The 72089-nt window shown below is 36.8% G+C and overlaps 1 protein-coding gene and 4 non-coding genes across 9 annotated transcripts; 2 read left to right on the forward strand and 3 right to left on the reverse strand.

Moving 5' to 3' along the window:
- Positions 1-1047: 1047 nt before the first annotated feature.
- LOC149084895 (lactosylceramide 4-alpha-galactosyltransferase-like) lies at positions 1048-60247 on the reverse strand. 5 transcript variants are annotated; one of them, XM_089232630.1, is made up of 8 exons: positions 59774-60247; positions 53944-54128; positions 49072-49284; positions 21472-21557; positions 19374-19448; positions 14044-14339; positions 7696-7840; positions 1048-3363 (listed from the first exon to the last, which is right to left on the reverse strand). In XM_089232630.1, exons 3-8 carry the CDS (start codon positions 49260-49262, stop codon positions 3272-3274), a joined length of 885 nt encoding a protein of 294 aa, XP_089088756.1. In that variant the 5' UTR covers positions 49263-49284; positions 53944-54128; positions 59774-60247; the 3' UTR covers positions 1048-3271. The 5 variants fall into 5 exon arrangements, with proteins under 5 accessions (XP_089088756.1, XP_089088757.1, XP_089088753.1 ...); XM_089232631.1 differs by lacking the exon at positions 7696-7840; XM_089232627.1 differs by having other exon boundaries at positions 1048-7840.
- On the reverse strand, positions 16508-16581 carry TRNAT-GGU (transfer RNA threonine (anticodon GGU)). Its single transcript has one exon. It is a non-coding gene; the product is annotated as a tRNA-Thr (tRNA).
- TRNAT-GGU (transfer RNA threonine (anticodon GGU)) lies at positions 16788-16861 on the reverse strand. The gene has a single exon. It is a non-coding gene; the product is annotated as a tRNA-Thr (tRNA).
- On the forward strand, positions 16956-17029 carry TRNAT-GGU (transfer RNA threonine (anticodon GGU)). The gene has a single exon. It is a non-coding gene; the product is annotated as a tRNA-Thr (tRNA).
- On the forward strand, positions 17236-17309 carry TRNAT-GGU (transfer RNA threonine (anticodon GGU)). Its single transcript has one exon. It is a non-coding gene; the product is annotated as a tRNA-Thr (tRNA).
- Positions 60248-72089: the final 11842 nt, after the last annotated feature.

A 72089-nucleotide genomic window follows, 5' to 3' on the forward strand; every position in this document is an offset into this window, starting at 1 on the left:
TTGTTCTCTCTTCGAGAATTAAATATAATGACTCTTACCATTCCAATATGCTACTCATAAAAATTACTCTGAGGTACTTCTAACAGAGAATGGACATAGTAAAGTGAAACTTTTTTAAACCCTCTCTTCTTATTTTTGAGCTCCCTCCTATACACATGGTATATGTGATTTCATTTGACTTTTGTCTCTCCCAGTGACAGAGACCATGGGACAGGAACATGCAGTTTCAAGCCATTTCTGAATGACTGAAAAAAGATTGTGCTTAAAAGTTTCCGATTAGAAATGAGGAGTTTGTACAGCCACAGAGATGGGCAGTGATTTAATAATTGAAAATTTTATCTATTTGCTTGGTCCACTGGATCACCTTGATATTACAAAAATCTATGCAAAAGTGTCTTAGAGAATCAACTGCTACGAGACAAAAAAAAATCAATTTTTTATGACAAGTAGTTCTGTTCATTTGTTAATATCATAATGAAATGAGACATTTCCATGCAGATAGAGCAGTAGTATTTTCACAATTTGGATTATAAAACCTGACAGAGCAAAAATTAGAAATTTGCTTGTAATGAGAAGTTTGTTATAACGACAATTTTCTTTGTGATTGTGAACTGTCATTACAACAGACTTTTACGGTATCTTTAGCCTTTAATAGCTGTAACTTTTTTTCAGTGCAGAATGTGAATGCATGGCTGCTTGATCAAATGTGCTTTAGCAAAAGATACTTATCTTTTTCCCCTTGAAAATCTGCATGTCAACTACTTTTTCAAAACTTCTTCACTGTGAACAAATCTCTTTTCTGCAGCTTTCTTCAATAACTTTCAGAATTTAGACATTTGAGTATTTGAAAACATCTGAGTTGTTATTTTGATAGCTTTTATTTGTGAAATCATACAACAAAACATTGCAAAAAATAATAATAAAAGCAAAATACATTTGTAAAATAAATCAGGCATGAATAAATATGTAAAATAAATCAGGCATGAATAAATATGTAAAAAAAAATGTTTTTTGAATATATAATATTGAATGAAGCTCATTTGTCAGTAGAACAATAAACATATCTTTATTTGCATTGCAAAGTCTATCATATACATGATTTATTCTTTAAAAAATAGTTAATAAAATTTTCAGTTTTCCTTCTCAGTTATAAGTATAATCAAATTATAATTAAGGTGGCTTGATTACAATACTGTATACTTTTCATGAAAAGTGTCTACTCCTGAGATTTGCAATTAATCTGCACGCAAGATTTCCAAATTTCATAATGAAATATGATATTTTGTGAGATGTAATTAGAAACTACTACTGAGTAAGACTATACTGACTGACAATTTACACTAAATTAATCTCCGTTGGAATAAATACAACATTTCTGTGAATTTATTTTACACATTACATTTAAAGTTTCCTAAAACATGCCAATTCGTTATTGCTGCTTTTCTTTACTGATTAAATGTTTGGGGTGTCATCTTTTAATGTAGCTGAAAATTCCATTACATGTAGACACTGAATTCACATCAATCTCCAGATTGAAAATTACACATATTTGAATAACTACTACTATATAAATACACAATCAGATATTAATCACCACCATCTAAAATTGTTTATTTATCCTCACATGAAAAAATCTCTACTGTTACATTTTCTATCTACTTTTTCATATACAGTCAAATCCCATTATAATGAACTTCATGAGAACAGCGACTCACTTTGTTATATGAAATTAAATTTTAAAGGAATACCAGGTATTTACATTGTTTCTATGTCAACTTATCTGGGGGATTAGAGAGGTTTTCATTAAAAAACAAGATTTTTCCTATAACAGTATTCATTAAAATGGCAATTAACTGTATAGAGATTTGATTTTTTTTTACAAAATATACTATAAATTTATGGTAAGAAAAGTTTGTATTTCATTAGTTGATGTGTCATTAATTAATGAAGCCAATATATGTCTTATAAATGAAGGCACTAGTTAACAGTGAATTAAAATAGGTGGAAATGACTAGGCTGGTGAAAAGTTCAATAAGTACTGAGATTCTTGAACCACACATGAAAGTATAAAATATAAAAATATCATGAGCAGTTACAAATGAATTGTTTCACAATCACAAGATACATAAATCATAACATTCAACAACTCATGTCAATAAAAAAATAATTATATCAGATCATTGTTAGAGAATAAATGCATTCATTTTGGTATTCCATTCAAAATAAACTATCACATTTGGGTGAATTATATTATCTTTGATTATATTGAAAAATGTGAATTTAAGAGTAAAAATATATGACAATCAAATTATCATTTAACTATAAATATAATACTATGTATGAAATCAAATAAAATAATAAATAACCACTCTGACAATAGCTGGAAAGTTAATATCACGGTAATAGCTAAAATGCATAAATGATTAAACAAGCTGTAACACAATAAATGACATAATAAAAAATAAATAATAATAAAGTATCAGCAATGAAATATTATCATGGATAATAAAAAAATGGCACTTACATTCACTCTTCCTGAACAAGAAACAATATTGAAGGAGGTGAATGCATATGCATCAGATGTTCAACTGGGAAAGAAACTATTTTCCCTCAAGAATCTACTAATTATAGGAATTTATGACCAGACTTTTATCACAGTGTTAAATTTCTTCCAGTTCAACATTCTCTGGTACTACTTATAAGTGTATGATACAAATTTGGTGCACACTGTTATTTATTCATCAAATTGATATTGCTTTTTGTAATGTTGGAATGAATGTGTTTTTAGAATTTTTATGGAATGACAATAGCTGCAATCAGATTTTTTCACAGGATGTCAGCTCACATTTGTACTTTGGTTTTTATTTTTGTGGGTTCAACCACAAAAAAATCAACCTCAGCTAACATGCTTATCAGCATCTTACACTCACTGTGCATCCTGTATTCAAGATTTTATGTAATACCCAACAAAGCTTTTGATGTTCTGCCGGCAATACACTAAAAATTTTATAAAAGATCTTTCATCAAATTTTTATTGTGTAATCCCCGCCACTAGTCTGTGGGAAAGGACTTGACAGCTTCCTAGCATATGATATTTCAAGCAGGCCCTGATCTTGAAGAGGAAGAACCAGATTCTAAGAAAACTTGAGCTGCAAAATGGATTTCTAAAACTAATGAAACTTCACATAATGAAAATTTAAAAAAAGTTGATAAACACTATGGAACAAACCATTGACATATACAAGGGGGAGGGGTTGTTAGGAGTTAGGATTCAAACCTTCTTTCGCTGAGTCAAGGTGATAATGCTATTTTGCCAAAAATAATCTTTAAAAACCCATTCAGAAGGAAAAAAGTTCCACCATCCTGAAAATATTTCAAGAGAAACAAGATTTGTGTGAAATGCTATCCTACATTGATTTTTGGAATCTTGTACTTAGCAAATTGTTGTGATGAAACAAACAAAAATTAGTGATTTTTATAGAAATCATCAATAGAGGGGAATAGCTATTTTTTTTATTTCCCACATTTTTTTCATCATCTCTCCCATTTACAAACTTTCAATTTTGCGAACTAATTATGAAGTCCATAAGGGTTTGTAAAATCTAGCATGGACTGTAGCTTGATAACTGCAGCCTGAGCTTTTCATTCAAGAACATTTATATCATGATAATTATTATTTAAGTAATGTGAAATTTAAAACAAAATCTCAATAATGTTGTAACGGAAGTAAGGTGCTTTGCATCAGTGCAGAGTTGTGAGCGGTTCTATCTATCTATCAATAATGTTGACTATTCTTGCAAAAAAATAATTTTATGCCTGATTTCAGTATTTTCAAAAGAATATGGACACTATATTTATATAAAAGGTTTTTTTTTATCCAAAATTAAGTAAATAAAGTTAAAAAATAATAACTTTGTAATAACTTATGTGCAGGTTCTAAAGATTATTAAAGCCATTTCTCCAAATTTGCACACTCATCTTCAACTGTTACAAATTTTTTAAGGTTTCAGATACAGTAAAATGCTGCAATCAGACACTTATGAGGCAGGGGTATGTTGCATAACAGAAATCATTGATAATTTACTCTCCCAGTCACTGAACTGGCAATGACATTTTTTAAATGTACAAATATTAAGCCATAAGTATGAATAAAATAACTATATTAGCATAATTAAAATACTATAAGTATATAAAATATTGTAAGTAAAATATACAGGGTGAGCGAAAAATCTGTAGAAACTTTAAAAATTCATAAAAACTGGAAAAATAACCAAAATAAAAAGTGGTTTGCAGGGTTAGCATCATTAGGTCATGCGGATTTTTTAAGACAGTAAAAAAAAAAAAGCAGATAGGTGGCACTGATGTACACAAGTCAAAGAAAATATATGCAAATAACGAACAGAATGCCTCCAAATCGTTCATTACAGCAGTATGTGTTCCACGTGACCACTCCCACAGGGGATAACACATTGCAGGTGAGTCACAACTCCAGCAATGGCAGAGTGCAGCAGGTCCGGATGTATACATGACACCTCTCGGCAAATCGCATCTTTCAGTTCTGACAGATTGGATGGACTGGATCGATACACCGGGGGCCATACCACTCGTACCAGCGCCACATATCAGCTGTTTTTTTTCAGTCTTGAAAAAATTCCTGTGACCTAGCAATGCTAACCTGGCAAACCGTTTTTTATTTCTGCTATTTTTCCAGTTTCTATGGACTTTTTTAGCCACCCTGTATTATGAGCACAAATAAAATAAAAATGCTATAAATTCAAGGGAAAAAATCTGTAATTTCCCATTTCCAAGGATGATATCATTCTTCACTATAAATACGAAGACTTTCAACAGCTAGCTGATGTGAAGATGAATTCACGAAAGAACGAAAGTTAAACTGCTGTTGCAGGGAATTGAACCCACATCCTCTTACTTGCGAGGTGAGTGCCCTAGACCACTAGACTGCCAAGGCAACAAATCTCAATCTTTCCTAAAGTTTGTGTGCGCTGAATGGGACCGTACATAGATAGTCGGACCTAACTCAGGTCAGCCAGAGCTCACAATCATCTTCACATTAGCAGCTATTGAAAACCTTTGTATGGATAGTGAAGAGTGACATTATCCTTGAATAAGCTGTCATCTGGTGGTAGTGTCGGCAATTGTGAGTTCTGGCCTGAGTGAGGTTCAACACCCATGTGCGGTCCCATTCAGCACACACAAGCTCTAAGAAAAGATTGAGATTCATTGAATTTATATTCTAGTGCCTCACCCGGCAAGTGAGAGAACGTGGGTTCAATTCCCTGAAAGGGCAGTTGAATTTTCTTTCTTTCCAGAATTGATTTTTGCATCAGCCAGCTGTTTTGAAAACCTCCGTAATAACCCTCTTGTTGAGTACTTTTTGGATGTACTAGATTTTGCCAATTATCGTTCAATTCCTATCACTGCTGCAGTAAGGAGTGTCAAATAACAGTGTGTTGAATAATTAAGTTTGATAATAAAGAGTATCATATTTGCAATTAAGTCAGCTTTTTCTTATTCTTATAAATACAGTTGACCCTAGGTTTATGAACAAGTCAACATAAAATATAATTTGGTTTACGAACATCCGAGTCTTTTTTTTTTTTCTAGTCTAAATTCATAGGAGAAATTGAAATATCTCCAGCCACATGGCCATTTTGTTTTGTGTATATATATACAGTCGGCCCCCCATATTCACGGGAGTTATGTTCCGGGGATTACTGCGAATACGGGAAATCAGCAAATAACCAAAACCAGTTTTTTCTTGTATATCTCGTTTATTGAACAGCATGAGAAGAGCAGGGTGACACAGAGATAGAAGGAATGTAAACGAGGTTGCAGCGATTGTTGGCGATGTTTTCCGAAAGAACATTGTGATTTCTGTTTGCCGTTTCTTCTTCATATCATTGTGTTAGAGGAAGCCTTGTCAAAATATTCCATCAATTTTTCTAGTTGTGAAGAACGTAACATGGAGGGATCTATGTCATAAAAATAATTTATTGCCGATTTGAACTTGCGAAGCCTTTCCGTTATGTTACACATGGTCTTTTACTTCTTCATCTGGTACCGCTTCAATTTCAGGAGCAGTCAACTGCATTAATTCCTCCTCGGTCAATATCTCTAAATGGCTATTAATTAGCTGTTCGACTTCTATATCCATATCATTGAACCCTTCTCCACCCATCTGTTTTGCTAACGTGACAATGTCTTTTATAGTCTCTTGAGTTGGCTCTGTAACAATAGCTGTGTTCTTTAGTGCACACTGTGGCCAAAGGTTAATCCAACCCAAACCAGAGGTGACTGTTTCTCTCTTGGGAGCTGCCACAGCTCTAGTGATGACAGTAATGTCATTAGCCAGCCATCCAAAAATGAGCCATCTTAAATATGCACAACTAAAATTTTGTAAACAAAACACATGAATGACGATTTCGGAGTGTTGCAAAAAAAATTCCAATAAAGGGAAAAAAAAACCGCAAATACAGAAACCGTGAATAGAGGGGGGCCGACTGTAGTTCTTTCCTCTAAATATGACTTTTCTTATTCAGCCAAAAGGATCAGAGCAGGTCATTTCAAACTTTAAGAATGTTTACATCAAAGAACTTTTTCAGAGAGGTTTTGCAATAATCTCTGAAGAACATAATTAACATGTCCTGACTTCTGGAAATATCATTGAATATACTACCATGCTCACAGTTCTTATTGACAAAGCTTGGCAGCAAGTAACTCACAGAATAATGAATTTGGCTTGGAGGAAACTATAGCCAGACTGTTCTGCATGCAGAAATTTTGAGAGCTTTGACACTCAGATTATAGATATTATCAAAACTAGACATGGCACTGGCTCTGTTCAAACAAGAGATGGACCACATTAATCCATCTGACATTGATTCCTATGTAAAAAATTATTTAGGTTTACACACAGACTTCAGGAATGAATTAAGTTTGTAAGCAGAGGGTTGACTTTTTTCATTCATAATGGTCATTCTATAAGTAACGTCAAAAATATTATTTAGGTTTCAAAGTTTTGATCCATAAACATTCAACCTAAGATTGACCAAGGGTGGGGCATTTTTTATTTCATAATAAATTTCAAAAATGTATAATGTGTATTTTACCTACCTCACGCTAAAAAGTAAATGAAAATTTTATAACGAATAACAGTATAAAAATTTTATCAAAATATACCGATGAGAGACAATAATAACACAGTACGTGAGAAGTTAACAATTACCATGTAAACTGCATTTTTAAACCATGAAATTCAAATATATCCGACATTTTTCATGTATGAATAAGCATATGGGCAAAATTCTCTACTAGCTCTTTCATACAAAGTATTACTACCCACTCTCAGCTTTTTAAAGGCACTAAGTTTATTCCACACATGCAACATGTAACTGGAACTGTAGTGTGAAGATATATTTTTTACTTCTTCTTGAACTTCAAAATATTTTTCCCATTCATCAAATGGAATAGGGAATGCTGCTTCAGGTGACATGATATTAACATTACAACTGGTACCTGAAACTTTACTTATATCTGAAATGCCACAATAATTTTGTATACTTTTAGTAATAACACCAGGTCCATTCGCTACAAAATTATATGGATCATAATTCACAACAAAATTCACCATTGTCTTGTGCATAAGTTCATGTTCAGGACCAAAGATCAAAACACCTGAAGCCACACGCTGCCAGTTTTCAGTCACAACACTATTAGTAAGGTGTTGAATTGATCGTAGCATCACAATATCCAAGTCCAGATAAACTCCTCCATACTTCCAAATCACAAAAAACCTCAAGGCATCACTGAGATGGCTGACCTATATAAAATTTCATTAAAAGTCTACTACTATCATCTCTATCATCATTCACAGACATGTTGTAAATGAGACAAAAACTGAAATATTTTAAATTAAAAACCTTTCTGTGTGACAATACTTAATGTGAATATAGCATTAAGATGTTACAACACAGATAAACTAGTGATACATTTTTTTTAATATTAAGATCTAATGTGAAAGATGTCACTAGCTAGCAAGTTAAAAAAAAAAGTGTTTCACGAATTCTGTCAATATAATTATTTGTTTTTCACAAGGACAGTTCAAATCCTCATCGTTCACAAAAATTTGTCTTCCTTAAAATAGTAGCATAGCACGAAACCTCAAAAATGGCCCATAGGATAACAGTCAATGCTGTCTAATGTTGGTTGAAAAAGCCCGTTCCTTTGAGTGTTCAGTGCATAAATTGATACAAATTATTTGCTTTATCAAACAGAAAATTTCTCAATTGTACTATGTATAGCACAAAATATAAAAGGTGCATAAGAAAGTCCCTTTTACCAGAAATATATTGCTTAACATTGTTCTGCGCGAGTCAAAAAATCGAATAGAATGCTCAGTTTCATTCTTACAAAAATGTCTTCACGTTCTCTTAAGGTGGTCTTTCCACTTCTCAGGGCTTACTTTGTTTTAGACTGGAGTATGCCATAAGGTTTTGGAGACCATGCCTACATCGAGACGCAGACTTGGTTGAGGGGGTGCAAAGAGTCACTTGCATATAGAAATGTCCTCTCCACTTGTCAATACAAGATTCTTTGAAAGACTGGTTATTTGTGAAGATGAAGATTACAAGGAAGAAAATTCATCACTGCCCCCCCCCCCCCCGGGACTCGAACCCTGGTCTATCGCTTGCTGGACGAGTGCTCTACCATCTAAACTATGGAAGCAGATAGAATATTTCAACCTTGGAGCGTATATATATGTTGAAAGGCACCGTACATGGACGGTGTCCTTCATAGGCGTCCGGCATCTATATGCATGTGGCCATCTGGTTGGCCTATGTCATTCACGAGCTATTAGTTGATTCTTGACGCCTTCTATGTACAGTGCCTTTCAACATATATATATGCTCCAAGGTTGAAATATTCTGCTTCCATAACTTAGATGGTAGAACACTCGTCCGGCAAGCAAGAGACCGGGGTTCGAGTCCCTGTGGGGGCAGTGATGAATTTTCTTCCTTGTAATCTTCATCTCCCCAAATAACCAGTCTTTCAATGAATCTTGTAAAGAGTCGTTTGTTTGTGCGCAGGACTTAAGCTATGAAGAAAGACTTGACTTTTTGAATATGTTCAGATAAGAAGAACGCAGGTGTCTGGGGATATGATTGAAGTTTCTAAAATTTTTACAGAATGGATAGGATGGATAACGAGTTATTAATACACCATAAATCAACTGCTTTGACAAGGGGACAACTCCAGGTTGTGGTGTCGAAGGGAATTTGTTTCTAACAGGGTTAAAAATAAATGGAATAGCTTACTCCTGGTTGTTGTGAATTCTACCAAAACTGAGAGGTTTAAAAATAAAAGGCAATGTTTATAATGGGATGAAGTGAGAACTTATCCATACTTAGATATTAATCATTTGTTTGTATTAGTTTTATTTTAGTGTTTATTTGTTTCTTGTGATAATTTCTCATATTTTGGATAGCTGCATTTTAGTTATATTTGACATCTATATTTTGATGAGGACCTCCACCTGGCTTAAAATGTTTGACACTACAAATTTACATTCTTGCTCTCAAAAATTTCAACCAGATTTCATTTTCATGAGAGATAAGATACGTTATGACAGTACTGGCACCAGTGGCGTAGCCAGGTTTTGATCCGTGGGGGAGCGAAATTGTGAAAGGTGCCATTTTTTGTTCGTGCTTAAGGCGCAAACTTAAAATTATGCATTAGTGGAAAGAAATTTAAATTTCCCAATTTATATAAAATCAAATTTATTTTGTTTTCAGTTTATGTTATTTTTCAAATTAAATTAATTACCTTTCAATTGATTAATGCATTTTAATTTAATTAACTTAAAAAAATGTAAATTCCATTTTATGTTTTGTGTATTTATACAACAAACACCAAAAACAACTGGGAAGTCACCCTAACAGGTAGTTGGAAAAAAATTTAGATTAAAATATAGAAAATGATAGGAGAATAAAATAAAAAGGAAAAAATATATATTTTCTCTTTTTCTAAAATTATTCCAAGATATGAAAGTACAGAGAAATCTTCATGCTTCTATTCAATTTTATCATGTTACACTCTTATCGTATCACATGTACACTACTTCTACTCAATCGTAGAAAGACATTTCTCTTTCGACAGAATTTCTCATAGACAGAATTTCTCAGACAGAATTTATAAAAAATTAATGCATGCTGGAAAGTTCTTTCTTATATTATGCGTGACCATAACGTGCATACGATGTCATAGTTATGCATGGTTTCAGTTCAAGAGGTTTGCCGTCTTCCATATTAGAAGTATAACTGACAGATGTCTGAAGTTTCGTGTTATGCAAATACCATGGTGAAAGCCTGCCTGCTCTCTGCGGGAAGGCTTTCCAAACGAAAGATTGGTTAGCATTCGTATATAGAAATTGAAAAAAAAGACTCGCTTCAGTCAACCGCCACTGTACCAGTAGTGGGGCTCAAACCGGGATGAATCAATCCATCGTGATGCCCACACGATCGCAGTGGTTATCACACACTACTAAATTGCAGATGCCCAAGCAGAGGGTGGCCTGAATCCAAAAACGTTAGGAACTGCTTCAAACGAATTAGTGCATGCCAGAAATTGTCGTATGTGTCTATAACCTATTTAAGTGTCTCTGAGGCATGTTTGTAATGCAATTGCTCATCTTCCGAATTGAAGTGAAAGTGGCAGGTATATGAATTGATTGAAATATTTTTTATGTTTTATTATCTACTGGCTTCCTTTGGAGATACTATTTAAAGGGGAGTTTAGCTCGAAGTTGAAAAACTTAAAAAGGCATAGCATATGTATATTTATTTCTAGTGAAATAAATTCATGCGATGTGTTTTATAACAAATCAGAGAAGAATGAAAATACAGTATGTAGAGTGATGAATGGTACAGACTAGCGCAGGGGTTCTCAAACTTTTTCCATCCACGGTGCCCTGTTACTTTAATCAATGCTTATACACGGCTCCCAGAGAAGTTTAACAAAGAATCTCTGAAAAACCTTTGGGATGCTCCGCGGTGCCCCCGACAAAGGTTGGTGATGCACAGTTTGAAAATCCTCTGGACTAATAAGTTCTTGGATTTTTACCCTCGTAATTTGACCAGGGGGCATTCGGGTAAGTGCTGGCAAACCTCACGACACCATAGTTCTTATTAGAAAGTATTGTATAAGCCCTCGGATAAGTGCTAATTGAAAAAACACTGGATAATCTTTTAAGAGCACACTCAACGTTTCGTGGGCACTTTTTGTTTTTCTGAAATAGTATACGTATGTATCTTCAGTTACTTTTAAACTTTCCTCGTAATACATGGACAATTCCAGCCCCGGTCCAGGTGCCTCAAGTGCAAAAGGGACTTCATGAAGATGAGATCCAGTAAAAATTTTCACGAGTGATCTGTTAGGCAGACATTTCTGAACAGGTAAAGGGCCTTAGAAAAGTCCCTTTGATGCCCGTAAAATGACCCTGCGTAGACCACCTATGTGTTGTTGTGGGAAATAAAGAAACAAATAATGCCTGGAATTCTGCTTTAAAAAGCGATGAGTATATATAGTGACTTTTTATTATTTTATTTCGGAAATATTCAACAGATTCTCAGAGTGTGTGCACTCATGGCTCATTGCCACCCTTTTTTTTTTAAGGAGGTCTCAACGTGTTGGTGTATTGATGCGTGCTTATTCAGTTCTTTGTAGTGGGTTTTTCTTACATTAGACCAATGGGCTCTCAAACTGTGCACTGCGACACCCTGGTGTGCCACCAATCTTCGTCAGAGGCACCAGGAGCGGTGACCCTGACAAAGGTTTTTCGAAAATATTTTTTGTTAAACAGCTTTAGGGAGCAGGTGGAGCTCGCGGATAAACATTGAATAGGGGAAAGGGGCATCTTGGGAGGAAAAAGTTCGAGAATCCCCTGCGTCAGGCTATTCTGGGCAGTCACGGATAAGTGATGAAGTTGGGGGGGGGGGCATGGGTGCCAAAAGTTTAAGAAATACTGGGATTAATTGGAGAGGAGATATACGTGTCATGAGTTAGCAAACACACCGGCCCCCCATAACTTTTTTTAGGGAATAATTTCTCCGATTCGGCACACAGCTGTATATGTATAATTATGAAACAAACAGTGATTCATAGAAAAGAGACACTACACCATGAAAAAAAGACAATGTTTCTGAAAAAGTCACATTTTAACATAAAACTATGCACTATCACCGTATAATATAGTACAATATATTGCCGTACAAATAGAAGACTAACTTCCTCGCCCATTTTCTACATATCAGAGAGCTATTGACCCAAGATTATAGATTTTTTATTTACCCACATTTAAGAAAAACTCTTCCAGAACCAAAATCTTGCGGTTTTTATGGCTCAAAAGCTCATATCTGGTTTCCAACTCTTGCCAAGGCACCTGCGGATAACGTGGCATTTCTAGGCGTTATGAATATAGCTAGGTTCCCCCCCCATAAAGTGGTATTTCCCAAGCCATGGGCGGAGATACGGGGGGAGATATGACGCTGGGGGACCCCCCCCCCAGCGTCAAAGGTGGAGTCGACTGATCTAATGTATATATTTCAAGATGAATTGACATCATCGTCATCGTGCCCCCAGACTTCCAAGTCTATCTCCACCTATGCCTCTACATAAGGCGCCCAAAGAAAAGGCAATACTTCTTGGAGCTTGAATCCTAGCCATTAGGTTCAGTGGTCTGTCCACAATAGGTTCCCGTGCTTAATTTCTTCAAAAAGCACCTTAGTCAAAGCTCTTGGTGGCTCTTCAGAACAGAATGAACATTTCGTGAAAGCCATATCCTCATACCTATGAAAGGTATTTCAAGGAGCTCTACCGAGAACGACCAATAGCAATAGAAAAACTTAGAGCTAGAAGCGGGTAAGATTCTGCCCTTTAATAAAGGTGGGGGAACAGAGGCTGATCTGAACATGCTTCCAGATGAAGAGCTTGAGAGCAATTGTCAAAAATGGTAATGAAAACCTACCCTCTTTCTTTTTTTCCTTCTTCTCTTACGGGTTAGTACAAACCCAATCACTGTGAAACTGTAAGAGGTGCAAATATAAATGTAGATTTTGTTCCTTACTCATCACATTATAGTCAGTGAAGGTATAAAATGAAAAAGTCAATATTTTCCAAGTTTTTTTAAAGATCAAAAGTCATTTAGAAAAATAGGCGCCATTATAGACAAAATTTTGATTAGGGGAGCAATCGTTCCCTCTGCTCCCCCCCTGGCTACGCCACTGACTGGCACAAGTGTCTAATGAAGCACACGAGGCTTTCATGTTAGTGTATGTGTGTGCATATATATATAATCAATTCACGATAAGTCAAACTCTGATAGCTCGAATATATGTTCAAGTCTAAGTTTTCACCCAGCCCCAGAACATTTTTGGTATTTTAATATTGAAATTTTTCCTTAACTCAAAGTTTTCTTCCTCTAAGTTGAAGTTTTTAGAAACACAATTCTTTAAAAATAGCATTTATAGAATATGATTAAATTAGAATAACTTATCTTTTCAAATTTCTTCATCTCCAGTAGTTTGACATGTTTTACTAATACAATATTTGTCATAAATAGAGCTGTTATTTTAATAAATCTTTATTTTTCCCACTCTGAAATAAGATTTTCCGGTAAGTCAAACTAACAATAACTCAATTTTTTGTAGACCTTAGGCTTAGAGATTTGACTGTATATGTAAAAAAAAGTAAAGTATTTTTCATGAATACAAAAATTGCAAAAAAAGGTCACTAAATGTGAAAATTTGGAAAAACCTACAAATGGGTGGAGATTATATGTGTAAGGAACATAAATCATTCTTAACAGTTCTTTTATGTTTCATAGTATTACTTGATAATATGTTTTGTTCTTTTTAATTTTTACAATATGCCCTTTATTCTTTAATGATTTTCTTGTGTGTATTAAATCATAAATGAAAATCATATTCCTACATAAAATATGGAATTATTACTGTAAAAATGGAATACCTTCCACTTGCTTCTTTTCCATTCACCTGTACGAAACCAATACCATATCGGTGTTCCATGGACTAAAACATCAATATTAACTGACTGTATTTCAACATTTTTTAGCTCTTTTAAAGATGACATAAGCTCATGTGAATAATCAGCATCATCTTCTGAAGTTAGCAACACTAATACAGACATATTTAGATTCTTTCGAGCTGTAGACTCTACTGCACAAGCCTGGCGCCCAGATAGTACCTTTGCACCAGATGTTTCAATAAAGAATATGTGTGGACCCTTGATACAAAAACGGTTTGCTAGAACAATAATTCAATTCAAAAAGTATTATTTAAAACATCAATAAAGGGGAAAAATAATAAGGGAAAGTGCCCAAATACCATCCCCCCTAAACAAAATTGTTAAAATCTGAAAATTTGTTTAGAGTTGAAAATAATGTAAAAATTGATTTAAGTAACTCAACTGTATACCCAATAGTGCTGCAACTGTGATTGTACTAAATAAATTTGTTCTAACAAAAAAAAATAATCAAAATAATGCAAATTTTGGATTTTCATCAAAGTTGCCCTAATTTTATTCCCCTTTCCATTTACTACCTATACATTTATTTTTATTGGCGGAATTGATTAAAAGATCTCTTATAATATATTTAGAAATGAAAACATGTTTATGCATTTTTATACGTATATTAACCCTTTGCACTCGAGGCCTTTTCCGCTCGGGCAAACCAGCAACTCAAGACGATTTTCCGCATATTTGGTGAATTTCTTACAGCTAACTTAAAATGATTTCACACAATTTAACATTTAAAATTTTTATATTTTAACATTTTATATATTTTTATACTTCAAATAAATAAATAAAAAATAACTTAAAGAAATCTAATGGTTGTTTTATGTCTGAAGATACTTGTAGTCCTGGAGCTCTTTCGCCGGATACAATTTGGATTCTGTGTCCGTTATCCATTCTGAATTTTCTGTTTCTTCTGTAGAATCACTGTTGCTTTCACATTCACTATCTATTGCCCTGATTTTTGGCCTTCTTACACCTCTTACTTTATGGCTATCTTCATCACTGCTTTCCTCCTTTGTATCGTCAAGTATTCTATGCAAAGACGTAGTTTCATTCTTCATCAACGGTTAATAAAACTCATCTTCACTTGAACTGATTCCTTCATCGTATCCCATGCTTATTGGGCTCTGTAACTTTGAAAACAATATTCCTATTGTCACAACTGTCATGTTCGAACTAATGTGAAGATGCTTAATCAACAATAAATCTAAAAAACATATTTAAGATTAAAGATTGGCAGTTGTTTTATATGCATGTATTGTTGAATACACTCATGAAGTGATATTGCCCAAAACCAAACCTAAATAAACATAGTTACCACTCAAATTATCGCATCAAACCAAGTGGTGACCGAGAGTCACCTCTCAAGTGTAAACGGTTAAATAAGTTTATTTTATGCTTATGAATAAATAAATTATATTACATCTAAAATTATTTAGTCATCCAAGCAAAAATCGCAAAAAAAGTTTGTTTCGTTAGAGATAACACATCTCGTGGTACCACTTAAAGCATTTTGAATGCTTTACTAGTTTTAATATAATTATCTGTAGAGTCATACTTGTTTTATTTTTGGGAGATTTTGCTGACAATGGTAAAGGCTGATATTTATCTTGATATTTATGATAAGATTTTCCTTGGCCTTTGATTAGAATTTTTTCTCCTAGCACTCTTTCACAATTTTTTATTTTAAATAGAGGATTTCAGAGATTTTTATGGGGATTTCCTGTCACCAAGAATGGTCTTCGCTCTTGAAGATGTTAAGGTTATATGACTGGAAATTCCCTGATGTCTCTTGGATTATACATCAATTGAAATGATTCTAAGTAGTCAGGACAAAAATATATCACCAGTGCAATATGAGTGTTTTAAATCTGTCCCTTGGATGGATTTAGGGATTCAGCTATAGCGATATTTGTGACTGCTCCTGACTAGACCACTAAGATAATTGCAATGCAATCTTCAAGTGGCCAGCTATGATCATCAATCGCTAAGTAATGAAAAACTTATCACAAGGCACAAATATAACTGTTAAAAGTTGATTTCGCCCTGTAACAAGTTATAACAAAAACTACTTTTTAAAAATTAAACCTTATATGAAGAGAGTAAAGCAACTTAGTCACTGAATAATTCTTCACAATTTCATGGCACCCTCGCAAGATAGCAGATTTGTACATGCAAATTAGAAAAGGGGGCAAATGTAGGGCAGGGCACAGATTTTAGGTATTTTCCCTTATTATTGAATACAATTATACAATAAACACAACATAAAATCTCACCGGTGGAACATATCTTGTTGTGAGAGATATAGATGGCTTTTTTTCTCAGCCAGAGATATCAAGGAAACAGTTATTTTCCGGACATTACGCTGAGGTGAGCTCGGAAAGAAAAGTCATCACGTCTCCGCCGGGACTCGAACCCAGGCCCTCTTGCATACCGGGCAAGCATGCTACCATCTACACCACTGGAGACACATGAATCTGCCTTCCTAATTTCACGCACTGTGTCGTGAGGCGCTGAAGTAGAGGCATTAGTAGCCTCTCTTAACTTCAGGAAATGGCCCCCGGGTGGGACGGTTTAGAGAGATATAGATGGCTTTTTTTCTCAGCCAGAGATATCAAGGAAACAGTTATTTTCCGGACATTACGCTGAGGTGAGCTCGGAAAGAAAAGTCATCACGTCTCCGCCGGGACTCGAACCCAGGCCCTCTTGCATACCGGGCAAGCATGCTACCATCTACACCACTGGAGACACATGAATCTGCCTTCCTAATTTCACGCACTGTGTCGTAGAGGCATTCAGCGTCTCACGACACAGTGCGTGAAATTAGGAAGGCAGATTCATGTGTCTCCAGTGGTGTAGATGGTAGCATGCTTGCCCGGTATGCAAGAGGGCCTGGGTTCGAGTCCCGGCGGAGACGTGATGACTTTTCTTTCCGAGCTCACCTCAGCGTAATGTCCGGAAAATAACTGTTTCCTTGATATCTCTGGCTGAGAAAAAAAGCCATCTATATCTCTCTAAACCGTCCCACCCGGGGGCCATTTCCTGAAGTTAAGAGAGGCTACTAATGCCTCTACTTCAGCGCCTCACGACACAGTGCGTGAAATTAGGAAGGCAGATTCATGTGTCTCCAGTGGTGTAGATGGTAGCATGCTTGCCCGGTATGCAAGAGGGCCTGGGTTCGAGTCCCGGCGGAGACGTGATGACTTTTCTTTCCGAGCTCACCTCAGCGTAATGTCCGGAAAATAACTGTTTCCTTGATATCTTGTTGTAATTGAAAAAACAATTTACTATCTTTTATCACAGTATTCCTTAGATTGAAAAAGCCTTGTTGTTTTTTTTTCCTTAGATTATAATAATTTCTGATTATTAATAAGCAGAACAGTACTGTCACCTTTAGATATTCAGGACATTTAGTAGTTTATATTTCTTTTAGTTAATTTGAAGCAAGTTCACCACTTTTACATTTTCCCAAAACAAATTAAAATTTTTTAAAGGTCATGGAAAAACAAGAACATTGCTCCAAAACTTTAAATCAAAATATTGATACATTACTTGGGATAAAATGAAAGGTGGTATATCAATTAAGCCTCAACTTTTGTGATGTATGGTAATACCCAAAGTTATGTGATAGATGGAACAACAATAACCATGTTCTTAACCTTGGACACAGAAATTCAGACTGCTAGAATTCTATCAGTAACATCTACCTTTCATCAGTCACTGATTACGGTGACCTTTTAGTATTCCCATAAATACATTTCTTAATTTTTCAAGCCACTATGATAAAATCTGAATGATAATATAAAAATGAATGCATAGCCACAGTTTTTTAGGTGTTTCGCAAGGTTAGCATGACCAGTGATGATCTGTATAACCTGTCAAATCTGTTTTCTATTCAGTAAAATAAGTTTTTTGGCAATATTCGGTTGGGTTCCCAAGGCTAGCTTGGCCTGTCTGCAGTCCTGCCTCTTCCTCCTAACCAGATCATCGCCTGCCACTTTGTCTCACTGAAGGGATTTTAGCAGGGGGGGGGGGGGTCGGAAAAACCTGGGTCATGCTGGAAGCTGTGCATGTATGTGTTGGGTACCTAACTTGAAGTCTGTTTCTGTGTAATGCTTGGTATGTGTAGTGCTGGCATCTGCCATCAATTTTTTTAACTACGAGTGAAGTTTAATAATTGCACCATTGTATGCCTGTTTTGTGAAAAGATTTTCCAACGAGAACATTGGCTCATGGTCTCTCTATCCAGTGGGAGATATTGAAATGCTTGAACAGCCACAAAAACGATTCACTAAAAACCTGTCAGGCCTCTGCCAAAAATCTTATAAAGACTGGAATATCTGAATCAACACTCACTCGAATGGCACAGACTCTTCCTCAATTTAATATTGCTCTACAAAATACAGAAAAGAACTAATATTCATATCAATCGATCCTTACTTACATCAACTCAACGAGAGCTCACAAATTTACCATCAGAATTCCATTCTGCTGAAATAATATAAGGTACCATCATTTTTCCCTTAGCAAAGCTCATGTATGAAACTCATTTCCTTGTGAGATTGTTAGGAAACCAACAGTTCTTCAGTTCAAAGCCACTTCAACAAATCATGATCTGTCTCCATATCTATGATGCATGCTTTTTAACCTTATATTTTATTTTAACTCATCATGGCATTATTTTGCATAATTTTAGTTTTATACACTTCTTTTCAATAGTTTTAAAAGATATGTTCTTATTTTATCTGATACCACTTGTGTAGTTTTAAAAAAATTTCCATTTTCTCATCTTTTTTTTAAACACATTCACTTGCTTATTTTATTTTTGCATAATTATTTGTTTATTTATTTATATTTCTGCATTTTCTTTGTGATATAAGTGCTGAACTTGCCATTCACAAATGTTTTTAATAAATAGATAAATAGTAAAAAAGTTTGATTATAGTCATTTTATCATAAAATTAACTTTGCAAACAAAAGGCACAACATAATTAAAATAACAAAATCTCTCAGACTTGGGAAATGTGAGACAAATGTGGGTGAAAATTGCATAAATCCTACTCAGCAAAGCTTACCAATATGTTTTGGATAACAATTAATCAATCTCATTTAACTGTAAATCATATATAATTATTTCTTTGCCATGAGATATGCCTTCTAAAACAATTTCTAAATGTATGCATGTATTAACATAATCATAAATAAAATAAATTATTAAATAATTTTATTAGATTTAATAATTTTAATATAAAAATGCTTACGAGAAGTATGTATCACAGATCCATTCTTTTCACAATCATAATCAAAAGTAGCTTTGTACTCCAAATCAACACCATCTGAAATAAAAATTATCATTCACTTAAGAAAGCAAGTTTTACATAACTACAACTAAAAAAATTTCATGAATAAGTCTAGTAATAAATAGCAATTTTATCATAGGTTGCAATGAACTGATAGAAGACATGTGTTGCATTATGTATGTGTGCTGCGATATTGTTTTCAAAGATTTGGAGTTAGTTTTACAGCAATTTTGAAGGTATAGATTTGTGGAATATTGATATAAATTAGTATTGCAAGTCTTTTAACATATGAAGTTCCCTTGGAGAATTATACTATGTTCAAGAAGTTCCAAGAATTACTTTATTACAGAAGAATGTTTTAGATAGAACATGTTTATTTGGTGTTTCCTTCGAAGTAACTACCCTGTGCATGTATTTCTGTCACTGTTTATACACAGATGTAAATGCAGATTGCAAGCTTATTTTTGACACAGGCTCTAGCGCCTTCATCACTGCACACTGCAGTTCTTTGGAACCCAAGAATCGTTGCTCCTTAAGAAAATTCTTTATCCAAGGAAAAAGTCATAGGGGACAAAATCAGGGAAATAAGTTGGTTGTGAGAGTATCAAAATGTGATGTTTTAACAGGTAATCTGACACCAAGAGGGACCCGTGAAACATTAAAAATGGTGATCTATCACAACAATGTGCTGGCTCATAGATCCCTCCTGGTGTCAGATTACCTATCAAACATCACATTCCAATATTTCTACACTATGTAACATTTTCCTTTTTCCTTGGATAAATAATTTGCATAAGGTGTAACAATTCTCAGGTTCTGAAGTGAGGTGAGCAGAGACAAATGCGCTAGAGTGTGACATAAAGGGTTGCAATCTGCATTTACATCTTAGTATGAATAATTGGCAAAAATTCATAATTGCACAAGGTAGTTACTTTGAAGGAAACACCAAATAAACAGGTTCTATGTATACATTCTGCTGTAATAAAGTAATTCTTGGAACTTTTTGAACATAGCAGTATAATAGAACTGCCAGAGCAATAATCAAAGTAATTTCTTGTTTTGTACACAGTTCACAATAATAACAACCATCAAATATAATAAGCATCTGTGGGAGGAAATGAATAGATAAGTGTTAAAAAGCTTCCACTGGTATCTAAAACCATGCAGAGACCATAGCACATGAAAAAACTTTTCAAAAGATGTGGTGAAAAATCGCCATTTAGACCATATCTGAGTCATACCTTTTGTCTGCAAGGAACTCTGGGAGAGGAGTTGATAAGAAGAAAACAAGGGGAGGGGGGAAAGAAACAAGGGTTGCCACAAGCCTCATATATACAAGATTCCAGGGCATATGCAGGGAGAGGAGTGTGTGTTATATATATGGGGTATTTCTGAATTACTTGGTCCAGAATCTGCCATCTCACAAAGTTTTTTATTGCAGAGTCTTAAGTAACCCGAGTCTTCTTTCCCCAGGTTTTGGCACTTATAGCCCCAGGACAGATTAACATCCAAGTAGAGAATGTTGATCCATATCTAGTTGTCTCATGGGGGCTCCCTGGGGACACTTTTCCACTTAATCCTACATAGTACATTATACCTGTCCAATATATAAATCGATGTTGTACCAAATATTATCCATTGCAGGTGATTTCTCAAGAGCTAAAAGGCTAAGGAAGGGACTCATTGAACCATGATTGATTTACATCATGGTTTAATTGATACATTTGATTGATTTTAATTCTTAGTTGCCATTCCCTCAAACCATGTGAATAATTTTGTGTATGTGGCACTTTCTGACTAAGAGATTATTCACCAGGACACATGGTGAACAATTATGGTTGCATTTATGAGCATAGGTTGGTGGGCATGATTATAGAATAGAGGGGCATGAGTGAAATTAGTGAGGGGAGAAAAACACACACACAGGCTTTTTTTTTTCCAAAATCACCAAAATTCATCATGAACATGAAATAAAAGAACATGAATAAATTTTTAAGCATTATTCATTGAACTCATGATACTTAAAATAAAGAGATAAATTTGGATTTCATTACTTTACCTTGAATCATGCTGAAAACTACTATTAGGAAGCAAGCACCAACTCCAACTGGAACATATTTTGACATATGTGAAGGTTTCAGAATGCTGCAAATTTAGAAAGTAAACTTATAAAACTTAATTTAACACAAGTCAAACAGGGTTCATACAAAATTTTCAAAATGAAAAGTAAGGACTTTTTAAGGAGTTTCAAGCAGTTTTTAAGGAGTCATGGCAAACTTCATAACTTACAAATTTTACAGCAAAAAAAAAGGGCGAGGCACATATGCAAATTTATTTTTAATTTGTAAACAAACTTTCCCTCTTCTCAAAAATATAGATGTAGAAGTGGTTCAAAAATTACAAGTTTTGATTTGTTACCCAGCATCATAAGAATTAATAAAATAATCAATCCACATACATGCTTTCTGTCGTCACCAAAGTGTTCTAAAACCTTCAAGTATTAGTCAAAAATATAACTCATAACAGCATCACATAAATTATAAAAATTCTAAAAATGATATTTATTCCCCCCTCCAATTATTCAAAATAAAAACCACAGCCGACAAAGCTTTTTCTTACAAAGTTATTTATATTTGCAGCAACTCTTCAGGGTTCATACAAAATTTTCAAAATGAAAAGTAAGGAGTTTTTAAGGTGTCATGGGGCAATGCTCCCTCCGAAAAAAAAATTGCACCACTAGACAATAAAAGAAGCCCACATGTGAATTGATTTTCATTTAAATGTCTTTTTTCTTTAATTTCTATTTCAATGTTTCCAAGATTTCAACTTTCAGAATAAAGGGTATGATGGGTAGGAATTTCAGCTGAAAAGGAAGAGATATGCCTTGACTGTATGCGTGAGTAACAAGCAACAAGAGAACACAAATTCGAACAGTAACAGAGCATGATGATCAAGATTAGGTATTGAGAATTGTAGTAAGAAAGAAAAGAGAGAGTTGCTGTAGTATATAGTATTAAAATGATTTAAAGAAATCGGAAGTGATGTACTGAGTTTGCAATAAATTTTGTTTTTATCTTGCTTGAGCTATGGCCACTTCTGCCAGAGAGAGATGCAAATACAACGCCACAACAGGCAAAATGCCCAACGAGGTGGCTGAGAAAAAGATGCCCATAAAAATATGGATAACATATATTTAAAAAATACAGCAACCCAATTAAAAATGCAATTAATAAAAATTATAAACAATATATACACGTGATAAAATATTATATAATGCCCATAAAGAATGGGCAGATGTTAAACAAATAAGAGTTAAATCACTGTAAACTGTTAATGAAAATATGCTCATAAGCTAAAAAATAACAAAATCAAATCCTTTCTATACATTGTTTTTTTTTCCCAAAAAAGCCACAAAAAGGAATTTTAAGAAAACTCGTCCAGTTTTTTCTTCTATAAGTCATGACAGCTTCACATGATCTGCATTTGTGAATGAGTCAAAAAATTTTTATTAAAAATTAAATATTGGGGAAAAGTTTATGAACATAGCTATACAGCGAGGAGGGGCAAAGCCTTCCTGCACCCTTTGGCGGCAACACCTTTTTCTCTTCACATCATATCTTGTTTATTTTGTCCCACTTCATCAGAGTGATATGAAAAGTGGCATTTGAAAGCACCAGCTTACTGAGGAATTTTACAATCTTAAAGCAACAAAAAAACCAATGAGATTCATCAAGCACCCTTCCAAAATGGGTCAACTTCCCTCATGAGGGTCCCCAGCCTGGAGTCCCCACCCCATGAGTACCACAAAAAATTGTAATTCATATTCATTTTACCAACGACTAAAATCCAAGAGCCCCCAACCAAAGAGCGGGAAGTCAATATGCAGATTTTTTTATAGGCCCGATACATTGATTTATAGCAAACTTTTACTGCTAAAATTACAAAAGGCTGTAGCTGGTTTTCTGTGGTTCCCAACTTCAAGGCGCGAATGCGAGCCGATCTCCAGTTTAAAAAGTCTCTCCATAGAGAGCAAGAGACCTACAAAGGAGTACAAATGTAATTCTATCATAACACATCACTAACTTCACTTCTGAAATATAGATGGCAGCACTGAAAAATCAAACACTACATATGCACTCAGACTGTTAGGCACACACACACACTTCCAGCACAACTCCCAAGGTAGTAAATTGCCCATAGATGGTAATAGACCTGAGTTGTGCTTGGTTTGAAAGAAAGAAAGTCCCCTCCCTCCCCCCGGAAATCACTCACTCAAACAATCTGGGAATGTGCCGCGGGCCGCTCAATTGAAGTAAGAATTTGCCACAAGCCACTTAATTCATCTGTAAGTGTACCGGCGCCACTTGAGGCAGGCCACATTTAGGCCATGTGTTGAGCACATGTATGCTTTAAAATAAATAAGGGGTTGTTCAAGTATTACGTCAACAAATTTTCAGCAATTTTTGACTCACCCCTCTTATCAGAAAAAGTCAGTAAAACTCTCACCCTCCCCCCATGGCCCCCACATGCTAGTGACGGGCCCCCAGGCCAGGATTTTTCGCGGGCCCCCTACCCCTCCCCCCGAAAAATTTTGTGCACCTCCCTTGAGAAAACATTATGGTGTATTTTTTATGAAAAAAAAAAGAAACTCCTTCCGGGAAGAAAAAAAATGTTGAATGCCCTTCCCCCCCCCCCCCCCCATGAGAATATCCTGCATACGATACGGCATTTGTATATGCAGCAAAACATCGCTACAACACGCGATAATCGATAATAAATACATCTACAATTATATTTTTTTCAAATCTTGTTTGGAATTGCCTGGCTTAATGTTAAACTCTCAATACAACGACACCATCTACTATGATAAACGCCTCTATAACCCGATATTTTTAGGAGAATTTTGAAATCGCTACAACAATATTTTTTATATTTTGTTCAAAATCGTTTTGAATTTAATTTTAACTTTCGCCACTTGTTCTCGTTCTTTTGAAGACGTCTGATGACATCAATATTTTGCACTAAATGATCACCGAAAGCTAACGTTATTTGTATTGCTGCACTATGTGTACGACACAAAAGCATATGCGGTAAACTTCTGTACAGGGACATCTAAGTGAATTTTATAAATAAACTAATCAATTACAATTTTTTGTAACGAATAAATACATAAAAGCGTATTTTCCGATGATATTAACAATGCCGATATAGAAAAAATGACAATAGCATAAATTTGATCACACGTGAGGATAATGTTACCTCTTTAATCCCTCTACCACAATAATTTTTTTTGGTCCGTAGAATATTGTTATATCGAGGTTTCACTGTATATTTAAACTAAATAATAAAATATAATTGTGTGTGTGTGATAAATATTATCACATTTCGAGATATGATTATGGGATGTATATAATTTTACGCAATACAATAGAGCTCCCCTTTGGGCCAGTTAAAAGAACGAATTGGTTAGGCAATATGGTTTTCCCATAGAAACTTGTGATTGCCATTTTCACGAGGGTGGGGGGTTACGTTCTTTTTTCCTGCAATAATTTTATAATAATTTTCCCTATAATCTCGGCTCGGGGGGGGGGGGAAGGTTAGAACCCTAAACCCCCTTTGCATACGCCAATGGTGATCGTGATCCATGGTCGGCAGGGAGTCAACTGGGGGGGGGGGGGGGGACAAAAGCCGGTATCTTGCCCAGAACCAGAAGAGTGAGCAAAATTCACCTTTTATAGCCTCTTCTTCAAAATTACAGGGGTGGGGGGATGTCAAAATATGTGCTTACCTCAGCTGATCAAGCATTTGGTTGAGGTCCTGATGGCTAGTGTTCAATGTCAAAGTCTCTCGATTAACGATAATACCTCTATTATGGTATTTTCTTCGTCCGCAGAATATCGTTATATCGAGATTTCACTGCAGTTTTATCATGCATAATACTAGCTACAATACCCGACGCTGCCCGTGTTTTCTTCATTTATTGGGAGGATTGGAAAGTGACAAACCGTTACAAAGGAATAAATATATAATACTGGCAGGATTAAAGAAGTGACAAGCCATTGTAAAGGCACGTGTAAAACGCATTACTAGGGAACCACGGTAACCAAAGTAAACATTCCGAAAGTGATTGTTGAGGCCCAGAAACCATTGTTGCCCGACGATTTTTCGTCCATTTCGGGTATCTGCCCTTCTCTGACGAACTTTTAAAATAGCCTATCGTTTAATCCGGGCCCTGTTTGGTATATATCCAAATTTTGGCGACGATCGATCTAAAATTGTGGATTTGTATAGAGAACACACAGACAGAAAATATGTGCATATATATATATAGATATATATGCACAGTATTATATTTGTCCTTAGTTTCTCTCAGATAAGATATCCACCACATCTCTATAGTTCCGTTGTTCACCAAGGAAGCAAGTATACTCATACTACACCAAATGAAACTACTGTAGAATCTCTACACATGACGAACCAGTTTGAAACGTGTTTTACACAAAACAAAATTTCTATCCAAACGTTTAACTTCAATTTAGAACATCAAAGATTATTCCTATAACGCACGGGTTCTCAAACTGTGCGCCTCCAACCTTTGTCATTGTGTGAGGTTTTCGAAAATATTCTTTGTTAAACAGCTCTGGAGAGCCGGTGGAGCTCGCAGATAAGCATTGAATAGGGAAAAAGGGCGCCTTGCTCTAACGTGAAGTTATTCCATGCAATGATTTTTTTTTTGATAAAACGAAGGCGATTCACAACAGGCGTGCAAAAATAATAAATAAATTTAGTGAATTAAAGAGTTAAAATAATAATACTGAAAACTATTTTCATTGGCCTTGGTTGAAGCACCGGCCTGAAAAATTGTGTGTGAGAACTGAAATAATTTAAATATTTATGTTCACTTCATCTATTCAACTGAGCAACTTTACAATTCTGTTACAGTCGTTTATACGACGTTCAAGAGGCCGAGTCAAAATGTTTCATAAAACGTTTTATGTATAAGTCGAAGTGAATATAACAGCCTTTTTAAAAAATTATCCCCCCCCCCCATACATATAAAATGTTATAAAATTTTATGTGTTTAATTGCATTCCAATTCTGTTCTAAAAAAATATTTCATACTTGAGAGGAAATTAAATCACATTTCAAATCATTTAAAGAAATAAAATTTGGCACAACATTACCTTTGGGACACGACATTGGGTACAAAATTACAACAAAATCTTCTCGACTTGCAAAAATTTCCCCATCTTGGACTTTTTTTTTTGGCAGTAGATGATTTTCAATCAGGAGCTTGCTCTTTGGTTGTTTCTCTACTTTATAATTGTTTCAAAAAGTTGAAACGAACATATTCAACTGGTTTGCAAGCAGGGCCGTTATTTCAACTTTTTCCGGGGGGGGGGGGGGGGGGCAAACTTTTTCCAGGAGGTGAAAACACATGTACTCAATGTATGTATATATATACCATTTTTAGTGTATTTTCAAAAGACAGGGGGCCGTTGCCCCCCCCCCCCAAAATAACGGGCCTGTTTGCAAGATGAACTTTCGTTATCAATTTAAAATTCTTGTTGAATTCTTCCAAAATTTCCAGTTTTTTTAGAGAGAGCGTTTTTTGTTTTTCCGACATTACGAACGACGCATTTGACACAGTCAGCAAGCAGTGCCGTCTGAAGGGCCGCATGGACCCACCCAAGCACGGCCCGGGGGCCTCAAAAGAAGAGGGGGGGCCTCACAAAAATGAGAAGTAATTGAAATTTTCGAGAATTCTCTAGGTTGGGCCTCAGAAAAATCAATTGGCCCGGAGGTCCATGATGGTCTTAAGACGGCCCTGTCAGCAAGCAAAGCACCACATCGAAAGAAAGTTCTACAGGAAATGATCGAAAGAACTTGCTGTGCATGTGTACCTATTTTCGGCAGACCTGTACGCCCCAAATGCTTACAGTAGACTTTCTCACCCTCTCGGGATAACGTTGAAAACATAGGGAGAGAAAAAATTCTGAAAGGTCATATGGCCGTCAAAACAATTGAAACTCACTTCTTCGGGACTCTCCACATCTGCGTATTCTCAGAAAGAGGCAATAAACAAATCACCTAAGTGTCCACTCTAAATGGTCATCAGCCATCTCACTGGCAATTTTCGTATACGTCAGCAATCACCCTAAAATTTGTCTTTTGCGGTGACAATATGCTAGAACTGTTGCAGCAACGCTTTTTCACTGCATACAAAAATTTTGTGCGCATTTGATGGATATAAATTACGTTTTTCTTTTTTCAAAAGTTTCCGAGTTTTAGTCGAAGTTAAAACGTCGAATAATTGAGGTTTTACGTTAAATAAATGAATGAAATATTTTAACATTAAAATGCATTTGTTGTATTGTTGTTTAAAATGTATTGTTACCAATTGCTACCAAAGTTAAACGTCGTATAAACATGAAAGTTGTATAACTGCGTGACGTATGAACGAGGTTACTCTGTAATTTGTAGATATGCCCTATTAAAAATGCTCGTTTTTAAACTTTATGAAACACAATTCAACAAACATCGCAACTGGCCTCGATGCAGGGCCAAACTCTTCTGACATAGATTTATTATAGTTAACTGTTAATGCTCAAAATAAAAATTTAACAAAAATTCAAATTTTTAGCTTTGCTTACCGTTCTTTTGGGCTAGAACCGTAGGATTCATCCGCGTGGGAAAAAAATCAATCCTTTATGTACGCAAACTCGTTCAACTATTTTACTAAAAGATTTCGAACAACTGTATTTTTGCAGACGCGAACCGTAAATATTTTTCTGTGTCACAATATGTCTGTGAATAGAAGTTTCGAGGGGAGATGTGTCCTCAAGACAGTACAGCGAATAAAAAAGGCCGATGCGGAATGTAGCCTTTTTTTCAGAAGCAAGAAAAAAAACCCTTGATTTGTTCAGACTGGGAGAAGGAGGGGGTTACTAGAGGGGCCGTGAGTGAAATCACGTGATTCAGTACACACGTCATTACAGCCATTTCATACAATACTTTTTGCGGGAAAACGCTTTAAACGAGAAATCTCGATGAGTATCAGTAATAAGAGTTGGCACCGGAGAGTCGTAAAATAAGTCGCACTAAGGAGGAAAACGTTATATGCGGGATCCAGGGGCGTAGCCAGAAATTTCGTTCGGGGGGGGACCACTTTCATTTCGGGGGGGGACCAAAGTGACAGAACAATGGATTTGGCCATCTTTTTCCCTTTTTTCGGTCATTTTCTCACATTTCGGGGAGGGGGGGACCAGACCCCCAAGTCCCCCCCCCCCCCCTGGCTACGCCCTTGGCGGGATCCACTGTATTTTGTACAAAAGCTTGCAACAAAGCTGTCTCACTATCATAACCTGCCCACGAGAGTGGGACTGGCGGAGCTTCAGGCCTGGGGCCTGGACCATTCTTGTCATTTTTCCGCACTATTAGTTCACTTTATAGAGGGGGTCCGCTGAAGAGCGCAGCCTACGGGGCTCCCTGTTCCAGGATGTTGGGGGAAGGGAGGTTCATGTGCTTTATCGGCACCTAGAGGCAATTTCACTGTGGAATACGACGTCTGTTTACTCCAATTTTCATTCTATCGAGACATTATGGCCTTCTACGAACTGAAACAGCAGGGGTCGCGCGGTAGCCCTGTAGGTCCCTACACACGCTAGACGACTAGATAACGATTATTCTGGTGGCCTCCCTCATTCTAGTGGCTATAGCCCTGAGGACACACAAAATGCTGGTGTCCTTGACGTCTCAGTACCCATGACCATCACGTCTTTTCTTCCTTCCTAGGAGAACGACTGCCATGAGAGCCGGGGGGGGGGGGCCCTGTACAATGTTCTTTTCTTCGTTTCCGGGGTTTTTTTTCCTTTTTTTTTTCGTTTACTTGTACATGTGTATAGTTAAAAAAAAATTCAATGATATCTAAGGTACGTAGTTCAAGATATCCGCCCATACGAGTACAAATTGATATGATTGATATTAAAGAGTCCTGTCTATTTTCCTATGGGATATATCTGAAAGAAATAAATTAAAAAGATCTTTCCACGGGCCCCCTGACTCCCGGGCCGGAGCCCCCCCGTCAGCCCCCCCCCCATGTGGGGGCCATGCCTCCCCCTGTCAGCGCTCTGCCCCCTTCCTCCTAACGCTTATTGGTGGAATCTGAATTGGGGGCTTCCCCCCAGATGATCAAAAATTTATTTTTTTAATCCACAAAATATTTTTTAAAAGAATTGTAAAAATATTTTTTTACAATTTCGAAACAAAATATCTTTATATGTTATTACAATCAATTTTTGTTAATTTCAATGCTATTTGAAGGCTAATAACCCAGAATTGCTCAAGAAATTCATTGCGACCCTTTCTCTCTAAGCCCTTGGTAACCCTTGACCCGCGGTAAACATTCGACCTGTAACATAACATAATTTATTTGTCCCCAGTCAATTTCAATAATGCTATACAAATTAGAGTTTACAATTAAATTACATATTTACAATATTTGACAGAAAATGCAAAGAGAAAGAAAAAAATGTTTGAAAGGACTCGGTAGAAAATAGTTAATTCATAATATGGTGAAGAAAGCTGGGACAGGGAAGAGAGCAATAGCTAAAAGCTAGTAAAAGTGCGGACCAAATGTGGCCCTGGCGTTATGATGTGGCCTGTCCCTAAATATATTTTTGTAACAATGAACCAAGTGACACATTTACAGATCGCTTAAGTGACTCGTGGTACAATTCCAGACCATTTAAGCGATCTGTGGCACATTAAGCGATCCCTTGAGTGACATGTGACAAAATTTTAGAGCATTGGTCCTGCCACCAGTGCGGTTCTACATCACTCAAGTTATCCGCGGCACATTCCCAGATTACTTAAGTGATCTGCGGCATAATCACGGATCACTTATATGACGCGCGGCACAGCTCCAGAGCATTTGGATCCGTTAAGTATTTGAAGATCAATAGAGTGGCTCTGTAGGGGACTCAATAGGGAGAACGTTAGTTCAGGTGCCCACTAACTAGTGAAAAGTTTTACTCGTTTTTCGCGCACCGAGTAAGACGCCATTAAGAATATTTCATATTTTTTATAAAGGGTGGTTGATGACGTAAGAATCATCCAAACCCCCCCCCCCCCTCATCAAGTCAGCAAATCGAAAATCCCCCATCCATGCTGACGTAATACTTGAATGACCCCTAACATAAAGATACCGAAAGTTATTTTCTGAAGGTTAAAAAAAGTGGGCTCAGCTATAGCGGCTGATCGGCTCGTCCTCCCCCCCCCCCCCCTCCTGTAAAACCAGACGTGGCTCGGGCTGTCACTTTTAAAAGCCGGGTTTTACTAGCAGGTTTTCTATGCCGCGCGACACGCCGTCTATTCATCAATATAAAAAGCAGTACGACTGTTTTCCTACAGAGCGCAATACGGCTCACGACAGCGCTTTACGTCGGGCGTGATTGGCTTACTGCTTCTGGAGGAGTTAAGTATCGTGTGCCGCGCGTTTCACAGCGATCTTCCCTTCATTTTCGTGTTGTATCTCTTCCCTTTAAACCGGAGCATGCAGCCGATAGAGTAGATGACGGTCATATACTATGTAGCCGTCCTGAGCCGATGCACCACGCTTGGAAAACGCAAATGCGTAACGTCATTATGTAACTCATTTCTGCCGACACGAAATGATCCAGTTAGGTTCACGCGGCGCAAAAAGCCTACTCCTAGGAAAATCTGGCTTCAGGGATGAACGCTCGTTACGGGATCCCAGGAGAGATAAACACATTGTCTCTCTCATGGAATCTCTTGTGTGCAAAGCTGCATTAAGAGTCTTCATTAAGCATCTTTCAAGCGGCTTTGCTTGAGTGTGGATAGAGCCTGTTCCTCTTTTCTGCCTTTTTATTTACGGCAACTAATCTGCGAAACAGATTCGCTTTCCCCACTGGACCAGTTTTTAGCACTTTAAGGCGCGGCGGCGAAAAGATACGCTTTGCGTCGTCCCTCACTGCAGTGGAACTGAAATTTTTTTTCCTTTCTTCTTTTTCAGTAGCGAGTTGTAATGTGAATAAAACACATAAAACACGTCTAAAAAACTGCGGAAAGCAGTGACATTTTGCGGTTTCTCGGAATTTTCATAGTGAGATATTGGCTGTAAGCAAATGGGAAGGAGGGATAAAATAGGAATAGTAGGAGAGAATTGCGGGGTGAAAAAAAAAAGGCGATTGCGGCGAAAGTAGGAAAATAGTAGGAAAAATAGGAAAGCTGCGAGGTCTGCACTCAGTATACTGCGTAATATAGGAGATTCGAGACATCGTTTCGCCGCATAAGTAAAAACTTAAAAAAACTTTCTCACCACTGGGCATGGGAGAATTTTCGGCTACTGGTTCAGCGGAGTGATGTCGTTCTACGGACCATCGATTTCCAACGCTGACCAGTTTGCGACATAGGCAGGAAAACACGTCAAAACTAGCGATTCAGTAAAAAATCGTATTTTTAGAAGCAAAAGCGTATAATCGTATTAATTTACTAAATACGACAAAATCGTAATGGTTGGCAGGTATGCACAACCATTGGATGTTCCAATCCCATCCCCTGCTTTCACATTTCCTATTACAAAGGGAGAGAGCGTTTTTTTTTTGTTTCCTCTTTTCTTCCACTTTATATTCGGGGAAGCTTCCTCTTATTTTTCTAGGCAATGCTATTCATCACCATGGGGAATGCCTATTCTAAGGAAGATCATCCCTTCAGAGAAAAAAAAAGGACTTTTTCAGGAGCGGCTGCAAAAAGTAAGGAGTTATAAGGGCCCTTCCAGAGGGAAATGAAAAGTTAGGAGTTTGTAAGGATGTGGAACCCTGTCAAATGAAGAGGAGCATGATTTTATATATAGATATCTTAAAAATCCTATATTATGTGTGCTGAAAATTCTACACAACATGAAATTTCTCTTATTAAGGTTTAAGTGCTAAATTTTCCAACTTCCCATTATTTTTCAAAGAGCCAATGAATCTATGTATATCAAATAACATCTCCTGACTGACTCATCATTGCTGAGCTGAAACCTTTGCAGCTATAAATGTGAAATTTGGTCAATAGTTTTAGTTCATGACGTAAAGACTCACTAAGAAGGGTTATTTTTAAATGTGACCTCTACGAAAGTCATAAGGGGGTTCAAAGGTAACCGAGAAATCACACCTAGCTAAAACCACTCTATTCATGAAATTTGGTTCAAAGTTTTATTTCATAACGTAAAGACTAATAAGGGGTTTTTCAAAATTCGACCCCTAAACGGGGGTCATAAGAGAGCTTAAAGGTAACAGAGAAATCGTGCTTGGCCAAAACTGCTATATTAATGAAATTTGCTCAGAAGTTTTATTTCATGATATAAAAACTAACTAACAAGGAAAGGGTCCAAATGTGTCATCCTCAAAAAGTTTAGAAAAAATTACAACTAATTTTGCTCCTTAAAATATACACAAAAATATAAGAATATTCGGCGGCATTATTATGGTTCACTCAAAAAAAAAATTGTAAATATTAATATTTTGAGTGCCAATAGAGACCAAGAATGCCAAATATCCCACCACCCTAAAGTGTTAGCGACATCATTCAAACAACACATGATCAGATACAGCACAGAGGTCCTCAACCTTTTTCCAGTCATGAACACTGCTTATACTCATCATCAAAAGAAGAGCACCCTTACAGCAAGTTTGGCATACAAATTATTTCAATGCTTGAAAGCAACATGTTCAATGTGTTTAATTGGAATTTTTGATAGAGTGCTTGCGAGCATAAAATCACACACAAGTATTGAGCACTGTATCTAAGTGGTCCATGGTGCTTGTGAGCAACAGATTGAAGATACCTGAGGTACAGCATACACAAAGAAAGAGGGGGAAAAGAGTGAAATAACTGGTTTCTAGAAGAGAAGCTTGAAGGGGAGGAAGAAAACTCACACACAAAAGCACTAAGGGGTTGTTCAAGTATTATGTAAGCAACTTTTTAGTCATTTTTGATCCCCCCTCGTCAGCAAATCATCAGCAAAACTCTGACCAGACCACACCCCCCCCCCCCCCCCCGTCAGCAAAATTTTGTCATCAGCTCTGCCCCTCTGAATCCTAACGCATATTGATGGGATCAGAGATGTACACAAGGAGGGGGCATAGAGGGGCTTGTGCCCCCAAACAATCAAAAATTTATTTTTTTAATGCAAAAAAATATTTGTTTAAATTAAAATTCCAGAAGAAAATACCTTTATATGTTAATGTAATAAATTTCTGTTAATTTCAATGTTATTTGAAGGCTATGAACTCAAAATTTATATTTAATAAATTCATTGCGACCCACCCTCTAAGCCATATAATGATAAATCGCAAAAAGGCCCTTGGCCTGCAGACCAAATATGGCCCTGGGGGTTATCTGATGCGGCTTGCCCTCCTCAAACCTAATTTTGTAAAAATGAACTAAGTGGCACATTTACAAATCTCTTAAGTGTCCCATGGTACATTTCCAGAGCATTTAAGTGGCCTATGGCACATTTTCAGATCACTTAAATGACCTGGGACACAGTTCCAGAACACTTAAGCGATCCGTGACACATTTAGAGATCTCTTGAGTGACATGTGATGTAGTTTCAGAGCACTTAAGTGGCCCCCCAGTGCGGTTTTACATCACTCAAGTGGCACATTCTCAGATTATTTAAGTGATCCATGGCATATAATTACGAATCACTTGAGTGATGCGTGGCACAGTTCCAGAGCACTTAAGCGGCCCGATCACATTTCCAGATAAATTGGATCCACAAAACATTTAGAGATCTCTAAAGTGGCTCTGTAGGGCACTTATCAATAGGGGGGAATGTTACTTCAAGTGCCCACAAACTATCAAAAGGTTTTTCTCATTTTTGGCACACCTAGTAAGATGCCAGTAAAAGAATTTCATATTTCCATAAAGGGTGGTTGATGATGTAAGTATTATCCAAACCCCCCTCCCCCTTGTCATCAAAAGTCAGCAAATCAGAACCCCCCCCCCCCATCGATACTGACGTAATACTTGAATGGCCCCTAAACTTAAAAAAAGGATTTTTTTGCTTATACATTATGACAGTGTTTCCAAAAGTGAGCGATGGAATAGTTCAAGGACAATAGAAGCTATGGTTATAACATAGGATCCCATGGGTTTGCTTGAGTCAGAGGGCGATAGAACAAAAAGTTTGGGAAACTATGCATTACGCTATTTTGTCTCCCATTGCTTTCTTTTCTTTGTTATTTTCTCTCCCTTTCTCTCTTCTGTTCTTTTTATTTTCCTTGCTTAGCATTCAACAGTAAAAAAGGGAGCTAGAGAGTGAAAAGAAAATTTTATAGATATCACCAAGAAGCGCGAGAGGCAATGCATAGCCAACTTTTGTCATTTTAAATAATTTTTTCAAAACTTGAATAATTGAACTCTGCTGCCATAATTTCGTTTCGATGTGTTTCTGGGTGAGATGAATGTACTTTAATTTTTTCATAATTTCTTTAGGATGACACCTTTGGACCCTTTCCTTTTGAGGAGAGGTTTTTGAAATTCGATCCCTAAGGGGGTTAAAAGGTAACAGAAAAATCATGTTGAGCCAAAACCACTGAAGCTACCAACGTGAAATTCAGTCAGAGGTTAGTTTCATGACGTAAATACTAACAAAGCAAGAGTTTTTGGGAATTGAACCCCCATGAGTGTCATAAGTGGGTTCAACTTTATGAACTTAACAAATAGAAGGTGAAACATAAAATGCAAAATATTTAAAAAATTCATTTTCATCTGGCAACAGCAGTTGGAGAGATTGTCCCTATTTTGTTTACGCTCGTCATAGAAAAGAAAAAAGTATAAAATTTTTTCCTCGGGTTCAATTTTATAAAAAAATTGAATAAAAATTTTCTTTTCATTAAAATATATAATTTGTAACATTTATTTTGCGTGGTTTGTTACTAACCCTTCAAAAGTGCAACTTTCATTTCAATCAAACTTTACGCTGCAAAGCTAGTTATGAGCCAGCCATCAGTACGTTCAAGAGTGAATTGTGCTCGGAAGACATAATAACAGTGGACGATGGATTAGCATGTGCTGTATGCAAAAACATATTTCATTTTTACTGTGGTGAATTAAGTGAAAGATCATTACAAAAACTTAAACGTGATGAAAGTTTGTGGAACTGTTTCAAATTTAGAAATTCAGGTAATCGAGGTGCATACATCAATAACTTCAGCCTCATCAGCACCAACAAGAACGTCATCAACAGTCATACCAATCACAGCTTCATCAGGGGTCACAACCAAAATTAGAAACCACAGCAGGCAAACTGCTCAACAAGGTGGATGGAAAAAAAGAAAAGACAAAATAAAAATATGTAAAAATGAATAGTATTAGAAAAAATCCCATGTAACTATGGTTGCCATAGCCTAAATACAGCTACCCAGAAATAATAAACCAGAAAAAGTAAACAACCAAAATATCTGCCCATAGAAATATGTGAGGATGATGTCACTCTCCGCTACCCATACGAAGTTTTTAACAGCTGGCTGATGCAAAGATATGTTTAGGAAAGACTGAAAATTCAACTGTCAATGCGGGGAATCAAACACACATCCTCTCACTTCCCGGGTGCATGCCCTAAACAAGGGTTTTCCAACGTGAAAGCTCGCGTGGAACCATTGATGATTACGAGGCTATTCCGCAGAACCCTTAACAAATTTTGAAAACTTCAACATACAGGGTGTCCCAAAAGTCTGCATCCACCCTGCGAAACATGAATCCTCACTTGTAGATAAAAGTGTCAAAAAAATATATTTGCGAGTTACATATAGTGTGACCATATGAGCATGTTTTTCGTTATCAGGAAGCTATGGGTATAACTAGGATGACTAAATGGAAAAAAAACAGGCATTTTCATTGATGCATAACAAATTCATGATTATTTAATGCTCATGTTAAAATAATTAGACCATAAGACCATATTTTACAGAACAGAATTATTTTTTCATGATATTCGGCTATTTTAATAAAAATTTCAATTTTTTCAAGCTTGCTAAAAAAACTCACTTTGAAATTTTTAAATTGTGAATTCGTTATTATAACATGAGAATTAAATAATCATGAATTTGTTATGCATCAATGAAAATGCCCGTGTTTTTTTTCCATTTAGTCATCCTAGTTATACCCATAGTTTCCAGATAACGAAAAACATGCTCATTTAATTTTTTTTCCACCACTTCCATTTTCTGCACAAAAGGATTAACTCTTTCCCTACTATATCCGGCCAAAGTAGGGGGGATAGGCATTTCACACTCTTATTCCATGGGCGGGATATAATTACAGATTGTTGACGGCTGCTAAGCAGGGTTCTTGTTGGAGAAAGAGGATTATTTTACAACTACAGTTACTTATGAAAGAATGACTATTGACAATGACAATACCTCAGATGAGCTTTGAGAAAGACGTGTGGTTACTATTTTTTGAAATTTCGCCAACATTCTGATTTTCATTGAAAGTTTATTTCGTTTTCTTTGAAACTAGTAAAAGATCTGCCAGCTAGCTGTAGGTTTGATTAGTAATCGAAGAATTTCTTTCGTAGTACAATAGAAAAAAAAGAACATTAATTTTAATACATCAGAAAATCTTAGATTTTTTTGTAATTAAAAAATTTCAAAATTTTATTTTCAGACATTTTTTTATGAAACACTCAATGAATGTCTAAATTCAGATGTACTGTACATTGGACCCATTAGGTTTTGAAGGAATCAATGTCAAAAAAGACAACTAAATATTTTGTATTTAGTATTATTATTTAGTATTGTATTATACATATATCTATGTATTTACACATCACTGTCGTTATTGTTAGTATATAATATGGCAAGTGTAATATAACAGATGAGATGGCATGGGGGGGGGGGCTCAATTGCTTTTAAAACATACCTCCATCCTAATATGTGTACATTCATCTTAACTAAACCCAGAAACTTCTCCAACTCCTAATCCCATCTCGTCTGTAATCACCACAAAATTTGTTAATCGTGACAGTACCCAATTGTCCGAGGAAAATATGTTGTAAAAGTTTGTATGTTTTTTTTTTCGACACAAAATAAAGTGTTTCAGATTCTGCCACGAAGCTGGGCTGGAAGAGATCTCGGCAACGGGATAAGTCCAGTGGCAAAGTTCTGGCGTTCATTCATTCATTGTCGTTATTGTTAATTAACTTACGTACAATTTCAAATGATTTCTAGAACTAAGATTACAGAAGTTCGATCTTTCCATATTTTGCTAGCTGTTTGTGTTTTACTAGCAAAACATATGCACACCAAGAAAATAAGAAGTTTCCATCAAAAAAGTAATTAAATATCGGTAAAATTGAAAGAAAATTTTATTTTTTATTTTTGTGGATTTAGTTCAAATTCTATATTCCACACCCAACTGCAGTGCAACAAGTTCTCAAACTTGTCACTCGTAGCCATGCCCCCCCCCCCCCCCACATCCTGGAGCAAAGTGGCTAGGATGTCTTGCAAGCCCCCAGCACAGACTTTCAAGGGCCTTCTGATGATGAATTTATGCTTGAAAAAAAAAAATTAAGAATCATCCCGAACACCAGGGCTGGTACCGTCAGCTCTACCCTTGTGGGGGTCATGCTCGTGCCTCCCTTGCCCTGTTCATAGTTCATCTGTGGCTCTCAAAATAGTTTAGTATAGATATTGTACATCCATAAAAGAACCACTTCAAAGCATAAATAGGCACATACATACACATCAGTATTTCCAGCTCGTCGTGATGCCCCTCACAAAAGGTAGGCAAGACCCCTAGGAGCCACAACACATACTTTGAGAAACACTGCCCTGCCGGCTTAAAATCAGTGATAAGAAAACTAGAATAGATTTTGATAAACACCACTCCCTGTCTCCAACATTTTCAACATCTGATCCACTTGACAAAGTTTGAGATGCTTGAAGAATTCCCTATCACAAAGTGGAAAATAGATGTATGAGAAGATAAGTAAGGGCTTTTATACAGGCGAGTTCCAAGAAAAATTGGCCTGACCTATACTATCTCAATACATATATACTTATAACAATAGCAGAATTTAGGTTGTGGCTCTCACATAGGTTTGTTGTGCTGTTTGTTATCCTGTTGCTTTTTGGCATGTTTGGACATCTCTTTTTATTTTTAGCTCTCATTCTGTTTGTATAAAAACCAGCAGGACTGGATTAAGGAAAATATTTGCCCCTGGGCAGGACTCTGCAAAAGAAAGACTTCTTGAAAATAGAAAGACTTATGGTGAAAAGATTTGGTTTCAACGTGCTTTGAATGATTTCCTACTGCAACTAGATTTTGGGAGGTCCTTACTTATCTGAAAACATGACATTTAAAATTCTTTTAAAAAAAAAAATGGTTTTTTTTTTAGATTCATAGATTGGGGGTGGAAAACTATGGTTCTTGTGGGTACATACATGTGGCTCTTTAGTAAAACTAAGAAAAGAATACAGTGTAGTTACTTGAAAAAAAAAGAGAAAAAAACTTTTTGGCTTGTGAATAAGTTTTGAGTTATTGTGAAGGATAGGTTTGGGCTCCTCAGACTGAAAAGTTAGTCGACCCCAAGTGGCATGTAATTTAAAGATCTTTATAAGCAGGGTTGTTTGGTTTAAACCACGTTGGCTTAAACCATGGTTTAAACCTTGGTTTTAACCAAGTGGTTTTTTTCAAAAAATCAAATAAAAGTTGCCTAAATATAAATTTTTTTCCTTGAAAATATCATATTGGTTCATTATTAGCCAAAATGTTTCATTTTTACCACATTTTATATCCTTGGGGTACATTCTGATGGTATATCTTTAAATGACATAAGATTTTATAAGTGGTTTTTTTCAAAAAGTCTCATAAAAGTGGCCAGAATATATATATATTTTTCATATGAAGTATCTTAGTCATTTAAAGTTATATATAAAAGCCTAAATTTCTCATTCTTACAACATTTTCTAACCTTTGGCTACATTCTGATGCTCTATCTGTAGCAAATTCATGAATAAGGATTGCATCACACATGTAAATAAAATGGTGTATTATCTCACAGGGTTTTTTTTTCCCTTCACAAAGAAGCAGCTACAGTAGTGGCACCATCATGCTAGGGGCAGGTGGTCCTATAATCCAATAAAGACACCAGCTGTCCTTAAAGGACAGACTAGTGTACTAGTTCTAACATTACCTCACATACATTTTCATTTTCTTTCCCATAAGAAGTAGCACATCTCCTACTGTATATCTCCCAGTCTTAATATTCTCTCTCAATAGTTGTTTTTTTTATACTTTCACACACACACTGTTAAGCCCAATTAATCAAGGTTCTACTGTATAGTAGTAACATATTTCCGAAAAATAATCAGCTATATACAGGGTGATTATAATTAAAGTTTTGATTCCAAAACTATACAATAAGTACTGATCAGAATGACTTGAAAATTTGCATGGATACTCCTGAAGCAATGGAAGTTTCTTTCGCAAAAGCAAAAAGTGTAAAATGTGCAAGTAGACGATGCTGTACTTGGCCAGCAGTATAATCTATTTTGTGCAACCACATCATTTCGGCACTTCCACAGCATCAGTGTGTGGATAGAACTTCTATCAAGATGCACATTGCAATACCAGCTGCTGAAGACCCATTTTGACAGGATGCACCTTAACCCTTGCAACTTCTGGCTGTGGGGATACCTCAAAATGTTATAAACAGTGGTCAGATTAAGTGGTTTAATAAAGCTGAATTGCAAGCACATCCACATTATGACCATGGGGCATACTTTGATTCTGTTGTTGAACAAGAATTTTTGTGCTTTCAACCTCATAGCCAGAACACGCGGTGGACAACATATTTAACATTTCTTAAGTAAGTTGTAGTTATTTGTTCAATTACTTCGTTTTTTGTGATGTTTCCATGAATTATGAAATTGTGAAATGTTATAATTAAGGTATCATTCTGCCATTATGGCATCTATTGTTTCCATTCTGCGGGCAAATTTCCCACATGTTGCATGATATCATTAATTTTACATTTTTAAGTATTTTTTCCCCTTTATCAAATAAAATTGAATTTTTTCAGGAATATTCATGTCAATTTTCAAGTCATTCTGACAATCGTTCTTTTTTTACAGTGTTTTGAAATCAGAACCTTAGTTATAATCACCCCATATATCGTAAACCATTGCTAATTAATCTGCATTATTTATGCTTCATTAAATACATTATATTCACCTAATTTTTATTACTTTTTGCAAAATAGCTTCCTAATTAAGTATACTGAAAGTAACTGGAGAAAAACCTTTATATATTATATGATTAATAATAACATTAAAAGAATTTTCAAACACACAGTAATCCATTGAGTTAAGCAAAAAATAATTAAATTGCAAAAGTTGGTTTTTGTTAAAATGTAATAAATATTTATTGATTAATTAGCATGGGAATAGTGTTAATTACATTATTAAACATTTTATTTTAGTTAATTATTGGAAGTTTGAATGATTTTTCAGATATTTTATTGTTTTTAATGTTAATACTATTTAAAACAAAAAACCGGTTTAAACCAATAAAACCTGGTTTAAACCAAAAAAACCCGGTTTTTTTACCAACCCTGTTTATAAGTACTTTGTTGGGAAATGCAAAGGTGTTGAATTAGAGAAAATCTCCCTTTATTCTCGTGTATTTCCCAGGGCACTTTTTTTTTACCACCAATGCGTTTGGTATTGAGTTAAATTGTGTGATAAATAAGGATAAAATATTTGTGGGATGTTTTATAGTCTAAACTCTGTCTTCTGCTAACAGACATGGTACTAGTTATCTACAATTTTCTTGAATAGATAATGTCTACACAATTCTGTAATGTGATTAGTTCAGGGATTATTTTTAAGCTTTACATTTCTCTGGTTTTCATCATCTTGTCTTGATACATATTCTGTTTAAAACAGGAGTAGATCGTAGAATATTTTGCACTCAGATTCGTAAAACTTTATCGATTAATAAGTTTAACTAGTCTTGGTATTTCAATGAGTGGAGTGTAATGCTTGAATATTTGTGTAAGCAGGGGTGCAACTAGGAGAAGAGCAGGGATATGGGTTTGGTGCTCTGTGCACTGGACAAGAAATGGCACCAAGTTTTCTTTTTGTTCATTGAAAATTGCGAAGAAGGGATGCCAAAATGGGCACTTGCCTTGAGTGGCAGTGTCAATTTTCCTTTTTGGTTGCAGCCATGGTTGTAGGACCTGATTTGGGATTTTTCAATGGGGAGATGGACTCACATTTGCACCCAAGCTGGAAAATGACCGAAAATTAATTTCATCCAACCACCACTGCTTTACTGGTGAGATTTGAACCCAGGTCTTAGTAATGTGAATCCTTCACAATGCTGACATGACCGCACAGTGGCTATACCATAAGCACCATGGGCGGAGATACAGGGGGGGGGGCAGCGTCAAAGGTGGAGGCGACTGATATAATGTATATATGTACATATGAATTGACATCGTAATCATCGTGCCCCCCCCCCCCCCAGACTTCTAAGTCTATCTCCACCTATGATCAGCACTAAAAATGTTCCCAAAGTCCTGGAAAAAATTTAAGAATTTTTTACTCTCGACATTCAACTTTAGACATAGCCACAAAGAGGGGCAACTACCAAACTTGAGGAAGTGGCAATATTAAGGGAAAAAATTAAAAAATTATTTTGACTTCAAAACATAATGCAAAAAAACATTGTTATAAAACTTTGGAGTTTTATAGGAAAAGTGAAGTCTACCATTCCTGACCAGAACTCTGTGTTTAGACATGATGAAAATGCATTATACTTGAAGATTTTGAGTGTCCAAATGGATAACATCTTTTACAAGTGCTTAGCACGCCATCCAGAAACATAGCAAAAGGATCCTCAGAGAAAAAATAATACTGGACATGTAAAAGCTTTTTATTTCCAAAAACAGAAAAGACAAGAATTTATTGTGAGTGCATAACTACATATTTGAAGAAAATGCCCATAGATTAAAATTCTCTGTGATAAAAAAATTATCTATTGCCTGTCAATTCCTAAAATATGGTCAATCACTCAAAAATGCTTAAAATATAACCAATAGCTCGAAAATGCCAAAAATATGACTTTATAACCCTTTAAGACCAAGCTCAATCGTGTGGGTGAAATACTTGAATATTCATGTTTTCAAAAATTTCCTGGTCTTAAAGGGTTATAAAAAATATAATATGACTGAGCCCTCTAATAAATAACCAAGCACATAACTAGTTTGTTATGTGCTTGGTAGATACATTGTGCTTGACAGAGATTGAGCTGAACAGTTTAAGGAAATAACCCCCTGAACATCAGGAACAATATATTTGGTCATGCGAGTGCTTCTATGTTAAAAAAGAAGGAATGGATGAAATTTAATTTATTCTAAGACAATCATTGTGGCTGCCCAGAGTTAGTATTGCTCAGCTTCTTTGTAATTTGTATGCATTATATTACACACGTGAGCATAGGCGTACACCCTCCATACACCAGCGTACATGAGTATTGGAAGTGTTTTAGACCTTCGGGTACTCAGCTTCAGTTTTGTGCAGGAAATTCTCATTTGTTTATAAATTACTAGGTATGTTTATCTACATTATATAAAATACTATGGGTGTCCACAGGGCCAGAGGAGGAAAACTTTAAGGGGTGGAAAATTGCAGGAGGGAACAAAAACACCATTATAAAATCATCAAATTTTACAGTGGTGGAGGGTAAAAATCCTGTTTGCCACCCAAACAAAGATTCCAGTAATGACCCTTGGAACCCACAGCACCCAGGGCTGCAACTAGGGGGGAGCGGGCCATAAAGACATTCGTAAGGGGGTGGGGCCTTTGCACTTCACGTGAAACAGTAAAAAATTTAAAACATTTTCTAAAAAGAAAACAATATCGAAAAAAAAACAACTTTCACTGCTGTTTGAATCAATTTGTTTCTTTGAAATGCTCTGAAGGTTAGTAACTTTCTCTTGAAGAAATTCTTGGTACCCCTCTCCCAGTTATGCATCCCCAAGTACATCAGGGTAGCCCAATTTTATTCTTCTAAATATAAATAAAAAGAAAACAATTACTTGATAATCATATTACATTCTGAGCCCTCCACTTTTTGTGGAAGTGTAAAACGAGAGATATATGTTTAAATGAAAAAAATTATAAGATCAGGATTACACATACCTTGAAAAACCTCTTGCATACCTTTTTATACTGGTCAGTTTCAGTTTTTTCATTCCTTATTTTTTTGCAAAATGAATTTTAGTAAAATTTGCTCCTTTTTTTTTATTTGTTTATATATTACTGCAACATTTTTGACAAATATAAAGTTACCTGGAAATTTGGAAAGATTTGATTTATTATGCTGATTCTAAAATAAAAAAAATTTAACGAATTTGTAATGGAAGAACACTTGGATTAATTTCACGTGCTACTTGTGGCTCACGTTGCGGCAACTACTGAAATAGTCTTGTTTTGTCGAATTTACCCGCATATTTACGTCCACAAGACGCCAAACTTCTTGCTAAATATACATTTTTGTCGCCACCAGTTTTTGAACACTGTGGAAATAAAGCTGAGTCGTTGGCGAGGGATGTCATATCTTGGCCTCGTATTCATTAGCGGAAATTTGACTGATGTAAAATCTCTACCGCGATTCAAAGAAAATTTTATCAGCAAAATTATCATATGACTCCCTGAGACCGATCTCACATCGCCACCCTGATGTGCCGCTGCATAATGTTCGGGAATCACTCTCAAATCGATGCATTGTTAGCTTGACTTTAGCAACAGCTATAGAAGTTATGTAGTTAGTCCATAGAAGTTAAATATATCCTGAGAGTTTAGCATATACAAAAGATAAAATTTTCGTTCGATAAAAATAATTAAAAGATGATGCTGAACAAATTAATTCAATTACCAAAATAATTGTTATTGATATAGTACAGAGCACTGTAATAAAATTAACAAGAACGGAAATTTTTGTTTGTACAGATTTGTGCTGCCCTCTCTTTGACACAATTCGCACATTAAAACATTCACCTCTGTTAAAGATCACCCAACTACAGTCAACCCTCGGTTTACGAACTTAATTTGATCCTGAAGTCCGTTCGTAAACGGAACAATCTTTAATGTAGGAATCGAGATGAATTAATCAGTTTCTGGGATCCCAAAAATTTCATTAAACTAACACTGAAAAAATAACCATGATGAAATGAAAATTATGACTTGGCCATGTTCGTTGTCATCCATAATCTTATTGACGAAGCAATCAACATTTTTGCTAGCCAAATTTATGGTTCTGTAAGACACTTGCTGAAAAGCTTTGTCAAATGTAATGTAGGGTATAAAATAATGTTTTCAGAATTCTTTAGAGTATTAGTAAATCCTATAACACATATTCTTGTAAAATATCTTTAAAAAAATTATTTGGTGGATCGAGCCTCTTTTAACGTTTAAAACGACTGTTGATACATGGAATGGTGAACAGAAGTCATATTAGGGAGAAGGTGGTGGAGCTTCACTCCGACGAAATTTACTTATTCAACCTCAACCATAGGCGTAAAGTTATTCAAATAATGGGGGGGAGGCACAAACCTAATATTTCCGTAGGTTACTATGGAGATGGTGGCAAAAGTTGGGAGGGGACACACGGGCCGGATACAAGTTTACGTCTATGCAACCAAAAAAAATTGGCATGTGGCCACAGATGTCTAAAATATGCTATTTCTGGATTTGGTCCGTTTGTAAGGCTTGTTTTTACCCCAGCTTGAGTGTTTGTAAACCAGGACTAGTTCGTAAATCGAATCATATTGTGTTGTTCGTAAACCGAGGGTTCAGTTTGTACAGCTATTTTTTTTCCATTTGAGTACAGCTTAAGCACGTGAACATATTGTGTGTTGTAAATTTTTTCGGAAAAAAATACTCGTGGACACAAATTGGTGAATAAAATTTTTTGATCAAGAGTGCCTCAAAAAAAAAAAATGATGAACAATAATAAATTTTCAATTACCTATGTCATATTTTTTAAAAAGACATTTTTATGTCAAATTTTGAGCAAAATTCATGTAATGTTCGAAACATGATTGCAAAAAATTCTATGAATGAATGTGTGTGTGTGTTTTTTTTACAGTAAATTTATTTTTAGTTAGCAGGTTTGGTAAAAATTTAATGAATTGTATGGAAAATATGTGATAGACCTTATATTTTGGTACAAAACCTTAAAAATAGGCTATATGACAGAATATCATATTAAAAGTTGTAATGATATAATCAATAGATTTTTAGAAATCATGTTTGAAACTCAAGTAAAATGTCAAAAATAGCTTTCTTCGTGTAAAATGCGTTTAAAGTTTTTATTCACGGACAATGCCGTCTTAACGCATGGGCCAACCCGAGCCAAGGCGGACACAAACTATAGCAGATCTGCTATAGCTGGCACTGCCCGGGGCTTCATAGAAATGAGAACCAATTGAAATTTTCGAGAGTTCGCCACGTAGGGCATCAGAAACATCACTTGGCTCGGGACCATGATGACTTAAGAGGCCCTGTTCGCGGATTACTTTTATGTAAAAACGTAGCACTAAAGTGGACGTAACTTCGGTTCTAAGCGTTATATAAACAAAACAAGGCCCGTTTTCTACCCACCGTTTTGGAATCACAACAAATGGGGCTTTCATGAAAAATAAGAATCGATATTTTCTTGCAAAATGGTGTTTCAAATGCAGTCGGATAACTTAATGAGAAACGCTTATATGATACCGTATAAGCAGGGTCGCCCTTATCAGACGCGAGCCTGGTGCAAAAATAATTGTGGGACAAGGGCCGTAACTAGGAAACAAAAATGCATCCCGTTGCTCGGGGCACCCGTACGACACTACGGGTACCCTCAGTGTCGTCTCAACGCTTGGGTTCACCCGGGCACTGATCGGGGGCCTCATGAAAATGAGATCTGGTTAGAATTTTCGAAACTAAACATGTCTCACCCAGGTAGGGGCCTCAGAAAAATTATTTTGCCCGAATGGGGAGGGGACAGGATGCTCTTAAGACAGCCCTGGTACGCTTAACAGACGCGGGGATCAATGCGGAAACAATCATGCACCTCGCCTTTAAGGTACGAATAATTTTCTCAAATAATTGCGAAAAATTCATTGGAATTTCCCATAGCGGACATTCTCTCATTAGCGGACACTTCTTATTTAACGGAAACATTTCTGAGACCTGTCGAAAAGGGCTTTTACAGCATTTAACTATTGGCTGACAGCAACTGACAGTCTCCATTTGTGAAAAAAATATTTCGGTTTTACTATATTTTAACCTTTTATCTACCACATTATGAAAAAATTAAATAATTATCATATAAATTTTTTCGTTGGCCATTTTAGTTCTAATTGAAACCTAAAAACAAAAATACATTCTGCACAGTTCTAAAATGTGCAATGAGAATGACATTAATAGGAAATGGTGCTAGTGAAGCCAATGAGTCATGTGGTCAGGTGACAGCATCTGTGTATATATAATGATTTTTTTTTCAAAAAATTACTTAGTACACAACTAATTAATTAATCTCATACTTTTTAAAGTTTCATCAGCACTATATTCTAACAATAAAGTTAAAAAATATCAATTCAAATGTGTTATTCAACACACTTGTATGAATATTTATTTATTTTACCACCAAAGGAAACTTAATTTGTTTTATACATTTGTTAGAACATTTTGTGGAAAAAGCAGTGTTTTTTTACTGCAATACATAAAAGTGCAGCAAAGTAAACACTTTTACAGGGGCGAAATATCTAACTGAATTTTATTAATTAACATCATGGCGCATGGCCTCCATAAGGATGGGACTGACATGGCTCTAGCCCGGGGGTCAGGGTATGTTTTTGTAATTTTTTCACACTATAAATTCACTGTTGTTGGGCCCGTTAAAACTATTTCCTGAAGATCCCAGCCCAGGGGGTCTTGCTGCAGGATGTGAGGGCCACGATTGTCATATGTATAAAACTGGTAATCTCACACTTGTGCTGTCACCTGGTAATTGTAAAGTAGTTATACAGCCTTTATACATCAAATTACCAACACCCAGCAACGCATGTAAGGGATGTTGGGGGATTAAAAAGAAAGTGGTACTTTTAAGTACCGTCAGGAGCAGGGCCGGACTTAGGGCATGGGCGGGATACGGGGGGGGGCCCAGCAATAATGACCGTGCCCCCCCCCCCCCAGACTTCCAAGTCTATCTCCGCAAGGCGCGGTCACACCGGGAAGCAAAATTTCAGGGGCCGCAATGTTTTCAAAAGAATCCCTTTTCTTTCTCAGCAGATTTTTGGAAATTTCTGATTAAAATTTAATTTTTTCCTATTAAACTATTATTGATTGTGAAAGGACGCTTTCAGTTTAAAGCCCATATAATATCGTTTTTAGCTTTATTACGTAGGTATGGCAGTAGCTTATTTTACAAAGGGAAAGAGTGTATGCAAGTGGTTACGCATTCTTGTTTTTTTTTACCCGTGAAAATAGAGTGCCCTTTCTTATATCAAGATAACCTTTCTTTCTTTCAAACCGAACACTGAGCTTGGACCGTGTTCGGTAGCCAATTTTAGCCATTCTCCCTGTCAAGGGGCTAGACCGGGTCGAAGAAAACTTTATTAAACACAATTAAATATACGTATATAGAATTTCATATACTGGTGTCCTGTCCGACTGAAGTTCTAATTCGACCGTTCGTCGTAGAGGTATGATTTCAGTTTAAAAAATGATAAAAATGGGTTCAAAAATACAGTGTGTCACAAAATAAAAAAAGATCTAAATGTTTATACGGACACACTGTTCTCAAAAATCCAAATACAAGGTTGTTGCCCTGTCTCTAATGAGGCCAACAAAAAAATTTCACGTTTCTAAGTGTAATATTCGCTGAGATATTTGAATTCACAAATCGGAGACCAGGTGGGCCAGAACATCGTAGACGAGCGAAAGAAGAGTTGTCCTTCATTTGATGCAGTTCTTTCCCAACTTTTCTCTAATTTTTTGAATTAAAATATCGCAGCAAATATTACACATAAGAATGTGAAAATTTTTTGTTTGCTTTGGGAGAGACAGAGCAATAACTTTCTTATTGGTTTTTTTAGGACAGGGTGTCCGTATAAAAATGTAGATTATTTCATTTATTGACACACTGCTTTTTCACTCTCAAAACTGGCACAGAGTAATTTCTGAACATATTTTGAGAATTTTTTTAAAAAGAAACCATATCTCTACGACAAACGGTTGATGAGATAAAGGCCTCATTAAGACTTACGGGACACCCTGTATACAGTGGCGTATTAAAGTTGGCTGAGGCCCCGGGCGCAAATGAAAATATCGGGCACCTTGAATTAGAAAAAAGTGTAAAGTTTGGGTTTTTCGGTTCCCTTCAGAAGTCGGGACCCCGGGCGCCCGCCGTTAAATCCGCCTCTGCCTGTATACAAAATATTACAGCACAAAAAGTGAAAAAAAAAGCAATGAATAAATACAAAAATATAAAAACAGAGCAAACATGCAAAAAATGCAAATATACAAAAACTAAGATAACCTGCTGGGCAAATAATTAACGAAGTTATCTATTAGGTTTTCGGTGTTACCTGGTACACTCTGGTGAGAGAGTAAGCTCCACCTCCAAACGGGAATGTGGAATAGCCGGCCTGGTTGTAATTTGGCTGCCGAAAAACTCCTGGCCATGCTGGGTGTGATTCTTGATCATGAAACATGATGGGTATCGTGCACATTCGATTACTTCTCCTTTCACAATATTTTCGTTCAATAACTGGACCATGCAAGAATTTCAGTTTCATCGTCTAATAAATAAATAAATAAATAGGTAAAATAAAAGATAAATTTTATTCACACTCAATTATGGCTTCTGTGTATGCTGTTTTACAAAAATATAAAAATAAAAAAAATTTAATTTTTTAAGTTCGTGTGTATATAAAGAAGGATGATTGAAATTAGTTAAGTATATATATATATATATATATATATATATATATATAATCACAATTTAAGTCATCATCTCACGCTGCTCTATCAAACGCCACTGAGATCCAGGGCCATCTTAAGAGCACCATGGGCACCCCGGGCTAAGTGATTTTTCCAAGGCCCTACTAGGCAAATTCTCGAAAATTTCAACCAGATAGCATTTTTTTGAGGCCCCTCTCTTCTCTTGTGGGCCCCCAGGCCATGCTCGGGTGGGCCCATGAATTAAGACTTACTGTATCTACAGTATCAGAAAATTATTCAGCATTTTACAATACTGAAAACTAGATCGCAAAACTGTCGCAAAAGATTCGATTGCGCTTCGCGACAAAGTCTCTTGCGGGAGGCTGACAGTGCTTGACTATTGGGGACCCTGGTAAGGCTAATGAGAGGAAGAGAAACCTTTCTTTTTCAAACCGAGTACAACTCAGGTCTATCACCATCTATGGGTGATTTACTACCTAGTGAGTTGTGCCGGAAGTGTAAATGTGTGTGTGTACCTAAGAGTCTGAGTGCGTATGTAGGGTTGTGTTTGATTTTTCAGTGTCTCCATCTATATTTCAGAAGTGAAGTGAGCGATGTGTTATGATTGAATTACATTTGTATTGTTTGTAGGTGTGTTACTCTCTGTGGCGAGACTTTTTAAAGAGGAGATCGGCTCGCATTCGCGCCTTGAAGTTGGGAACCACAGAAAACCAACTTCAGCCGACCACCACTGTGGCGACGGTGGGGTTCGAATCCGGGACCTCGCGACACGAGTTCGTCACTATGACCACTCGACCACCACAGCGGCGAGGAAGAAAAAAACATTTCATTTCATTTCATACCGTGCACCGCTCAGGCTCTATCGACCATTGTCAATTTCAGCCATTGTCCCGGATGAGGGGCGCTGGGCGGTGTCGGGTACTAAATGTAATGTGCGTGACCATAAAAATGTTGTTCCGCTTTTACAAAAGATCGTTATTTTTTTTATCCTAAAGTCATTTTACCGTTCTTGAGGTATCCGATACGTTGAAAACGTCGTTTTGGAAGAAAATATAGATTTTTATTTTTTTTAATTTTTTTTTAAAGAAAGCTCTATTCTTTGTGATTCCAAAATAAGCATTGTTTTTTTTTTAAGACACTTAGAATTGAAATTACGTCTACTTTAGTGTTGCGTTTTTACATATAAGTAATCTGTGAATAAAAACTTTACACGCATTTAACAAAGAATGAAATTTTGAATTTTACTAGAATTTGAAACATTATTTCTAAAAATATATTCGTTGTATCATTTCGAAATTTCAATATAATATTGTGCTATATATTGTTAAGGGTATGAATCGAAATCTAAGGTCTATCACTAATGTTTCTCTAATTACAGTGTTTTATACATGATATGTAGAATGAAATTTCAAATACACTGCTGGCCACCCAAATTGCAACACCAAGAAAGACAAGAGATATCGCAACAATATTTATTTTGTAGATAACATGTTGACCGAGCATCAAATGATTAAATTTATAGACTTCTGTGAAGTGTGGTTCCTGCCAAAATCAGTAGCCAGAGTAGCCGCCATTGTTGGAGATCACCGCTGCCACACGCCTCGGCATTGATTCAAAGAGACTTTGGGTGTGTTCTTGGGGTACAGCAGACCAAGCAGCTTCCACGCGTTGCCAAAGTTGATCTGGTGTGGCAGCTGGGGATGTAATCTGGGTCAATCGTTGAGCAACCATGGACCACATGTTTTCTATCGGCGAAAGATCCGGAGAGCGAGCTGGCCAGGGAAGCAATTCAATCTGGCGATTGACGAAGAACCTTTGGACAATGCGTGCCACGTGTGGTCGCGCATTATCCTGTTGAAATATGGCTGTGGGCAAGCCCTAAAGGTAAGGAAGGACAACTGGCTCCAACACCTCGGAGATGTAGCGCTGGCTTTTTAAAGTACCGGCAATGCGTACTAGAGGAGTGCGAGAGTGATATTCAATACCGCCCCATACCATAATACCCGGTGCAGGACCAGTGTGGCGGTGCATAACGCAGCTGTTCAGCATCCTCTCTCCACGGTGTCTCCAGACTCGAATCCGACCATCGTGGTGTTGCAGACAGAAGCGTGACTCGTCAGTAAAGACAATTTCATTCCATTGTGCCGTCCACATCCTTCTTTCATCGCACCATTGGCGGCGGAGACGTTTGTGGTTCTGCGTCAAGGGTAGGCGAAGCAATGGACGTCTTGCGGACACACCACTCTGCTGTAAACGGCGTCGAATGGTACGCGCAGACACTGGATGATGCGGTACAGACTGAATGTGCTGTACTATGGTTCGTGATGTGGCTGAGCCATCCGTCACTGCCATACGCACAATACGCCTGTCATCACGTGAAGTGGTGTACTGAGGTGGATGCGATCGAACACGTCGGTCCGTCGTACCCTCTTGCATCCAACGATCACATATCCGCATTACAGTTGTTTGGTTTCGTCCAACACGACTACCGATTTCCCTGAAAGATAATCCACAATCTCGGTAGGCCACTATCCTTCCTCTGTCGAACTCGGATACTTGATCAAAAGATGATCGCTGTTTTCTACGAGGCATAATTGATCGTTTTTTTGAAAAAACCACAAGAAAAACACAATTGCCGTACTTCAAATCGTCGAAATCTCCAAGCCTTAAATAGCGCTTTGAAGTGGCGCCACAGGCGCGCGTGATGTGCGTCTGCGCTGAAATTCTAATCATTTGCATATCTCACCTCCGCTAATGCATGTTGTAAATTTCATATTATTTGTGTGCTTCCTTCAGGGTGTTGCATTTACGGTGGCCAGCAGTGTAATTCACTCGTACATTAACAGATTTGAGTGTAACTTACGCGCATATCATACAATCCTTTAAATTTTGGTTCATAGCCTGCATCATTACCAGCTAAATGTACTGTGAAAATAACAAAATATTCTATTCATTGAATTTTTTGCAATCGTGTTTGAAATATCACATGAATTTTGTTTAAAATTTGAATAAAAATGACTTTTTCGTAGAAAATGACATAGGTAGTCCGAAATTTATAATTGTTTTCATCATTTTGGGACGCTTTCTATAAAAAAGGCTTGAAGTTCACTCTAATACCCAGTTTTATAGAAAAGTGCTCTCGAAAGTAGTCGGATACCTCTCAATTATGCCAGATAACACAAATCAATTCACACACACGCAATTCACATTTCAGCTCTTGTTGACTTGTTGATGAGTCATCACTATTGACACTTACCCTGTAAAGAGAAAATATAACGGGCCACTTTTATTTAAAAAATTATTTTTAAAGCCGTTTCTGGTGCGCCAGAGAGAAGAAACCGAGTTCTTAATTTATCTTCATATTTGACCGTTCCAGAAAAATTACTAGATGAGAACATAAAAACGGTTTGTCGGCAAGGTTTGTCAAAAGCAGGATATCATGTGCAGAGCCGTATTTATAGAGGGGCTTAGCGGTCTATAGTCCAGGTCAGCAAATTCGAGAAATGAGTGTTCAAGAAAATTAGTACAATGGGTGAAGGGCGCAGAAATTCACAAAATTACAGATCTGCCTCTGCCCAGAGAAAGAGGGGGACTGAGCGGGTGAGTGGCCAAACGAGTGACATAGATTTTGAAAGCTCGTGAGTGACCAAAACAATGTGACAGCATGTGAGTTGCCAAAAAGTGACCTGGAATGCAAGGTACCAGGTCTAGAGGGGAACTGTGAGGAAAAAGTAACTAAGAGAGAAACAAAGACATGTTTACAGGCTGAGCGGGGTATAGCCCAGCAAATTTACGAAATAAATTGTCAAGAAACTTAGACAAGGATGAGAGAATATCGGCAAAGATTTCGTAGCCTACAATAAGCTAAACCATAAATTTGCCTCTGGCCATGTGAATTTTTTAGTAGTGGATATTTTTTAAATTTTGGTGTCTAAAGCCTAAGTAACTTATGTATATCTATATCTATATTATTTAATTTTTATACTTTATTCAAATTTTGTAGTCATCAGAATATCAGAGATACTTCTTTATAGAATAAAAACAAATTCTAGTTTAGTTTTTCAGTGCTTATGTTCATTTATTATTCAGTGCTTCCTGTATAAAGGATAGCATCGCAACTATTCTGCTAGGCAAACCAATAATGGGGTTGCTGTTGAAAATGGGGCGCGGTAGCCCGGTCGATAAGATGCTCGCCTAAAGTACCAAAGGATGTTTAGAGGTGTCGCGAGTTCGATACCCGGTTCGTCCTTGTCAGTTAACTTTCCTAACACAGGGATACAACAAAAAACAGTGACTTGACCGCAGAAAAAAATTGCTACCGCAGGGAGTCCCCATCGAGGGGTTAGCGCACCAACCTCTCGATGAGTATGAAAAACGAGCCTGCCGTTCGGAATCGGCAATAAATTGTAGGTCCCGGTCTAATCAGCCCTCGTGTGCAGAAAATGACCGTGGTGCGACTGAAATGATCAAATGAGCTATTGAGAATCTGGTGTTACCTTGTCCAATCGCGTATGAGAGTAATCTCTTGACGAGTCGGTAGAACATCCGGTCTTCCATTTTTGTCTGCCAAGACACTTCCGGTCATGGTGGGTGTAACCCAAGTCCGATGAGCATGACTGCCTTTGCATGTTCTCAGTCACCCCCATCATATTCAAGCATATTGTCATACACTACTGGAGATCTATAAAGAATGAAATTAAGATAACAATTAATATTATCTACTACTTCTAAAGAAAACAACATTTCAAGAGGAAAGAATATTTATATCCGTGTACCTACGGTAAATATAAGCCTATACAAGAATAGTCAGTTATAACGCACGTGATAGAAAGATGAGATTTTAATACATCGTTTTTTTTCAGCATACATGTACACGTTATTTTTGTTTATTTTCTTCAAAAAATTGGAACGTCTCAGAAACTTACGAACACAGTTGATGAAATGCTGAAATTGCAAAACCCAGTTTTATAGTAGGACTGTAATTTTCATTTCAATTTCTAAAATGTTCTTTTTTAGCATAAATATAAGTGAGATAAACATTTGCTTGAAATGAAATGAATGCCACCAAGACGTCAAAATACTTTTTGCTTTTTGTTTAAAAAAATTAGAACATCCTGAAACTTATTTAAAAGAAATAAAACTTCGGACTAAAAACTGATATTTACAAATACAACGCCACAACAGGCAAATTGCCCAACGAGGTGGCTGACTTAAGAACATCATGGATCCCCGAGCCCCTACCTACTACTGCTACACCCCACATGCACCCCCCCCCCCCGCGGAACCCCCCAACGAATCGGTAAATGCGGGAATGTGCGTGTACGTGTAGTGCAACCTGACGTATAGTTTGTTTCTGTGTAATGCTTGTTATGTGTAGTGCCGTCATCTGCCCCCAAGTTTTACTAACTATGAGTGAAGTGTTATGGTTGAATGATTTACCGTTGTAGGACTGTTGCTCTCTGTGGCGAGACTTTTTTAACGGGGAGATCGGCTCGCATTTGCGCCTTGAAGTTGGGAAACCACAGAAAACCAACTTCAGCCGACCACCACTGTGGGGTTCGAACCCGGATCCTCGCATCACGAGTCCGGCACTATAACCACTCGACCACCACAGCGGCACAATTTACATTAATATCTTTATGCAAACGAACGTCAACTTCTTTGACTAAGTGATACACATCCTCTACTTTTTATGTAAGTAAATTTAGAATTCTGCAATCTCTTAATATTACCGGTATAAAAAGAGAGCGTTTCTGCAAACGTAAAATAACTTTCATGTATGTTTCTACAGTATGGGAAAGCACGTGCTAATATCTTAAAAATTCATTGTACGATGGGTATCCTAGGTCTTAATCGTGGATTGCATGTATCAAGGCATTGATTCGATGACTCTGCCTACAAAGAGGTCTTCAACCTTTTTTTAGTCGCGTGCCTTTACCCATCACCAGAAGAAGAGCACCCTTACGGCAAATTTGACATACGAATGCAAGGAATCAGTATGATTTCAATCCTTGAATGAGTGTTTAATTGGAACGTTCAAGTGCTCGCGAGCACCAAATCGGACACGAGCATCGAGCAATCGGGGTGCTCGTGAGCAACAGGTTGAAGATGCATGCTCTACACTAGTGTTTCCCAAAGTGGACAATATCGCCCCCTGGTGGGAGATGGAACGGTCCAGGGAGGGGCGATAGAAGCTACAGATTTAACATAGGATCGATGGGATCACTTGAGTTGGGGGAGGCGATGAGAGAAAAATTTTATGATGAAGGGGACGACGGAACAAAAAGTTTGGGAAACCATGCTCTACATGTATCTGGATCGAATCTCGACCATGGTTTCAGTACTCGTGTTGAAAAGTAGCTGGTTTGCGTATTTCGCTACCTTCATTTTTTTTAGTATGGCTCCATAATTTCCTGATAGGATTAGCATAACGTACCATCTTCAGTTTTCATGAAGTCATCGAAGCATCAATGAAGCTTTACGATCAGAATCAGTTCAAAATGAAATGTTATAGTGTAATTTAATGCAATTTAATGAAATGTAAATAAATTTTGATCAGAAAGAAAGACCAACGTATCAGAGGACTACTTTGAATGGATATGTACATATATGTAGTTCTCTGCTTTCTGATTCTAGTTCAATATACACTGCTCAAAACAATTAGGGGAGCACATGGTTTTAACAAAATTACGCAAAGATGTATACCGATAAGTAACATAAAATGAATCATCCATTATTTAAAGCCTAGCAGGAAACGGAAGAAGAAAACTTCATATGCAAATCAAAGTTCATGACGTCAAAAACCTGAAAAAGGAGATAAGGGCAGAAATCGGGATGTTGCAGAAACGTCTGTTTTACTGCCGTAACTGTGAAATTCGATTGCGCAGTATTTTTTTTTGAGACAAGGTGACTTGAGGATGTCTCAACAACGTGATTTACCGGAATCCATGGCATGGCGTGTTATAGGCAGACTAGAATCCGGGCAAACACAACGTAGTGTCGCGGACGCTGTTGGAGTCGCCAGAAGTGATGTTGCAAGGCTGTGGAATCGATTCCAAGAAACAGGAAATGTTAGACGTCGACCAGGGCAAGGTCGGCCACGCGCCACTACAGCAACTGATGACCGGTATATACGGTTAACAGCCCGTCGAAACAGAACAGAGAATGCTACGCAGCTGCAACGATGGTTGCTCTTGGCAACAGGACGAAGGGTGTCCAGCCAAACAGTACGTAATCGGCTTCATGAGGGAGGGCTCTATGCACGTAGGCCAATGGTCTGCATTCCGTTGACCCCACGCCACCGTGCGGCCCGAAGAAGATGGGCTGCTCAACATCAAGATTGGAAGCAACATGATTGGAGCCAAGTGCTGTTTACAGACGAGTCCCGATTCAGTCTGGAGTGTGACACCCTACGTGTTCTGGTATGGACGGACAGGGGCACTCGAAATAACCCCGCATTCGTTCGTGAAAGGTCACAATACAGACGAGCTGGTTGGATGGTATGGGGTGGAATCAGCATAGGCGGACGTACGGACCTGCATATCATTCGGAATGGCACTTTGACGGCACGAAGGTATGCAGACGAGATACTGCGACCTCATGTCATCCCTTACGCTGGAGCCATTGGAGATTCCTTTGTTTTCCAGAATGATAATGCCCGACCTCATAGAGCTCGTCTGGTGGAGAACATGCTTGAAGCTGAAACAATGCAGCGTATGGAATGGAGAGCGTGCTCTCCTGACCTGAATCCAATCGAGCATGTTCGGGACATGCTCGGACGACGCATTGCTGCGCGACCAAGGCCGCCTGTTACTGTCCGAGACTTGCAGATTGCACTTCTTGAGGAGTGGAACAGTATTCCCCAAAGTCTGATCGATAACCTCATCGCATCCATGGCAAACAGGTGTGCAGCAGTCTTAGCTGTTCGAGGAGACCACACGCCCTATTAAAACTCATGCATCATGTCTAAACAGTACTTTTTTTTATCGTTTACATGTAACCAAATTGTTGCCCTAAATAATCTTTTCATGTTTTTTCCATATTTTCAAAGAATTAAAGCTTAATTCCAAATTTTTTTACGTCTTTTTTGTGTATTGCGCATTGATACGCGTGTACTATCCATTGTATGCCAATACGTGGCTGTCTCGAACGGTTTTATTCACTTTTTTGCTTGCTCCCCTAATTGTTTTGAGCAATGTATTTGTACCCTTCCTCAGAATTCGATATTTGTCTCGTATCACGACGCATCAATATGTAAACGGATTTTTACGTACTGAGAAAGCGTATTTACTCGGTCTCAGTAATAGAAACTCACAGCTTCCCGGATAATTCTGCTCCCGGTTGCAAATGAGTATATTTATAGGTAGGCTGACCAAATTTACTCGAAAAAAGTACGGAATATTGGGCTTCCAAAAAGGGGGAAATACGGAACATGGCCAATTATCGCCAAAAATGATGCCAAAAGTAAACAAAGTTGCCACCTGTTGTTAAAATCATTAAAAAATCGCCAATCGCCGGAAATGAAGCACTACTGCAAATTGCAGTGATTAAAGAAGAACAAGACAAAATATGGATATTTTTATTTATAGTCGTATCGTAATCTCACTCTCTGAGGTGGGAAGATAATTTTAATCCTTGATTTCAAAAATTAATTCATTGAAAATACGTGAAAAACCGGGACATTTTTGCAAAAAAGTCGAGACGGCCAGACAAACAGGGAAAAGAAAATTTAGAAGGAAAGAGAGAGAGTATATATATAATATATATATATATAAACTGCATATATATCCTACAAAGAGAAAACCGTGACTGTCCCGGGAAATGCTGGACGTATGGTCACCATATTTATAGGATTATTTTCTTTTATATAATATTTTATCTCAATATTACATAAAAGATAAATTTAAAAGTTATAAATATATATATTATTTTTTTATATTCAAATATATTTTAACTTAAAAGATACAACAGATTTAAACGATAGAAGTTAGATGACAGCATCATTATCCGGGGCGCGGTCGAAACTAGCGTAATTACCCGTATGCTAACCATGCCCTTTCTCCCTCCTCTCGTGTTTCTACTACCAGGAGTATCTCCTTTCGGCACAGGACGGAAAGCACCCAAAGAGGAAAGAAAAGTACGTTGCTTTCCGTGGAAGCACCGCCGAACCTTCACGATGTGACCCGTATTTTACGGGACATTTTTTTAATCAGTGCTTCCGAAAGTATTTCTTTTCTAATTTATCAAATTCATTCGAAAAAAAAAGAAAGAAATTCAATGGTATTAAGTTAGCATCAAATCAGTTAGAAGAATTAAATTTCCTTCGTGCCTCCTTCAGGAGCCGCCCCTGGCCAACACCAGACTAAATATATTTCCAGTGTGGTGTTGCCAGTGTCACATACAGTAGTAAGCAAAATATTTTGTGAACGTTACAAATCATTTCCAGTTTCTTAGCTTCTTATGATGTAGGGTGAATCAAAAATATTTTTTTTTAATTAAATTCCTTGTCGGTCTCCTATAGGTACCAGTAGTTGAATCATCATTCGAAATGACAGAACAATTTGTCAGGTGTTTCTCTAGAAATTCGAAAAAATGTGCTAGGTGACTTTTTGCTGTATAGTGTACTTTGTTTATACAATATTTCTCAATACTTAATTACGTTCCGGCGATAAAATTCCGCATGCTAGCTAAATCATTTCATATCGAGAGGCATATTGACTTTTGAGGCATTTGATTTCATCGCTTACTTCTGTGCTTACTACGTTGTTTAAATCAGTGTTTCCCAACCTGTGGTCCGCGGATCCCGAGAGGGGTCCGTAATTATTCTGTGAGGGATCCACAGGATCGTTTCCATTTACTATCATTCATGAAGGACGCGTTTTGAGCTGTAAAGTTGCAATTTTTCAATTTTTTATGATATGCAAATTAGAAAAACATTACATTTTGAGATTTATAGAAGGGGGGGGGGCATCGAAGTTGATCTTCGGAAGCTACACGGGGTGCGCGGGTCATTAATAGGCATCACAGGGGGTCCACGATATCAAAAAGTTTAGGAAACATTGGCTTAAATAATAGAACTCGCATGTTTTTGAATATTAGTTACGTTAAACACGAGTTTATTCATTGACCTACGTCAAGAGTCATCTCTACAAAGCCGATTTTCCGTGGAACGTTGAATAGATAAGTTTCACTGGTTTGTTCCAATTTTGCTACACTTATCTAAGTATTTTCACCCCCCATTTCTCTTCAAAAAATATAACTTCCAGAAACGATATATATATATATATAAGAGGAATAATTTTTTTTTCTAAAAAAAGAAATGATTACCTGGTAACCAAGGGGCAAGTACACCAGCCTTCTGTGTTTAATTTCCAGCTGGAGCATGAATGTCTTTGTCCAGCCTTTAGGAATCGGTTCTCAGCCATAGCGCTGGGAAAGATGATCGTGATGCAATCCGAGGAGGCGATGTCAGTCGAATTTCAAAAGAAAATACGCACACCATGTTTTTTCGCACTTTCTAAGCAGGGTAATTTTTTCTTAAAACCTGTTTTCATAGTGGTTTTGTTGTCTTATCCTTTGAATGAATTTTCGAAGTACTCACTGGAAACTTGATATCAGACAGAATGCTTCTTACCCTTAGTGTGACGTCGCGTCCGGCAGCACTGATTCCAAACAAACATTAGCTGTGTGGGATTATAAAGGAAAAAACGCAATAAGACGTAGGTTAGACGGTGTTTAACCGATTCCCTTACAAGCGATTGGCAAGAAATTCTCTGTTTGATGAATGGGCGATAAATATGGTAACTTTGTCCTAACCTAACCGCTCGAGAGAAAGAAAAAGTAGAAAAGTAAGGCAAAAAAAATACAACAACAAATGAAGGGAAAAGGGAAAATAGTATAATACATAAGTATAGGATATAATATGTATATATATTATATATATATATATATATATATATAATAAGTATAGAGTTATCTATTATACTCTTTTATCTCTCCTTCCTCTCTATTATCTATAGTACTTAAAAACAATAGAATAGGTACGAAGTAGATTTCTCTTTTCCCCTCACCTCCCTGTTCTCTTGAGCCCTTAGATGTATATAGTAAAAGGATACACATGGCGGAGGTAAAAATAACTACTTTTATTATGTATGGTTGCAACAAAGCTTCACGGTGATGAGGAGAGAGGAAAGAAAACAGACAGAACTTTTTTTAATTTATTCCACTGGCATTTGGATGCAATATTACGTCCTTGATCGTAAAGTGTTTAAATTATTTTTCCATAAAAAAAGGTCAAATATGACTAGCGAGCTCTTGAAATGAAAACTTCAAAATCTTGTGAACATGCAATGTTAAAATATAATAATAGTTCATCTCTAATTAGCTATGAAAGCTTTTTATTTCTTGCGTGAATGCTATCTGTTTACTCGCATTTATCCTAGTAGCCGTGCACTTGATTCCCGCATAGGAGTACGGAGAGTTTTCTCGAGGGGGGTTTTTCCTTCCTTTTCCTTTCCTTCTGAAGGGGGGAATTTTGGGATTGACAAGAGTAATTTCATAATGGTTTAAACCAGTGTTTTCCAAAGTGGGCAATATCGCCCCCTGGGGGGAGATGGAATGGTCCAAGGAGACGGTAGAAGATACGAGTATAACATATAGGGTCCCATGGGTTGGCTTGAGTTGGGGGGGCAATGAGAGAAAACATTTCTCTGAAGAAAGGGGCGATGGAACAAAAAGTTTGGGAAAAACTGTGGTTTAAACTAATAATTTATTAAAACAATTGAGTTTTTGAAAGAAATAATTTATTCAAGTAATAATTTATTTGAAAGAAGTTATATTATATTAAATTTTCAAATTGATGAAAATTTAAAATTACTGGAAAAAATAATTTCAAAATTATCGGGACAAATTTTATGTTTAATAAAAGAAATAGTTGATCAAAAAGAGTTAATTAATTAATGAAAGGATGTTATATTCACTCGTTATCAAAAATATCAGAAGAGCTAAACTAAAACTTCAAGAAAGGAATCGAGTCGATTAGAATTTTCAAAGTTTTACATTTACTTCATGAATAGGACATTGCGTTGTGAAAAAAAAAAAATTACTTGCCTCCTTAGTTACATAATCAAAAAAATAAATAAATAAAATAAAATAAAATAAATAAATAAATAAATAAATATATATATATATATATGATATAAATAAAATTAGATTATATACAACGATACCCATTTTTTCGGCGTGCCTTTCAATACTTTGTGGCGCTACTTGTCTTGTACAATTTTTATATTTTTATTATATTTTTTATGCCACTTACTAGCTAGGCATTATCTAGTGTGTTCTTGTATTGGAGTTGAGTCTGGCTCCAACTGTCGACCGAACATGTCCTAAAAGTCTCTCTCTCTTCTATTAAATAACTAAAAAAAGAAAGGAGTCATGACTGTATGTTTCCGAAATAACAACCAGACACATCCACCAGCACTAGCATCTCCACAGAATTGGTGACCCACGTAAAGCAGATGTTTGACAGCCACGAACTCGAAAGCAGACGAAAACAAGTACTCTTTCTCGCTTCGTAATATGATACTTGCTGCCTTTCTTCTTTTTTTCCCTGTGTGTGGTGCGTTTGCTGACTGATTGAGGGGGCATCTCCTCAGTTCTCTTCCTGGATTGTGCTGAACTTTTTTTGGATATGCCGAACGCTACCGAAGAAACAGGTATGTCTTCTGAATTAGAACTTTCGCGTGTTTCTTTTCGCGCGCCTTCGATTTGGAAATCCGATGTCGATCTTTGGTTTCTTCAGATTGAATCGAACTTTAAAATTGCCGGAATTACTGATCCTAAAACGCAATTTCACTGTGTTGTGACCGCTCTCGATGTCGAAGTGTTATCATATGTTAGCGATTTGATCAGAGCTCCTGTTACAGACGATTCTTACAACCAGTTAAAAACACGCATTTGTCAACAGTTTTCACTGTCGGAAACTTCCCGCTTACGAGTTCTACTCCAAGAGCTCACTCTTGGGGATAAGCGACCTTCTCAGTTGTGGCATGAGATGCATACATTAGCTGGCAAGAAAATTTCAGATGAAGTGCTTAAAACCCTTTGGTTACAACGTTTGCCTATCCATACACAGCAGATACTTTCTGTTAGTAAGGATACATTGCCGGATTTAGCAGAAATGGCAGATAAAATTACCGAAGTCACTGGGCACTCACCGACTATTTCTGAGGTCAGCCGTAATGAAACCATCAGCTTGCAATCACTTCAAAGTCAAATTTCGACTTTGACCGTTGCTGTTGACCGCTTATCCCGCTATAGAGAGAAAAATTTTAACAAAAAGGGAAGAGTTCGTTCAAATCCTCGGTCTAGAGAGAGGTCTAGTGGTGATGGTACACCCAAACGTAAACCTTATTGTTGGTACCATTTCAAATTCGGTCGAAAAGCATCAAAATGCATTAAACCCTGTGATTGGTCGGAAAACTAACTGGCCCATCTGTTTTGGCGACAGCAGGTGATGGCCGGCGTTTAGTTCGCCTTTTTGTTCACGATCGAAAATCCGGTACTGGTTTTTTAGTGGACACAGGCGCTAGCATTTCGGTTTTCCCACGAGATACACAGGTACATAAAGCAGCAGATACAAACTTTTCGCTATACGCAGCTAATAATACTAAAATTGCTACGTATGGTTGCAAATCTTTATCAGTGGATTTAGGGTTACGCAGACTATTTAGATGGTCCTTCGTTATAGCTGATGTTAATCGCCCGATATTAGGTGCTGATTTCTTAGAACATTATGGTCTATTAGTTGACGTAAAAAAGTCTCGTTTGATTGACAGTTTGACTTCACTTTCAATCAAATGTAGCAATGCCAGTTGCCCTACATTAGGCTTAAAGACCATTAGTGGAGATTCGCCCTACTTGAAAATTTTATCTAAATTTCCTAATCTAACGAATCCTTCTATGCTTGGGGCTACTTCTAAAAAACACTGCGTTACACATTGCATTACTACTAAAGGTTCTCCTGTCTTTACCAAAGCCCGCAGACTTTCTCCAGAGAAACTTGCTATTGCAAAGCGTGAAGTTCAAACGCTAATGGATCAGGGCATACTGAGACCTTCAAAAAGTCCATGGGCAAGCCCGATACACATTGTTCCTAAACGTAATGGAGAATACCGTTTATGTGGGGATTACAGAAAACTTAATTCTATTACGTGTCCAGACAGATATCCTATACCACATGTTCATGATTTCAGTTACGGTCTGCAGGGAAAAAACATTTTTTCTAAATTGGACTTGGTTAAGGCTTATCATCAGATACCTTTAGATCCCGAGTCTGTTGAAAAAACTGCCATTATTACCCCATTCGGACTTTATGAGTACTTATATATGTGTTTTGGATTGTCTAATGCGGCACAATCATTTCAACGGTTCATAGATATTGTCTTAAGAGACTTGAACTGTTATGCATATTTAGATGACGTACTAGTTGCATCAGCAACAGAAGAAGAACATCTTAAAGATCTAGAATTGGTTTCTGAACGTTTAAACAGTTTTGGTATAATTCTTAATCCTGATAAATGCATATTTGGGAAATCTGAGATAGAGTTCTTAGGATTTTTGGTTAACAGCAACGGCATTTCTCCTTTGCCAGAAAAAGTCGACATTCTTCGTAATTATCCGCAACCAAAAACGGTTGATGAACTTCGAAGATTTCTAGCAATTCTCAACTTTTACCACCGTTTCTTAAAAAACGCAGCATCTGACCAGGCTCCCTTACACGATTTGTGCAAAGGAAAGAAGAAAAAAGATAAATCTCTCATCGCCTGGTCGGGGGAAACTATTGCTGCTTTCGAAACGTGTAAACATGCTATTACCAATGCAACGCTTTTGGCTCATCCGAAACATGATGCTCATCTTTCGTTGACAGTCGACGCATCAGATTTCGCTCTCGGAGCAGTTTTACAACAAACTTCCGATGGTGTCGTCGAACCACTCTCATTTTTTTCTCGAAAGTTAACGACAACTGAAAAGAACTATAGTACTTATGATCGCGAGTTGCTTGCGGTTTATAGTTCTATTAAACATTTCAGACACATGTTAGAAGGCAGACCATTTACGATCTACAGTGATCATAGGCCTCTAACTTATGTTTTTCACAAAGTTAATGATAACAGCTCTCCCAGACAACGTCGTCATTTAGAGTATATATCACAATTTTCTACGGACATTCGTTACATTCAGGGTGAGCGAAATGTTGTAGCGGATGCTTTTTCCAGATTATCCGAAATTAATTTACCTGACTCGATTGATTACGCAGCTATTGCTACTTCACAGAGTACAGACGCTGAATTAACAGCCCTCCGACAACCAGGTGGGGTGCTCGATATAAAACCTATCAAATTCAGTCCTCAGGGTACAGAACTTTTTTGTGATTTATCCACTGGAATTATCCGTCCCTACGTACCAGAAAAACACAGATATCATGTGTTTACGGTCCTTCATAACCTCGCCCATCCAGGCGTTAAATCAACTGTAGACCTTATTCGTCAACGATTTGTGTGGAGTTCAATACGCAAGGATGTCACACGATGGACCAGGGCGTGCATCGAGTGCCAACGCTCAAAAGTGCATCGCCACACTCGATCTTCCATCGGTGCATACCCTCTGCCCCAATGCAGATTCTCACACATTAACATCGACATTGTTGGTCCTCTTCCTCCTTCTCGGGGTTTCACCTACTGCCTTACCTGTGTGGATCGATACACCAGGTGGGTAGAGGCTTTCCCGATGGAAAACCAAAAAGCCGAAACTGTTGTAGAGACATTCTACTCTGGTTGGATCAGCAGATTCGGAGTTCCGGAATCGGTTACCACCGATCAAGGGAGACAATTCGAAAGTGATTTGTTTCGCGCATTCGTTCGTTTTCTTGGAACTCAGAAAACACGCACGACAGCGTATCATCCGTCCTCCAATGGCATCGTTGAAAGATTCCACCGGCAGCTCAAAGGCGCCATACGCTGCCATGCCACGGAACGTTGGACTGAAGTGTTATCTACTATACTTCTGTCCATCCGAGCCAGCATCAAACCGGACATCAACACTTCTGCTGCTGAGATGGTTTACGGATCACCATTGCGCCTACCTGGTGAATTCTTCCGCAGTTCCGACCCTCAGCCAACACAGCCGGAATTTCTACGTGCTCTACGAGATCACATAAACACTTTACGTCCGATCCAAACTTCAAGGCATGGGACTCACAACGTTTTCGTTCATAAAGAACTTGCTGTTTCTTCCCATGTGTTCGTGCGGCTGGACACCGTACGAAAGCCCCTTCAACAACCATATTTGGGGCCATATGAAGTGATTGAACGATCTCCAAAAGTATATACAGTGAACATGAAAGGCAAACTAACGAAAATCTCAATAGACAGATTGAAACCAGCATTTTTGCTTGATAGCACTTTTAATGAACAATCACCGTTCACTGAACCGAAACAGCCTTATGTAACTCGATCAGGGCGTACGGTTCGTATAAGAATTCCTTGATATTATTCCTGTTTGCATATTTTTTCAAATGAATAACATTATTTTTGGTTTTTGCAACATTTTTTGAAAATTGGTATTATGTTTTGCAAAAAATTTTCATTTTTAAATGTTCTTATATGTATATTATATATGTCTATTATCTATTCTAGTAATCGTTTTTGCATATACATACATTTACTAATTATTGATCATTTTTAATTTATTTTTTTTGCTCGACTATTAATTTGTGCATATGAATATTTCATTACTTTTTGAAAACATTTTCGTATTGCGTATTTTTTGAATTTTTCGAACATAATCTTTTTTTTTTGCACATGTCAATGCCATATTAGTTGCCGTAACTATATTGTCAAATCGTCGTAACTATACTGTCATATCGTCGTAACTATATTGTCATATTTTGTACATTGTGTCATATGCCGTCCTTCAGACTCGTGGGGGAGTACTGTGGCGCTACTTGTCTTGTACAATTTTTATATTTTTATTATATTTTTTATGCCACTTACTAGCTAGGCATTATCTAGTGTGTTCTTGTATTGGAGTTGAGTCTGGCTCCAACTGTCGACCGAACATGTCCTAAAAGTCTCTCTCTCTTCTATTAAATAACTAAAAAAAGAAAGGAGTCATGACTGTATGTTTCCGAAATAACAACCAGACACATCCACCAGCACTAGCATCACCACAACTTCATTGCTATTCACACAGACCACAAGCACAGAAATCGAAGTCGTGCTCAAGTATAAATTTACTACATCTTAACACCTCGACATACTCATCAAGAATCGCCCCGATAGAAGCGAAACTTACGAGATAGTACTCCTGGCGCGGGACTTTGAGCGTGCTGAATGAGATCTACGTCACGGAAAGTTTCCAGGAACTCAGACCACCCGACCCCTTCCAAGTGAAAGTGGACCTCGTCCATCTAATGAATGTCCGAGGGGGCCATGTGGTCAAACTTCCGTCCCCACGATCCGTGAGGTAATTCCCCTTCACCAGCCGAGAAAAAAAAAAAAGAAAAACACCTACACTTTATATACAATATATAGCAATCTAAAACAATAATATAATTTACATAAAGTATATGTTATGACTTCGATCATAACAAGGAAGTTATTTGGAAATAAATAAAAATTCAAATGTAATGAAAGGAATATATTCAGAACAAGTGTTCAATAATTTAGAAAACCCCCCGGTTTAATAACCAAGAATGCCAGGGTACGACTTGGTGGCCCGCGGGCTTCGTGGAAAGTTCAATTTATATCGCAATGTCTGAAAGGTTGAAGAACCCCTGACTTATGCCAAACGCACATGATCGGATATCATGCGAGAAATAAAAAGCTTTCATAGCTAATTAGCGATGGACCATTATTATATTTTTAACATTGCATATTCACAAGAGTTTAGAGTTTTCATTTCAAAAGCTTTCAAGTCTTATTTGGTCATATATTTTTTCAAATAAATAATTTAAGCAGAGACTCACCTACGTCGTCCCATGGCGTTTTCCTTTATAATCTCGCGCAGCTCGTGTTTGTTCTGATATTAGCACTGCTGGTCGTGACTATGGTCACCACTAATGCATCGCATATATTATAAACTGAGAATAAACTGAGAGATATTCGACTAATCGAAATAATAAACAACACGCCAATTTCGGAAAACCTCGCGGCTTATCAGAAACAGCTAAGTCATTCGCCACACCTATTTAACGCTTATCGGTTTTCGCGTACGACTCATGACGTGTGAATCGAAACTTCCGCTCACTATTGTTTATTCCATTAGTGTTGCAAATAATACATCTTTTTACATCATTTACTAACTGATATACAGGGTGTCCCATAAATTTGTAAATAGTTTAAAAATTCATAAAAATTAAAGGATTGAATTGGATTTTGATTTTAGTGGCGCAAGGACTATCTAGGTCAAGCTTCGCACAAACAAATGACCATATAAATTTAAGATGAGACTTGCTCTTGTCAGGTCAAAAGGTGGAAGTACGTGAGTAGTAGGTTTTTGTGCGGCTCTACAACATTTCCATTAACATTAATGTTAATCTCCCAAAAATAATGTGCGCGTCTAAAACATTCCAAAAATAATGTGCGCGTCTAAAATACAAAGAGAGTCTAGAAAAATTTCTATCACATCATGCTAAATTAAATACGAACGATTTTTATAAAAGCACAGGGAAGTGGACTAAAACATTAGTTACGCCCAAAACTCAATGGAAATGAATCGTTTTTGTTTTGAACAAGGGCTTCGAAATCAGCGTACATAATAATATTTGGTTTTACTTGTTTATCAATAGAATTGAATTCCAAAAGTAAATTTTTTGGAAGTTTAACTTGATAATTATCCTCACATAGTTTCATATGGTTCTTAAGTGTTTGTTTTCTTTTAAAACCTAACAAACACGTTGGACAGAAATGGTGTTTTCCTTTTTTAGTGGTTAATAACCTATTAAGATTCGTTATAAGAAAAAAATGGTTTTTAAAAAGAAGTAGGTTGATTACTTTTTTGTGTGAATTTCTCAATCCGACATAATTCAGGAAGGAAAAATTGAAGGAATAATTGGTATATATTTGAATGCCCCGTTCTGCCCGTTAAAAATTCTCGCCACAGAGATCAACAGGCATACGACGACACAATTATTCAATCGTTACACTCCACTCATAGTTAGAAAAATTGATGGCAGATGGCAGCACTACACATAACACCACCGTGGCCGCAGTGGTGGTCGGCTGAAGTTTGTTTTCTGTGGTTCCAAACTTCGAAGTGCGAATGCAAGCCGATCTCCACATTAAAAAGTCTCGCCGCAGAGAGCAACAGGCCTACAACGATAAAATCTTCAGACATTACACTTCACTCATAGTTCAAAAAATATGTGGTAGATGGCAGCACTATAACAAGCATTACACAGAAACAAGCTTCACGTTAGGTTCACAACACAGACATGCACATCCAAACATGCACCAATTCGTTAGAAATTCCGCAGAGGAATATGGACGAGGAAAATGTGTGATTTGGTAGTAGCATTACACATAACAGTCATTACACAGAAACAAACTTCACATTAGGTTCACAACACATAAATGCAGGGATGGCATTTTGCGGCCCTCTAAAACGGGGATTCCTCAATATGAATGAACATTATCCTGATGCACGTCAGGTTTACATTGGCACCGAGAATGAATATCGAACTACTATTTCATGGTCATGAAAAAAAAACCTATTCGACAATAAATTGGGACGATAGTGCCTGAATGAACGCCAGGAGCTCTGCCATCGGACTTATCCCGTTGTCGCGATCTCTTCCAGCCCAGCTTCGTGGCAGAGTCTAGAACAAAGTGAGTGCACCTAACAGTCTGAGTGTGTAGGTAGTGTTGTGTCTGATATTTTAGTGCTGTCATCTATACTTGAAATTGTGAGTGAAGTGTAATGATTGAATATTTGTAATATGGTAGGCCTGTTGGTCTCTGTGGCGAGACTTTTTAGCGGGGAGATCGGTTCGTATTCGTGAGGATCCGGGTTCAGATCCTCGCCCCACCGGCGTCACATTGGTGGTCTGTTGAAGTTGGTTTTCTATGGTTCCCATGTTCAAGGCGCGAATGCGAGCCGATCTCCCAGTTAAAAAGTCTCGCCACAGAGAGCAACAGGCCTAAAATGTTACAAATATTCAATCATTACACTTCACTCGCAATTTGAAGTATAGGTGGCAGCACTGAAATATCAGACACAACACTAGCTACACACTCAGACTGTTAGGTGCACTCACTCTGTTCCAGACTCTGCCACGAAGCTGGGCTGGAAGAGATCTCGGCAACGGGATAAGTGCGGTGGCAGAGCCCCTGGCGTTCATTCATTCAGTCCATTTTCCCTCAGAATATTCGGGGAAAAAATTCACTGCTCGTGCCAGTATCATCGTTGTGCGGAAAAGAAATGATCGGGCTCAGAATTGGCAATTTCTATGCCCCATATCCAATCACTATGCGGTATTTGTGAGCCAATCAGGAAGATTATAGGCGATATAGAATTAATATTTTTATTGATTCTTACAATATTTTTATTGATTCTTACAATATTTTTATTGATTCTCGCATTATCTTTAACTAAGAAAATGTTTTCACTTATTCTGGAATTATTTATTTCTTTCATTGATTACAAATTATCATTTCTGAATTTTCGTTTAGAGGTTCATACTTTTCCATAGTTTTTTTTTAGCATTTCTGTGCATCAATGGCGTCAGAGCCATCCCAAGTAGCACAAAGATATAGATCTATATCGTAAAATTTCAGTTTCCAATATAGATCTATATCGGGCCACGATATCGTTCTGGCTAAAAAAGGCATAGTCGGAGATAAATAGATCTATATGTAACATATTCAAATAATTCAAATTTTGGAGGATAGATGGCGCCCTTTCGGAAAAAATGAAAAAAGTGTGTAATTATTTGGAGGTGGGTGGGTTAGAACCACAGAGTAATAATACTATAGAGTGCGCGCGAGGGGTTACAATGTGAAGCAAAGGTCTGGAGTCACGTGACTCCAGTCGAAAGGCTGGTCAGGGAATCTCGCTGGCAATGCTTTCCTTATGGCTACTCGTATGGCGATCTACACGGGCTGCCTTATTTTTGATTAGAATGGCCAACACTTGCGCAGCTTTCGGATGTTCTGAGCGGTTTAGGAAAGGGGGACCAGTATCCTTTCACAAGGGAATACTTTTTTGCTTATTCCCCTTCTTATAAATTAAAAATTGGAATATTAAATTGACGATTCAATGGATTTCTGACGTAATCTCAGTTTTTAACGACTCCATTTTGGATTTAATTCAATTAAAGTTCCAAGTTTTGGTAAAATTCAAATTTCATGAATCATTATTAAATGTTTTAATAGAATTTTTGGCAATAAATGATTGAAATTGTGTTTTATGAAGTTTTAACTGAAATATACGTCTCCGCAAGATTTGGCGAGATTTGGCGAGCTAGTGAGTTCATTCGACTTTTGCTCAACTTGGAAGAAAATATGCTTTTCATTAGGAGAAATTTATGAAAAATATTCTATTTAAATAGAATGTGAGGAAAACTCCCCCCCCCCCCTAGACAATTGCAGTTTTGCATAAAAGTGCATAACAACCTCTAAAAATAATAGTATTTTTACCCCTCTTCACACCTGAGATAAAACTATTACAGAAAAGAAATTTTTTTATTCATTAATTTATGTTTGTTGTATGTGAAATTGCCGCTTCAAACAAGAAAATTAATTATTCAATTGATTTTTTGAGTCAATATCTGTACTAAGACCTGAAGTCATATATTGTGTACCTCAGATGTTATCTTGAAAAAGAATCATTCTAAAAACGATTTAATACCTTAAATTAAGATTAACATATGCATACTTTTGGAGCGAAGAGATTACATGTGTCATATATATATATATATATGTGACATGTGTAAATATTATATTATATATATGAAATATTATATCCTAAAATATTATATATATATATATATATATATATATATACACACTTTAAATTATTACATATATACTCTACATGGAATTTTAATTCTTATAATTTAGAGAAATTGATGATGAGATTCTGTAATTTTCTTGAGTAAAATCTATTTTAATCCTGAAATATTATGTAAGTGTTTACAGTTTTGTGTGATGAGGTTATAAAAGGTTTTTCAGGAATGTTAGAAATGAAACTTTTTCTTATTGTTTGAATATTATTTCATGACTGAATATGGTATGAGTGTGAATGTGTTACATTACATAACATAATATGATGCATTATAATTAATTATACATTAATTATGAGTATATAGAGTAATTGTAATGTTCTGGAAAGATATATTTTTGTTTTAATAACCCCTAGTATAAATAAATTTTCGAAATTAAAAGCGACAAAGTGAATGAAGAGAATATTTAAAAATATAAATGAATTAGGCTTTACAACATATACGTTGTTCCGTTTTCCAATATTTGTTTATTTTATAGACTTTATTTTTTCAAATCTGATACTCCCTAAATATTTCACATAAAAATGAGTGAAATTCATTGAAAAAATGAAGGAAAGTTTTCATCAACTTGATCGAATT

This window comes from Pholcus phalangioides, unplaced genomic scaffold (genome assembly GCF_987345545.1).
Source record: "Pholcus phalangioides strain wild (caught in Gottingen) unplaced genomic scaffold, Ppha-v1.0 ptg000007l_1, whole genome shotgun sequence".
NCBI classification, from domain to species: domain Eukaryota; kingdom Metazoa; phylum Arthropoda; class Arachnida; order Araneae; family Pholcidae; genus Pholcus; species Pholcus phalangioides.

What these genes read in the sequence shown, in the direction of transcription:
- LOC149084895 (XM_089232627.1), bottom strand. Translation starts at nt 49,262, where the DNA reads ATGGTCCAGTTATTGAACGAAAATATTGTGAAAGGAGAAGTAATCGAA. An exon ending in AGTTTTCAGCATGATTCAAG is followed by an intron (nt 19,449 to 21,471) that starts GTAAAGTAATGA and finishes TTTTTATTTCAG; the next exon opens with ATGGTGTTGATTTGGAGTAC. An exon ending in ATCTGTGATACATACTTCTC is followed by an intron (nt 14,340 to 19,373) that starts GTAAGCATTTTT and finishes TTATTGTTCTAG; the next exon opens with CAAACCGTTTTTGTATCAAG.